This window comes from Barbatula barbatula (assembly GCF_947034865.1).
Source record: "Barbatula barbatula genome assembly, chromosome: 4".
Lineage (NCBI taxonomy): Eukaryota > Metazoa > Chordata > Actinopteri > Cypriniformes > Nemacheilidae > Barbatula > Barbatula barbatula.
This window is the reverse complement of record NC_136768.1, coordinates 26,434,551-26,495,498: the sequence shown is the minus strand read 5'-3', so window position 1 is coordinate 26,495,498 and position 60,948 is coordinate 26,434,551. Positions and strand designations below refer to the sequence as shown.

The window sequence follows — 60,948 nt, the reverse complement described above, 5'->3', positions numbered from 1 at the left end:
TGAATGATGTACTCCTCAGCGGCCCAGACTTGAACAACACGCTGTTGGGAGTGCTTCTGAGGTTCCGCAAAGAGCCAGTAGCTGTTACAGCAGATGTGCAGCAAATGTTTTACTGCTTTGTGGTCAGAAGCGATCATAGAGACTACCTCCGCTACCTCTGGTATGAGGACAATGACTTTGACAAGAACGTGGTGGAGTACAGGATGAAAGTCCACGTATTTGGAAACACCCCATCACCCGCCATCGCCATATACTGCATGAGACGTGCTGCCGAGAAAGGTGAAGCAGAATACGGCTCTGATGCAAGACAGTTCGTGGAGCGTCAGTTTTATGTAGATGATGGGCTGACTTCTGTTGCCTCACCTGAGCTGGCAATCGACCTCCTCACGAGAACCAGAAAGATGCTGGCAGAGTCTAACCTGAGACTACATAAAGTGGCATCAAACAGTGAACAGGTAATGGAAGCCCTACCTGAGGAAGACCGTGCCAAAGACTTGAAAGATGTGGAACTCGGCGTAGATCCTCTTCCCCTCCAGCGAAGCCTGGGCCTCTCCTGGAACCTGGAAACAGACAGCTTCACATTCCTGGTGTCCCGGGAGACGAAGCCATACACACGGAGAGGTATCCTGTCCACCGTGAACTGTCTATACGACCCCCTGGGTTTCGTTGCTCCCATAATTATGCAGGGAAAAGCATTAGTACGGGAACTCTCAACAGAGCAGGGGTGGGACACTCCACTCGACCCCGGGAAAGAGACAGAGTGGAACACGTGGAGAGATTCACTCAAAGCTCTGGAAGACCTGCAAATAAAGAGGTGTTATATACCCGTCCTACTGTCTTCAACACAGAGGAGAGAACTCTGCATTTTCTCTGACGCGTCGACAGTGGCGATAGGGGCTGTGGCTTACCTGAGAGCAATCGACGCTGATGGCAAAGCACACATGGGATTCATCATGGGGAAGTCCAAGCTGGCTCCCCGGCCTGCACACACCATTCCCCGCCTCGAACTTTGTGCAGCCGTGCTCGCTGTTCAAATGTATGAGCTGATCCGAGATGAGATGGACATCCATGTGGACGATGTCAGATTCTTCACAGACAGTAAAATCGTACTTGGGTATGTCCATAACTCGTCCAGAAGATTTTATGTGTATGTGTCCAACAGGGTGAACCGCATAAGACGATCCACTCATCCAGACCAGTGGTCCTACGTCCCCACGGACCGGAATCCTGCGGACCATGCGACAAGGTACATGCCTGCAGCACAGCTACAGCAAAGCAGTTGGCTCTCTGGCCCCAGTTTCCTGACACGCAGCAACACAGAGGAATCCTGGGAGCCCCACATCTTCACCCTGGTGGAGCCAGATGCAGACTCTGACATTCGACCTGAGGTCACCGCTCTGTCCACCAGGGCCTCGGACGCTCAGCTAGGCTCAGAGCGTTTTGAAAGGTTCTCAAGCTGGAGAAACCTCTGCAATGCTACAGCCAGACTCATCCACGTTGCTGCGTCTTTTAAGGGAAATCCAGTCAGCGCAAAATGCAGAGGCTGGAGGCATTTCAAAGACACACTCACCACAAGCGAACTGTCACAGGCAAAGTGTGTGATAATTCGCGCTGTTCAGCATGAGGTCTTTGAAAACGAACTGAAATGCCTAAAAGAGGGTAAGACAATTCCTAACCAAAGCCCACTCAAAAAGCTTAATCCAGTGACTGATGGAGACGGCCTGCTTCGGGTTGGCGGTCGCATAACATCCGCCCCAGACCTGTCCCGTGAAGAAAAGCACCCACTGCTTATTCCACGCACCCACTACATCGCCACACTCCTGGTGAGATTTTACCATGAGCAGGTGGTACATCAGGGGCGACACATAACAGAGGGAGCTGTCAGAGCAGCAGGCTACTGGATCCTTGGCGGTAAGCGTCTGGTGTCGTCCGTCATCCACAGGTGCGTGACCTGCCGCAAGCTGCGTGGGCGGCTACAGGATCAGAAGATGGCAGACTTACCTGCTGACAGACTCATACCCGAGCCTCCGTTCACCAACGTAGGCCTTGATGTCTTCGGGCCTTGGGCCATCATGACACGGAGAACAAGAGGAGGAAGTGCAGACAGTAAGCGCTGGGCAGTGATATTCACTTGCATGGCAACCAGAGCTGTCCACTTCGAGCTCATTGAATCCATGACAACTGACAGCTTCATCAATGCGCTCAGAAGATTTTTTGCAATCCGTGGCCCTGCCAGACTTCTCCGTTCTGACAGAGGGACTAACTTTGTGGGAGCCTGCAAAGAACTGGGCATTAACACGGAAGACACAACCATAACAGCCTACCTTCAAAGCAAGGAGTGCTCTTGGGTTTTCAACCCGCCACACTCCTCACATATGGGGGGCTCATGGGAAAGGCTTATCGGCGTCGCCAGACGCATCCTGGATGCCATGCTGCTTCAGACTGGGCACACCCGCTTCACACACGAGGTCCTGAGCACACTCATGGCCGAAGTGATGGCAATCATGAACGCCAGGCCCCTGGTGCCTGTGTCCTCTGATCCCGATATGCCTACAGTGCTCACTCCTGCGATGCTGCTTACCCAAAAGATGAGTAATGTCGCAGCCCCCTCCGGAAACTTCCAAATGGCTGATCTACACGAGAAGCAATGGAAACATGTCCAGTGCCTTGCAAACACCTTTTGGAAGAGATGGAGGAGGGACTACTTGTCAACACTGCAAGGCCGCCGAAAGTGGACTGATGAAAGGCCTAATGTCAAGACCGGCGACGTTGTCCTGCTGAAGGACAGCCAAGCCCACAGAAACGAATGGCCTGTGGGAGTGGTTGTCAACACTCTGCCAAGCGGTGACAAGAGGATCCGGAAAGTGGAGGTCAAAATAGTTAAAGGAGGGACTGCTAAAGTGCTTTTGAGGCCTATCTCAGAAATAGTCGTTCTTCTCTCTGAGTGAGATAGAAAATTTAGTTTGTCACTCATGTTTAAGTTGAGTTCTAATGTTATATAGTGGCATAATAATATTATACCAAGCGGGGAGTGTTCTGCCTTCCATAAGAATGCATCCTATTTTGTATGTGATTACCTTATTTCTCATTCCTTTGTGTATGCTGCCACCTTCTGGTCTTTTGAGGTAACTGTTTAGTAATTAAGTACTACTTCCTGTTAACTTCCTGATTCACGTTTCAGTCGACCGCGAGTTTACACAGATGAACACGGTGCCAGCTATTTTCCATTTTACGTTTGAGCTTTGGACATTATTTGTCTGTAAGTAGATGATTTGTGTTAGAGTAATATTCCTCGTCATATCTCTTTAGTTTTCTTACTTCTGTAACTTAGATATATGTTTTGTGCATACTTTAGTTAGCTAAGTTATGCTAGCTCTCGTTGGTCATGTTGTAAACGCTATTCCTAGCGATCTGTATGTGCTGAAGCTATGTGGTTAGCAACATAGCTGACTTGTATTTCATTTGTATCGTAATGTAAAACTTATATGTATTTTCTGAATTCTTTTACAGTTTTACACAAAAAAGACAAAAAGACAAAGAATAAACAAATTCAATCAGTCCTTGGATTTATTTGGAGCTTTGTCAAAGTGTTATCTAGCTGTCTAGTTCTGCCTGCTGGTGACGCAGTTAGAGGGCAGCATAGCCATAAATGCCGAGTTATAAGTTTTAAAGTGTTTTAGTTGGTTTGTATTGTTGTTGTTGTTGTGGTATGGTATAATCAGGGCTGCACATTTGCTTAAATCACATAAGTCCCTATATTTATATATTGGTACTTTAGTATATTGGTCATTTCAGGATGATACAGAAAAAGTGCACTCCTCAGTGTTATTCTATTAATGCATAAAGTTATGTGGTTAAAATCCTTGTATTTTACTAACATGCCTTTGTGTTATAGCTGTCTCTAGGGATGAAACAGATGATACTTCCCCACCTTCAGAAGCTGAATTGTACTTTTTTTAAATTAACCAGATACATAAACCTATTATAAGCCACATTTTACAACTTATGAACTAAGTTGTTGTTTATTTGCTTGGTCAGTATTAACAGTTGTTTGGCTAAAATTAATTGTATCTAATTTCTATAACTTGATGTTTACTTTTCTTGCCATCTTGATATACAATATATTGTAGTTTTCTTGAATTTTGTGTCAAAGTAAATAAAATTAGTCTCAAATTTAGTGTGTACTGTGTTTTCACAGAAGTTTATTTATTACAGTTTTTCTTTCACTTTTGTAATGTGAAATGTTTTGTTTTGATTTAGAGCAGTGAATAACTGCTATTAAAATATAATAGGGTATCACTGTTTATTACTGAATTTAAAGGTTCCTAAACTCTTAAAATGATTTTGATATACAGTTCACACAACACAAGATTGGCCCCTCTGTATTAATTGTGGCCCCTCTTGTGCCCCCCTGTTGAAAAAATCCTAGAATCGCCCCTGGGGTCTATATAGGCTAATATATCTATCTAAATTAGTAAAATCCCTTCAATGGCGTTTACAGAAGCCAATAAGGAACATAAAACGTCTAACTAGACTATATTAATTTACACGAAGAACTACAAATTAAAAAGTCAAGGGAAACCTTACAGTATTTCAAACTGACTTGAGAGAACGCATAGTGAAATGAAACCAGGAGGACAGCAGCAAATTGTACCCACTCCCCCCACCACACACCCATTTCAAGTTCTTTCAAAAATATGAAAGAGGTTTTACATTTAAATATTTAGATTTATGAAAAGGCTATACAAGATCAGATTAATTACATAAAAATTTACATTTACGAATTTACATTTACGATTATAATCTACAAAACCTAGGACCACATCCTTCCAATACAACACACATTCATTATAGATTTCAGACCAGTATACAATGTCCTCTAAACAAAATTAAATGTAAAGCTGCGCAAGCGTCGAACAAATCGTGCAGTGTCGTAAATCGTCGCAAAACAAAATCATCATTTGCGCATGAGCGGTTTCTACAACGTTGTTGTGCGCCTGCGCGAACGGATCGTGTACTGACAAGCGGCTCAACAAAGGGAACACGGCACCGTTGCTCTGAGAGAGATCCGCCTTAACCAGAAGTCCACCGAGCTGCTGATCCGCAAACTGCCTTTCCAGCGTCTGGTGAGAGAGATCGCTCAGGACTTCAAGACGGATCTGCGCTTCCAGAGCTCCGCCGTCATGGCTCTGCAGGAGGCCAGCGAGTCTTATCTGGTCGGTCTGTTCGAGGACACGAACCTGTGCGCCATCCACGCCAAGAGAGTGACCATCATGCCCAAAGACATCCAGCTGGCGCGTCGCATCCCGCTGAAGTCCCGCGTCTGCGGTATCAACCCAAACGGCTCTTTTAAGAGCCACCACATGTTCTGAATGACAATTCCAGCGTTTTGTCACATACGCACATTGTAGCGTGTTGTTTAGTCCGTAGGTGTGCGGGAAATTCGGGGATATTCACCCGAATCCCTGTTGATTTGCACATAATGTGTAGTGATGCATTGATCATTAAAACCCTAAATACATTCCTGTTGTTTTATGAGCCATCAGGTTACATTTCGCTACAATTTAACGCAGGTGGTGGCTGTTAAGACACCGGTGATGGTTTTCATGTTTATCTGCATAAAGCATGTTATTCCAAGAATGACTTTCAAAACAGACAAAACAAGCCCGTGGGCATCTTGACCAACAAGTTAAATAAGAAACCACGTGCTAACGCATGAGAAATGTATACTGTGGCCTACTAACACTAATACTCATCTTCATTTTAGACCGTTTACTGATGTTTTGGGAGTGGCGGACTGCGAGGGAAAAAATACGTGATGTACTGCTCGCTCCGCCCTCGCGCTTTTATGTGTTTCAACGTGGTCCTGTAGGCGCATGTATAGGTCTATGTCAGTACACGATCCGTTCCACCTGCACGATCCGTTCACGCATGCGCACAACGACGCACGATACGTTCACGCATGCGCACAACGACGTTGTAGAAACCGCTCATGCGCAAATGATGATTTCGTTTAGCGACGATTTACGACACTGCACGATCTGTTCCACGCTTGCGCAGCTTTGTTTTACTTTATTTATATTTTTTACTGTTAAATAAAATACAATACTATGCTTCGTTCCACCTGGTCTCATTTCACTATGCGTTCTGTCAAGTCAGTTTGAAATACTGTAATGTTTCCCCTGACTTTATAATTTACATGAAGAAAGAACTACAGTCTAGTTAGACATGCGTGTTATGTTCCTTATTGGCTTCTGTAAACGACATTGAAGGGATTATTGTACTAATTTAGATTAAATGGATACATATATTAGCCTATATATAGGCCCATACTAATAAATTACTACATAAAGTCAACTAGTATTATCAGATTTTAATTTAAAAAACGACACAAACTGTCTTTGACAATACTACTGACCTTAGATCGAAACACGGTAAGGTAAATAGACATGATACAGCAATGAATCGCAAAATGCGTTTGGAGGAAACTGAAGATTTGCAGTCGATAAAAATACTTTATTCCACAGGAAACCAAAATCATCTATGTTCATGTAACAACTCTATTATTTTGGATTGGCAACCACATAAACACATCGTAATCATGGTAACGTAAGCGACATTTCAAAACGTAAACAAAGAATATGCCGCCAGTTGTGCCGCCTGCCGTCAAACGTTTCATCGCCTGCGTCACGGTACAGATAGTGTAGGAAAACCATGACGTTTTCTAATACGTAATTACGCGCATGCGTGAACGGATCGTGCAGGTGGAACGGATAGTGTACTGACAGTCCTCCTCTGCAAGCTATTTATCTACTTGATTTTTGTACGAACTAACTAGCGGCCAATAATATGTCTGGAAGAGGTAAAGGCGGAAAGGGACTCGGGAAAGGAGGCGCTAAGCGTCATCGTAAGGTCCTGCGTGATAACATCCAGGGCATCACTAAGCCCGCCATCCGTCGTCTCGCTCGCCGCGGTGGAGTGAAGCGTATTTCCGGTCTCATCTACGAGGAGACTCGCGGTGTGTTGAAGGTGTTTCTGGAGAACGTGATCCGTGACGCCGTCACCTACACCGAGCACGCCAAGAGAAAGACCGAGCACGCCAAGAGAAAGACCGTCACCGCCATGGACGTCGTGTACGCGCTGAAGCGGCAGGGACGCACCCTGTACGGCTTCGGAGGTTAAACGCGACCCGGACTCTCATTGAAAACCCAACGGCTCTTTTAAGAGCCACACACGACTTCATAGAAAGAGCTGAACCTTCTGGTTTACTGTTGCACGAAGCGCTGTTTCACTTGAGTATCGTTAGAGGCGTCACGCAAGACATCATGCTGCGTTTTTTTAGGATTATTTTGTACTTTGTAACACATTCAGTCAATCGTTTGTTTTCTTGTAGAACCCGACCGGCTGGAGTATAAAGAGTCGGGAAAGACGTCATTTACAGTCCCTGTGTTACACGTTACATGTATTTATGCATTATTACATGTAAGTAGCCTAAATCTAGTTATTTTATATTACTCCGTGCTATATATATATATATATAGTGTGATGTATAAGTGAACTTAAAGTAGTTTATAATAAAATATATGAAAAATATAATAAACAGAAAAAGAGTACAGTTTAGACATAATTTACAATTTATACATTGAAGTAGCAGAATAAAGGGATATAATTTTATGAACGTTTATTGAAAATTTCTCTTTCCCGCTCTATAAAACAACTTTAATTGAGAGGCGTTAATGAAACGCGCGTCGAATTGTTAAATATGATCAAAATAACGAAATAAAATGAGCCGGAAGTGAAAACAAATGAAATCATTGCGGGGGGAAGGGGCTTGTTCAAACTCGAGGCTATGGGCGGGAAACATTTTAATTGGCCCTTTCCATCCTCCCATCAAACTGCGAGATGACCAATAGAAACAGTTTAAGGGTTTGGCCGACGGAGACACGCAATTAGAGCGCGCGCACGTTACGCTAATCGTTTGCATGCTGGAGTGTATAAATACCCCCGCGCGGTGGCTCTCGGTTATTCTTCGTCTATTCTTCATTATGCCTGAACCCGCAAAGCCCGCGCCCAAGAAGGGATCCAAGAAGGCCGTCACCAAGACCGCCGTGAAGGGAGGAAAGAAGCGCAGGAAGGAGAGTTACGCCATCTACGTGTACAAAGTCCTCAAGCAGGTCCACCCCGACACCGGCATCTCTTCCAAGGCGATGGGCATCATGAACTCTTTCGTCAACGACATCTTCGAGCGCATCGCCGGCGAGTCTTCTCGTCTCGCGCACTACAACAAGCGCTCCACCATCACGTCCAGAGAGATCCAGACCGCCGTGCGTCTGCTGCTGCCCGGTGAGCTCGCCAAACACGCCGTGTCCGAGGGCACCAAAGCCGTCACCAAGTACACCAGCTCCAAGTAAATCGACGCGTATCAAGCGTTTATCCATCCAAAGGCTCTTTTAAGAGCCACCCACTGTTTCGACGTAAAGAGCTTGTTAGGCTTGTCGTGTGTGTATTTAGTTGCGTACTTGTTCGCGACCAACTGATTTTTCATTCAGATCGCGACGGGTAAGTGAAGTCTTGTCTCGAGCACTTAGTTACACGGTCTTCGTAGAAGGTGGCGCTATTGTCTTTTGCTATAAATCTCTGAAGAGTAAATGTGCCATAAGATGATTTCATATGAAGTGGGAGATTCCTTGTTAAACTTAGAACCGTCTGGAAGGTCAATGCACAGTAATAGAAAAAACGTAGGCAAATCAATGATGATTTAATTTTAATAAAAATAAAAACCAGTAAAGGACGGAAAATAAATACATAGACTTACTTTGTTAAATGAACAATGAGAAACAAGACTCTAAAACACCAGATTATATTTTGGGTAACCACAAACTGTTACCATATGTGTAGTAAAACCATCGCTATGAAAACAATTATAGATACACCCTAAACAGTCACTACACTTATCCTTCGTGAAAACTACCTTATAAGTCACGAAACACTTCCCCTGAAATAACATTAATTATATTAAAATTTCTATCTCACTATTTAAATTAATAAATGCAGAGTTTCTATTACAATCGGTCTGAACGGCACCGCAATAAGTCAATTATTTTTTTACCCTGGCTGTTTTTGAGGGGTCAATAGGCGTCACTAAAACAACTAAGAAATCTATGTTGCCTGAACTATTTAATGGAGTTGAGCTCATGTAAACTGGATATCTGAAGTTACATTACAATAAAAAAAATGTAGTTAAAATTAGTTCATGTAACAGAATAAACAATATATTGTTTTGGAGCCACTTTTTGACTTGTGTCCAATAATACATTTATTGATATAACATATTAATCAAATAATGTGTATAATGTGGCTTTTCTTATACGGATAACTCAGAATGGCATACACCTTATATGATTACTTTTTAATGTAATTGACAGATGCCTCATTAAGTACATTTTGGTTGAAAATTAACAATAAGATTAGATTAGATTAAACTTTATTGTCATTACACATATACAAGTACAGTGTAATGAAATGTAGTTTAGGTCTAACCAGAAGTGCAGTTAGCAAGTGCAGGATATACAGTTAGAATAAATACAGAATACAATAGTGAGAATATAATACAGTGGGCATGGACTATAAAAATATTTTGCAGTTGGAATGTTCTATGAAAATATGACAGTAGGTATATACTATGAACAATATATACAGATGACTATATACTATGAACATTAATGTACAGGTGGATATGAACAGATAATAATTTAGACTAAAATAGTGCAAGTGACTTAGGTATGCATAGATTATTGACATTGGCTATTAAAGTTGCAGTGCAATAGGTAAGTTAATGCAGTAGTTGAAGTTAATGCAGTTATTAAAGTTACGGTGCAATAACGATATAAGACAGTTGGTTCTTCTTCAGTGTCCTCAGAAAGAAGAGACGCTGGTGAGCCTTCTTGACCAGGCATGAGGTGTTGGTGGTCCAGAACAGGTCCTCCGAAATGTGAGTCCCCAGGAACTTAAAACTGGAAACACGTTCAACAGCCATCCCATTAATGTGGATGAGGTTGTGTGTGCCTCCTTTCGCCTTCCTGAAGTCCACGATGATCTCCTTTGTCTTGGAGATGTTAAGGAGCAGGTTGTTGTCGGTGCACCATGTGGCCAGGTGCCGGACCTCCTCCCTGTATGCAGTCTCATCGTTGTTGCTGATGAGACCAATCACTGTTGTATCGTCTGCAAACTTGATGAAGGAGTTAGATCCGTTCACAGGCCTGCAGTCGAGTGTGAAAAGGGAGTAGAGAAAGGGGCTCAGTACGCAGCCCTGTGGTACACCAGTGTTGAGGGTGGTGGTGGTGGAGCAGATGGGGCCTAACCTAACAAGCTGAGGCCTGTTCGTCAGGAAGTCCATAATCCAGTTGCAGGTAGGGTTGTTGATGCCTAGGTTTCCACGTTTGACGATTAGCTTGGAAGGGATGACGGTATTGAAAGCAGAACTGAAGTCTACGAACAGCATACGTGCATAAGTGTCCTTATTGTCCAGATGAGTGAGCACGGAGTGCAGTGCCATGGACACTGCATCATCTGTGCTCCTATTGTTGCGATAGGCAAATTGGTATGGGTCCAGTGTGGGTGGTAGAGAGTCCTTTAGGTGTGCCAGGACCAGCCGCTCAAAGCACTTCATGACAATGGGTGTGAGTGCTACAGGGCGGTAGTCGTTCAGGCATGTCGGGTTAGAATTTTTTGGAATGGGCACAATGGAGGTGGATTTAAAACATGCTGGAACCACTGCTTGGGCGAGGGACAGGTTGAAGATGTCAGTGAACACCCCAGCGAGCTGCTCTGAGCATGCCCGGAGTACGCGACCAGGGTTGCCATCTGGGCCAGCAGCCTTGCGCGCGTTGATCCGACTTAGTGCATTGTGAACATCAGTGGCGTTAAGTGTGATGATTGGGTGGTCAGCAGAGGGGGTGAGCTTGGTAGCTGTTTCCTTGTTGTCTCTCTCAAAGCGAGCATAAAAGTCATTAAGCTCGTTCAGGAAGACGGCATCTGTGGCTATGGGGGTGGAGTGTTTGGGTTTGTAGTCACTGATGGCCTGGATGCCCTGCCACATGCGTCGAGGGTCAGAATTGGAAAAATGCTCCTCCAGCTTCAGCTTGTAGCAGTGCTTGGCCTTTTTGATGCCCCTCTTCAGATTTGCCCTAGAAGTACTATAGGCCTGTGCATCTTCCGATCGGAAGGCAGTGTTACGTGCTTTCAACAGGAGGCGCACTTCCTTGTTCATCCATGGCTTCTGATTAGGGTACGTGGTGATCTGCTTCTGGGTTGTGACACTATCAATGGTGGAATTTATGTAGTCCAATACAGAGGAGGTGTAACTGTCTATGTTCAGAGCCACTGGTGGCCTGAGAAGCAAACAGACTCCAGTCTGTGTGTAGAAACCTTTCCTGGAGTGAAAAGTCTGCCCCCGCAGGCCACATCTTGATGGTCTTCACTGATGGCTTTACACGATTGATAAGATTAATGTACTTGGGGGTGAGGAACAAAGAAAGGTGATCAGATTGACCCAGGTGGGGGAGGGGGGTCGCGGCGTAAGCTTCAGCCATGTTTTTGCAGACATGATCCAAAGTTCCTCTTGTGTGGCAGGAAACTTGCTGATGAAATTTAGGGAGCACTGTCTTTAAGTTTGAGTGATTAAAATCTCCCGCAACAATAAATGCAGCCTCCGGGTGAGCAGTCTGTTGTTTACTGATGGCTGCATGAAGTTCTTTCATAGCAAGCTTGGCATCAGCATCCGGTGGAATATAAGCTGCAGTTATAATGGTGGAAGTGAATTCCCGTGGCAGATAAAACGGTCTACATTTAACCATGAGAAACTCAACGTTAGCCGAGCAGTGTCTCCCGACAATAACACGTTTCGCTGTAAAAACCTTTCCACCAGGCTGCAGTCTCCATGTCAAGCTTGTGTCTTTCTCTATCCCATGATCCTTCAGTTTCTGCTTTATCTGATGAAATAAATGTGGTGTGTTTATCATATTCATGACATTATTTCTTTATTAGAATAAAAGTTTTATAATCGTTACATGAGCCAAAAGTGTGCATGTATCCCCGAGCAAAGGAATGTCCAACATACATCATTTATACGGCTTTTACGACGTTGAAAATACGTCTCATTAAGGGCCAAATGTGAAAGGCGCTTCCGCGTCTTCAGATTTGAACCAGTCGATATCAGACGTTCAGGAGTTTATTAGACTACTTTTTGACAAACATTGACAAATCAACAGTTTTCAACATTGATTCAATGATCGCTTGGCGTAAGGAATAAAAACATCTGACATTCTACTGTTATTTAGGCAGCAATTCAACATGTTCTGCTATTGTTTAACACTCACCGACTGTAAGATGTTCTTCATCACTGCAGGATCATTTACATTCAGACCGGATCTCAGCCCCAATCTCACAATCTGTTTCTTTGGAGCTGTTGAAACACATAAATTGTGAGTTTGGGCTGCTGAAATTATGGGGAAAACCATATTAAAGTGAAAGCAAATGTTCATCTCTCGGTGAACTGTATCTTTACTCAAATTATTTTAGATGTAGGTGACATTGTTTTTTCAGCAGATCAGTAAAGAAGATTTTTTAAAATGCAAATCCTTAAGGGTTCAATAAGTATTAACAGCAACAAAATTTAATGAATCAATCGATCTGTGCTGAAATTGACAGTTGTTTATGACCAGTAATTTATAGCATTAGCATACGTGCAGTTGTTGTGATTTTTCTATTACAGTATTCATTTTTGCATTATAATATTGGGTTTTCTAATATAAAATGATACATTTAGTTAGTTATGGGATTTAATATGTGCTATGGGCCTCATGTATGAGTTTGAACACCTGCACGTACACCTAATACTTTTGTCACGCAGATGCTGGGTTGCCCATTATTACGCTAAATGATGAGTTAATTTTTAATAAAGCCAACAACAAATCATGTTTCGTCCAAAAACCCGGAAAGGAGTCCAAATAAAGGCACATGATATGCGTTATTGAGAGGCGCTCGCTACTGTTAAATCCTAATATGGTGGGATGGAAATGTCACCGATGTTAGGGCCGAGGGTTATTTACCACACTCCGGAGGAGCAGACAACAAGGAATTTAAAAGGTGAGTTTTTATTAAGTTTAAAAGGGGATAAAAGCAGGGGTGGGGATGCTCGTGGCTGTAGCTTTGATGAAATGAGGAGGGGGTACTGGTAGGTACTTTTCCGTTCTTCAGGTAAGTATATTCCTCTCTAGGTGGGCGCATGGGACAGACAGGGACTTCCCTCGTCGTCAGACTCGTTGAATAAACTCGTGGGACAGACAGCTTCCGGGTTCGGATTCGTTGACGTGCTCGCAGAGCCACCACTTAACTCTCAGCAGTAGCTTCCTCCTTGTTGAATTGTCCGTTCCTTGCAGGGAGCAGTGAGACGGACAGTAGTAGGTGAGATAGAAACGGGGTACTTCACCAGCCTTCGAGAAATAGTGAGCCTGGACTTTCTTTGGTGTGGGGTACAGTGCTCGTGAACTGTGGCAACAAAGGTGCGTTGAGTTTATCCTCCTCCGCACCATGCACACAATCTTAGGGACCTGGACACAACTGAGGGGACAGTTCAGTTTGAAAGAATCTTCAAAGTTATGGATCAATTTCATCCATCAGAGACTCAGAAAAAACAGTTGTTTGATCTCACCACACTTGTGCATAAATCACTCTTGTAAATCCTCACACGTGTTGGTTTCACGCTTTCAGACACTGCAAACTCACTCTCTTCACAGCGATAAATCAACTCGTTTCCCTTCTCTTCATAGGGTGGATGATCAAAGGAATAGTGGTTTCAGAAGATGAACACGGATTCAGTGATCTTCCCAGCCGGTACGGTTACTGTTCTTCGCTCTGTCAACAGGATAACACACACTGCCCACAAACAAAGGTTATTCGTACACTGGCGATGGCAAATCTTCCCATATGGGTTTCTCAAGAAGGTGATTCATAACAGGGTGCACTTAACTTTTCCCCGGTGAATCACATAAATCCTACAGCGGGTTTTCGGCCAGTCACTCTCCTTTCTCTGCGTAATTTCTCACTTCGTTGCGTTGCTGTTCGTGTTTTCTTCAAGACTCACTTAATGAGCATGCCTCGGGGGACCCAACATGGAACACCGATCAGGCCTTAAACCTCATGCAGCTTTCCAGCACCTACCGTCACTCACTGTCGCTGCTGTAATCCACTCGAGCACTCGTGCAGAGCTTCACGACTGCCAGAACATTCTCTTCCCCTCTTTTTCTACTGTGCTTCCAGGCCCTCTCTTTATACTCTTTTTTTGTCCGGGCATGTGCTTCAATGAAGCGCTAATCACTGGCTTCAGCTGGCTCTCATTATGGTCGGCAGCCAGGATGTAAACCCAGAGCCGGCCCGGTGTCACACCGGCATTTCTTCCCCCTAGCAATGAGTCGAAATCTGTTTGGTTCCTGGTTTGTTGACAGAAACATAACTGTAGCGAGCCCAGGCCTGATTGAAATATAATAGTAGAGAACAGGAAAGGTGATGAACAAAGAAAAGGTGATGTCATGTGAAGCGTGATTGGCAGAAGATGATGTCAGTCGAAACATGATTGGTTAACACTGTGATAACAACTTGAGTTTTCTGTATAAAGTGGGGAGTCAGATGTGTGTTTGTTGGGATGAACTCTTGAGTGTCTCACTTCTATTTGTTCGAACAAATAAAAGATTGAACTTCTGGAAACCTGGCTCCTTGGTCTACGTGATTTCTTCTACATTAAGGTGATCAACTTGCCACCACAACACAGTTTGGCCCAAAGCACATCTGGGTCTTCAGCTCACATCTGATCCACACACTGATGTTTGATTGTGTGTAGAAAAATGTATGTGGCCCAGAGATTATTGAATGAAGGACTGCGGCCCAGATGTGGCCCACACTGGGTTAATTAAAAGGATAAACCAAACTGTAAAAGAAGACTTGTTCATTCAACTTGACTCAGTCAAAGCATCAAGCTGACTCTTTACAGATTATTTAAATGAGTAACAGAGTAATTTAACACTGCTCAGTGTGCATAAGGGGGCACACTACAGAGTGTATACATTGTTTGAGTGAATGAGATAATGAAGTGACGTCTGAATCATTAATGATGAAAATGTGCTGTTATACTCAATTCTGATTGGCTAGAATGTGTGTATTGAAAGCCTGCAAAAAAACCCAGATGTCTGAGTTTGGTTGATGATTGTCACCAGTTTTGAGGTTTGTTGATGTCAAATTTTACCAGCAGATTACATTTACATTTATTCATTTGGCAGATGCTTTTATCCAAAGCGACTTACAAGTAGTTTTTACAGTGGCACATTACTGCAGAGCAATCAGGGGTAAGGTGTTTTGCTCAAGGGCCCTTCAGTCATGACCTGCTGGTACTGAGATTAGAACCAGCTGATCACGAGCCCATCGCTCTAACCACCAGGCCACAGCTGACCAAACAACACAGATTATTTACTATTTATGCGGGGCTGTTAACAGCATTCTTAAAAAACATCTGACAACCTTAATTGAATATGAACCCTAAGAATAAGCATAGCAAGTCAAATGTTGGTTTAAATGTAGAGTTCATGTATTTGCACAGCAGAATAATTAATTACCAAAATGTATGTTAAAAAGATTCCCACCCCTACTGCTCTATTATATCTTATCTTTTAACATTAATTATAGCCATTCAACATTTACATCCAACAATGGTGACAATCAACTGAACCGCTTTGTGCTGCAATGCATGCTGGGTGAATAGTACAAAACTCATTCATGATTGTTTGTCACCACTGATTAGGTTTATATATCGAGTGTGTCTTAATAGTAAAGAAGATACAGTTTTTCAATGGAGATCTTTCCATTATAACAACTTTGATCACTTTACCAAAATACCTTAAAAGCATAAATGCAGGTGGTTTGATGAAATGTAAATTGTTTGTATTGATTATTAAATAAAACACAAATGTTAACCTATAACTCACCCATGCACATGTTATTGATGCCGATGAGGAGATTTGGGAATGTTGCAGGAAATCCTTCCAAGCAAGAGCAGTTGTAACCTCCTTTTACGTTTGTGCAGTAGGAGTTTGGACCACACACAGATGGAGTTGCCTGACATTCATCCACATCTGGAAGGAGAACGACAAGACACAAAACCATCATGTTATTTAAAAGCAATTCCTCATAAATAATACACAAACAAGTTTACCCCTTTACATCAAGTATTAAAAAAACATCTTTTTTTAAACATAATGAAACATTTACCAGCACATGGGTTTCTGCTACTGATCATTTCAGTCATATTTGTGACAATATATCCACCCAAACAAGAGCATGAGATGCTTCCGTTGACGTTGTGACAGTATGTGTTTGGCCCACACTTGGTGCCACATTCATCAGTCACTGAAATTATAAAATCGATAAAAATAAAGCATCTGCACACTTAAAATGTTACTTTTAAATAATCGAATAATGTTAGCTTAAGCGCTGCCTTCTCTGAATGATTTAGCACAAGCTGAAACCAAAACAGTAAATCATACCTCATAAAAAATACTAATATGTACATAGTAAAATGGCCTGTGTTAAATCAACACTGTTTAGAGTTTATATGGTCCCACTCTACAGGGTGTTAAAGTAACACTGGTATAGTGTTAAATATAATGAGGTAACTAAGTGATTATTTAAGAGATGATTAAGCATTAAAGACAAACACTGACCACCATAATGGTGACATCCTATTTTGACCAATAAAATATCAACATCTAAACCTTTGACTGAAAACCATTGGTTAGTAAGTTAAGCTGTTAATCATGTTTGTTGTTTACTCAGATCTTGAGAAATGTGATGCCTTCTTTTATCTTCTGTTGATTTCATCTACTGTTGATGTCAGATGTACTTCTGGTGTTTCTCGTTTTCTTCAGTGATTCTGCTTGTTAACAGCAGGTGTTCATCGTTATTGCTTAATTATCTCATTGTCTTCAACACTACACCAGTGTTACTTTAACACTCTATAGAGTGGAACCATATACACTCTGAGCAGTGTTGATTAACACTGGGCATTTTACTGTGGTTATAAATGCAATTAGCCGCCAATATGTACATTGTCCAATGGATAAATGTCTCCATTGATTTCTCTATCATTACTTATACTCAGGGTTAATGACCTCTGCTTTAAAGGCAAATGGTTATCTGGAAGTGGTTACTTTTTGCCATTTAACAGACGCTTTTATCCAAAGTGATTTACATGATGCTTTTTTACTATAGGAGTATGAATAAGAAAAAAAAATTAACAGAGGCACAGACATTTTATAACACACATTATGTAATTACCTGCACAATATGCCAAATGGCAGCCAATTGGGATTTTGACCTCATATATGTAATATTGTCCTGGACATGCTTTTACATTAATAGGAGTGGATTTAAAATAGCAGCAGTTATTGTCCCAGCTACCACAGACATCTCGGGTGACCACGCCATCCTCAATTCTAGGATGTTGACCGTTAAGCCACAGAGTGGCATGAGTGCCACAACTGAACTCTTAAATACATGTGTCTGGCATCTGAGCACTTTGGTCATTAAGGAAGAGACGATACCATCCAACCCACTGGACGTTACGATCACATGGGACTACTGAGGAAGATAATCTATTGCTTGTGGACCTCCAAGCATTATCCAGCACAGTGTACTTATCGCAGGGGTCCAGGCCAAGAGTCTCTGCTGATACGACATAAAAATAAAATTTGTGAATTGCAGAATTCATATTATTCATATTACCTAAACATTTGTAGGCTGAAATGTAACTTGAAGAGGTGTTTAGCATAGGTGGAAGTCAAATCAAGTTAGTGGTTTACCACAGGGGTTCTCAATCCTGATCCTCGGGCTATCTGGATATGGGAGTGTCTTTCAGATCCAGGGAAAAGAACCAGTCCCTTGGGCTGACTTGCGAGAGGATCTGTTTCAGAGTGATCATTCTGAAACGGCGTTTCATGAGGGCACGGTTCGGAAGTCTGAAGCACTCGGCAGAAAACGTGGGGTACTGCGCACAAACTGAAGTGTATAGCCTCTCGCTATGATTCCCAGAACCCAATCCTATACCCAGGGGATGGCCTGCCAGGTTTCTGCCCGTGTGGTAAGGGGTTGAATGTTTTGCGGGGGCAAACCACCTGGATGGGGTTTGATTCCCGCGGTTAGAGGAAGATTGCTTTTTCTGACAATTATATATATTTCTTATAATTTTTTCTGCTAAAACAGCGGTTTGCAGAGCGGGCGCAACATTTACAACAGGACATAAATACACAGTTTCGCTGTCACCTGGAACAGAACAGGGTGCTTGGGTGCTGGAAAGAGCTTGCTTGCAGGGAGGTCCAGCCACAGTGAGACCTGGGTCCTTCCTCTTCCTCAACTGAGTCTCATGGCGGAAAGCAAGTGGGTGGGGTCACAAGAGGAGCAGAAAGCTTCTCCGTATCTGAAGCCGCTAATGACATGCTGTCGTCTTACCCAAATTTGCTTCCGCCAAACGAGACCATATCACTAACTGAGGCCAAGGGACACTGGTCAGGCTGAGAGAAACAAACCGGCAAGTCCTCTCTCCGTGGAGAAGGCAAGGCCCGCAGAGACGGCATGAGCCCAATTAGAGCATTGCGTCTCTTTGAGTTACAATTACGACATTTTACAACACCGCAGCAAATTTGCTCTCTGCCTTTGGTTTAATGTTTCACTTTTCACAAACCAATGGCTGTGCAGTAATCACTGCGTTATTGGGAAACGTCTCGGTTACGTATGTAACCTCTGTTCCCTGATGGAGGGAACGAGACGTTATGTCGAACCGAGAGATGGGGTTCGCCCCTGAGAACCTATCATCTTCTGACTATTTTGAAAAGGCCAATGAAATTGGCGAATTAAATTTGCATGCCGGGCTCCGCCCCCGGATATCCGGGTATAAAAGGGGAGCTGGCGTGCTCATTCATTCACCTTTTGTGCTGAGGAGCCTGAGAGCATCTCACGACTGCTGCAGCGGACGGCTAGTGTTGTGGCATGAAGGACACAACGTCTCGTTCCCTCCATCAGGGAACAGAGGTTACATACTTAACCGAGACGTTCCCTTTCTGTCAGTCTCTCGATGTTGTGTCGAACCGACAGATGGGGTTCCTATTGAAAACGCCACAGCACTAAGCCGCCAGATGGCGCCAGATGGCTGTGGCATTTTCAATAGGAACCCCATCTGTCGATCTCTAGCGACATTGACCGGCCTGGGCGAGCCACACGTGAGCGCTATCGCAAAATTTGTAACCTTCCAGTGGGCAGGCAGGGGCTCCCAGAGCTTTTGGCAAAGATGACTAGCCCCTGCCCTCGGCCACCACAGACGGAGGCCTTGTTTCTCTAAAGCGAGAAGCCGTCCGGTTCCGTAGGGCTACTGGGTAAGCGCTGTTCCCTCAATGTGGACGTGCGCTACGGAGACCACTTCCCACCATAAGGGCGAATACAGTGCAGACAGCAACATGGTCTCACCAAATATGGGAGGTATGTGCGGAATGCAGCAAGGTGGATGTCCACCTGGGGGAGGTCATGGGTTGCCACGAGGGGAACCATCTCATGACGACATCTCAGACGGAACCACCCTAGTGGGGGGTTACTACGTGTGGGGCACTAGGTCCGGTTAGAGCTTTATGTAATAACTCAGCTTGATACCCCGCCGTAGGCGGCAGGGCTGCTCCGCCGAGCCCGCTGCCCTGGACGGACTGCTTATTCCCCACGGAGGTTGCAAGCCTCTGCGAGGTATAGCGTAGCCCTACCCGCAACTCTACAGATGTCTGCCAGAGAGGCGCACTGAGCCGGTGCCCACGAGGAGGCCACTTCCCGAGCGGAGTGCCCTCCGTGTGGTTTGAGTAGAGGCGCAATGCGCTTACTGGACACCCCACGTACAGGTTGGGTCTTTCTCCCGGTGTGGGAATGCTTGCAGGTGCCTCACCCTCTGGATGGACTCGAGCCCCAGCAGGAGAGCCATCCCCCCCTCACAGAAAGAGGAAGGGGGCTCTCCGCAGGGCCCGAAAAAAGGGGACCCGGAGGTCCACCTTAAGGCCCCAAGAGGGTATGGGGCGCTGACGAGGCTTTAGCCCCTCACGCCCTAGAGGAACCTAATAATCAGGTCATGCTGCCCCAGAGACTCACCAGCAACTGGTTTGTGATAATGATTTGGGGATTTGGCCAGGGGGAGTTGTCGTCAGGAGTATTAGCTCCGAGGACCAAGTGTAGTTGGGCCTGTAAGACGCAACTAGCAGCACTTTATACTTCCTTCCCAGACCTTGCACAGGACCTGCGCAATGAGGCTCACTGGGGAGAAGGCGTACTTCCGCTTGTCCCGCGGCCAGCTGTGCGCTAGGGCCTCCGTGTCGAGGGGGGCCTCGTCCAGGGAGTGCCCAGCGGTACTGGGGGGTGTTCAGGGAGGCAACAGGTCCCCTGTGCCCGCCCAAACCACACCCAAGCTGGCCCACAGGGGTGGAGTCATCACTTCCCACGAGGTGTCAACTGACGAGAGAGCGATTGTCCCGCGGGGATGGTCGGACTGGGTCAGTATGCTGGCTCTGCACAAGAGGCCGGAGCCTCGTCAGTGCAAGCAGGACAGCTAGCAACTTCAGGCAGTAATATGGAAACGCAGGACGGGGCCCATCCTGCTACCCGACACTGCCCATCCAGGAGCGACGTCTGACAGACACCAGGACGCGCTTCTGCGGCTCCTGAACGGCACCCTTGCAAGGTGCTGCTCAAGGTATGCAGCGACCCCTGGTTTTGGGGATGATGAAGTGTGGCTGTAGGAGCCGCTGGACATCTTGGCCGAGTGGACGGTTCGATTGCCTTCGCCAGAGGGGTGGCAGCCCCGGCCTGGAGCATGGGAACATGCTGAGGTTAGAGGATGCCTGAAGCCCGGAGGAGGTCTGGCGAACTGGATCGAATGCCGAGACGGCCCGCACTCCCAGCCACTGTGATGGTTTGAAATGGTAACCAAGTACCCAGGGACCTCACAGGGTGGGCTACGATCTGCTTCATCAACCCTGCGGGGGTTGGTTCAATGACTAGCAGTGCTGAGAGATATCTCCTTGTGAGAAGGCGGGCACTAGGCCCCCGGAGGGGCCCAGAAGGTGTTGGGACGCGGCAGGGACCGCCCCAGTCTGACCATCCAGCCACAAAGGCTGGGTCGTGCCCGATGGTTCAATCTCTCTAGGTGGTCCTTCTCTCAACATCTTGAGACCGCGTGCGAGACCTCGACGGCCGAAAGGTGCTGGGAGCAGTCCTTGACAGCGACACCAATCAGCCGACCTTGCGAGAAGGGAGTCGGGAAAGTGGCCTTTCTCGACATCGCCCACCTGCGCAAGATTGAGTCAGAGGCGTCTCTCCGGGCCACTGATGTGGAGATCTTCCGACCCAGCCTGCGCTGCCACCGTGGTCCCCGGAGGGCCAGTCGGCGGTGGCACTACTTGGGTCGGTCTTACCCCGGGGGGCTCTCTTTAGCGCCCTGGCCTGCAGGATGGCCATGGCGTAAGAGTGGTGGCAGCTTGCCCCACGGCACTGCCAGCCTCAACACCAGAGATGTCGAGACCTTACATGCCCTGGGGGGTGAGACTAGGTCAAGCTCCCCAGGTGGCCGCCATCTGCGGATACCCGCGACTGCATGCTCCACCCAGGGTGCATTGACATATTCCCTAGCTGCGTCCCCGCCCCGAGGGAAGAGAGGGCGATAGAGTCAGCTAGACGGAAGCGAGCCGAAGGGGGCGCTCCAGGTCTTACTGAACTCCTTATGCACCTCGGTAAAACTCGCCACTTGAGCCGGGCACGGCTTGGAGTCGCGCCCGGACCCAATGTGCAAAGTACCCAGCCGTTAGCCCCAGGGCTGCGGTGCACCGCAACCCGACACTCACGGCGGTCCGAGCGAGCATGGCTGACATCTTGACGTCTGCTCTCACCTGAGCTCGACCTCCGAGGAAGGGAGCTTCAGGGAATCGCCAGAGTCTGATGCCAGCAGGTCGCGCTCCGATGTTGCAAGGGACACCTCATCTCCACGGCTCGTGTTCGAGCGCGAGGCTGAGGAATAAGACGGCTTAGGACCATCTTTGGGGGACTGCTAAACAAGCGAGACCGGCCGGCTGACGGATTAACCCTCACGATGATCCCCACATCACCCTCGTTGCTCGCCGTCACTGACAGCAGGGCTGTAGCCGCTGCGGTCACAGAATGGGAAGCAGACGAGGTGGTGGCAGGATCTTGACAGAATACAGCCACCGTGACGCAACGTCTATTAAATGTAATGACATTTTAATTTCAGACCTGCACTTCTTTGTAACATGTGATGGTGGCTCATCTATCCACACTGTTAGCCCTTACCTGCCATTTATAATGTATTTCAAATATATCGGCAACACTTTCCAGCTAGTTACTGTAGGTCACACATTTTCAAAAGCTCTTATTGGGGTTTAATGTAAGTCATCATTAGCGTGATCAGTGTTTCTTTTAGTTGGGTTGTTGACTCTTGTTTTATAGAATTAATTCTACCTGAATGTATGGTACATCTGTAAGATATCTCCTAAAGAGCTGACCTTAAAGACCTGAAGCTCAAATGTGACCGCACGGTGTGAAAATTGTCATGGACTATAGATTGAACTACAGTAGCAGTCTGAAACATTAAGACATCAACAATCCACTCCATAATCTCAACAATACTGACAATAATGCTGCAATACATGGCGGGTGCTTAATACAAAACTATGGTTGTTTGTCACCACTTATGATGTTTCTATTGTCTAAGAGTGTCTCAATAACTTTTTTTACAGGGATCTTTCCATTATAACAACTTTAATAATACAAGTTGCCAGACGTCTATGCGATGTCTTCATTTACATCTACAAGTCACATTTTTGAATGTTTGAGATGTCTGATAATGCAAAAGATACTCTAGGGTCAAATCTTCCAACTAAAACTAACACTGATCATTGCAATGGCGACCAAATGAAATTCCAATCTGATTGAAAGGTGTTGCGTAGACCCAAAGCAAACCCACAAAAATTGTTTAGTAGAAGGGAAGTGGATTATTTTGTTGCATGTAAATTTATTCACTAATCGCAATAATGTTGGTTTGAAGTAAAAAACTAATTTTATCATTAAGTGATATTAATTCAACGCAATTAATATTGACAAATCAACACATTTTAAGGGAAGTACAGGTATATCAACAATAATTATTTGGTTGCATATACAAGGGGATATTCCAATTAAAATAATGTATATATAAAAATAAAGTTTTCAGCACATAATATTATTTGCACCTTTAAAACAAAACCACCCTTGAAATAGAGCAGTGTGCAAGCCATCAAGACAAGATATAATGTTAAAATGAAATATTTTGAAATGGATCAAATGTAAATTTAGGTTAAAGTGTGTAACTTTTGAAGGGCAGTAAGAACAGAAATACTGTGTTTCGATCTTTACACACACACACACACACACACCTGAGAAAATCAGCAGAAGGAACAGAATTTCCATCCCTGGTGGATTTAAAGAAGAATATCAATCTGAAACAGAAGGATTCAAACACATTTCAATGAAGTAAATCAGCACGTCAGTTTAGTGATATAACTCTACAAAGAATCAACGTTTACCTGAAGGAACAGTCTGAAGGTAAGTATGATCTGTCTTTTCTCTACATTCTGGGTTTTGTTTCCCACAGAATACCTTCCTACAATGACTTTAATGCAAAACATGTCTCTCTTCGGAAAAAAGTCACAGAGATTTACATTCAGATTTTCCTTTGTTTCAAATCATGTAAATCAAGGGCTTGTCAACTTCAGTCCTGGAGTGCCGGTGATCTGGATAGTTTAGTTCCAACCCTGATAGCAAGAGAGCAGGTGATAACCACTAAATCAATGTTAAAATCTGTTGATTTGTCAACAATGGTAATTACACTGAATCAATATCACATTTACCACCATTATTGTGATCAGTGTTCGCTTAAGTTAGGCTCTTGACCCGCATTAAATGCTTACAAAACCGTTTCTACAAGAACACTTATGCATGATAAGGATGTTTTAGAGTTAAGCTGAAGTAGGCTACTTCTTATAATGACTGCCAAACTGAAATGTAGCGTAATGCTAACCAATGTGGAAGCTCCTTTTTCATGACTGATTTGAATGGTTTTGGTTCACAAATGCAAAGAACCCGTGACAAAATAAACATGAAAAAGTGTGACGCACTTAGACATCGACACATACAAACATCAGCAATGGCGACGATCATCAAACTAATTCAGATAAACAGATCAACTGCAATTAGAATTAGTACTTCCAAAATCATAGTATGCTGAAATGAGTATTCTTAAAGTACTCTTTCTGGTCTACTGTTTCTGGAGAAAATTCAAAGTGCAGATACAGAATCAGGTCATTTCTATTTAATATGTTATTGTATGGAAAATTAATGATCTGAGTAAAATGTGTTATAATGTTAAGACGAATGCTATTGTCACGATATGGCTTGGACAGAACCCAGATGCAGGCAGACGAGGAGTTAGATAAAACAAATTTTATTTAAATGTGAACAAAACTAGAAAAACAAACACTTCCCTCTATGGGGACAAAACGTGGTCTACAGGAAAAACTATATAAATCCACAAACTTAGAAACAGGTAATCCAAAACACGAAGTCCACAGAACAGCAAGACATCCAGTGATCACAAACATTAGACAATAGATAAAGACAAAGACAATGCACCAACACTGAACAGAGAGAAACTGAGACCATATAAAGGGAGACACTAACGAGGAGTGATTACATGGGGAGAGTGGTGACAGCTGATGGGAATGAAACCCTAACGAGGTGAATTACAAAACAGACGATGGGAATGAAACCCTAATAAAATTACAGGAGATAGGAGGGTGGGGCTGAGAGACATAACAGGAAGACACGTGGCATTAAGTAACAACATAAAGCCACATGTCTCCACACATAACACAACAGAAACCCGAAAGACGTGGCAATGTCATGACTCTGCCCAGGGAGCTAGAAAGCTCGAGACAGGAAGGACAGAGTCCTAACATTACCCCCGCCCCCAGAAACGCCCCATGGCGTCTCAAGGGAGAAACTTCAGCGGGCCAAAACACCAAAGCACAAAGACAAACACCACAAGCACAACACAGAACAAACTAAGGGGAACATAAGGGAGGCTATGAAGGGGTTCGGGTGGGTCAACAAAAACAACAAACATGGGAGGGGGGGTGGGGGAATGGGAGGCCAAACCTTGGGGACACCAGAAAAGGGTGGGACAGGTTGAGGGGACTTGAAGCAACCGGACGGGACAGGTTGAGGGGACTTGAAGCAACCGGACGAGACCGGCGGGGACTTGAAGCAACCGGACGAGACCGGCGGGGACTTGAAGCAACCGGACGAGACCGGCGGGGACTTGAAGCAACCGGACGAGACCGGCGGGGACTTGAAGCAACCGGACGAGACCGGCGGGGACTTGAAGCAACCGGACGAGACCGGCGGGGACTTGAAGCAACCGGACGAGACCGGCGGGGACTTGAAGCAACCGGACGAGACCGGCGGGGACTTGAAGGGGCTAGGGAGAGGTGTGTGTCCAAGGGGGAAAAAAGTTTGAGGTGATGCCGGCCGGAGAACTGGCTGAGGCACTGGCTGGAAGGCCGGCTGAGGCACTGGCTGGAAGGCCGCCTGCGGAAGGGCAGGTCCGGCCGCCTGCGGAGGGGCAGGTCCGGCCGCCTGCTGAGAGGCAGGTCCTGACGCCTGCGGAGAGGCAGGTCCTGACGCCTGCTGAGATGCAGGTCCTGACGCCTGCTGAGATGCAGGTCCTGACGCCTGCTGAGATGCAGGTCCTGACGCCTGCTGAGATGCAGGTCCTGACGCCTGCTGAGATGCAGGTCCTGACGCCTGCTGAGATGCAGGTCCTGACGCCTGCTGAGATGCAGGTCCTGACGCCTGCGGAGAGGCAGGTCCTGACGCCTGCGGAGAGGCAGGTCTGGACGCCTGCTGGATCGCTGGCTGTGAACCCGGCTGGAGAACCGGCAGGAGCGCCGGCTGGGCTGGGTTATGTGCCCCCCTCCGTTGCCTCTTCCTCTTCTGCCGAGCCAATCTCCTGGTAGTCGGCTGGAGGAAGGAGGTGAAGGACGGGGCTGGCTCCGCGTTGGAGGCCTCCGAAGAGGACCCCCAGGACTCTCTCCTTCCACGCTTGCCCCGAAGACTGGTGGTTGGTGGAGAGGTTGCAGGGTCCGAGACTGATGGTGCGGTGGTGGTCACGACCCCAAGCTCCAGGGTGTGATCCTCAGGGATCGAACCCAATGGGGTCGTAGAGCTGAGGCGTGTAGAAACCCTGGGCAGATCCCGATCACTAATCCGCTGAACAAGATCAGTGAAGCCCAGGTGTCTCTGTAACTTCATCTCCTCCTGGGAGAGCGGTTCTGCAAGGCAGCCGTTGAAGATTACCTTCAACTCCTCCTCCGTGAAGCAGCCTCGCTTTGCCGTTGCCAAGAACTTGTCAGCGAAGTCCCATATGTACATGTCTCTCTGGCGGAGGCCAAAGAGAAGGTACGCCTCACTAGCACGGGCAGTCGTGTCCGTACTGCCTGCTGGGTTCAATGTGGGTTGGTGCATTCTGTCACGATATGGCTTGGACAGAACCCAGATGCAGGCAGACGAGGAGTTAGATAAAACAAATTTTATTTAAATGTGAACAAAACTAGAAAAACAAACACTTCCCTCTATGGGGACAAAACGTGGTCTACAGGAAAAACTATATAAATCCACAAACTTAGAAACAGGTAATCCAAAACACGAAGTCCACAGAACAGCAAGACATCCAGTGATCACAAACATTAGACAATAGATAAAGACAAAGACAATGCACCAACACTGAACAGAGAGAAACTGAGACCATATAAAGGGAGACACTAACGAGGAGTGATTACATGGGGAGAGTGGTGACAGCTGATGGGAATGAAACCCTAACGAGGTGAATTACAAAACAGACGATGGGAATGAAACCCTAATAAAATTACAGGAGATAGGAGGGTGGGGCTGAGAGACATAACAGGAAGACACGTGGCATTAAGTAACAACATAAAGCCACATGTCTCCACACATAACACAACAGAAACCCGAAAGACGTGGCAATGTCATGACTCTGCCCAGGGAGCTAGAAAGCTCGAGACAGGAAGGACAGAGTCCTAACAGCTATAAATCTGACTTCTGACAGCTATTAAAGATGAGTTTAAAGATACTTGTTTCAATTAAATATGATTTTAATAACGTGACTGTGTGATCGTAAGGACGTGCTCGGCACGAATACGGTATGTTCCAGGTATGTCTTCCGGAGGTAATCATCGCGTCCCAGAAACGTCCAATGTTACGTCATCAAGACGAAAATGGGAATCACAAATTTACGTCGCTGGAACGTTATTTGGTATGTCATGGAAACAAATATGGGCTGTGTCCGAAATCTCCTACTTCCATACTATGAAGTAGGCGAAAATGTAGTATGTCACTATGCAAAAAACAGTAGGTGAGAAATACCCGGATGGTCCATAACTTCCGCCGAGATTCGCAAGTGTGGATTGGCTGGACACTTATCTATCCCATGATGCCACGGGAGCTGACCAACGGTCAAATTTCAAAAGTAAATCAAACTAATAGCGGAAAACTTTAAGGCGGACGTGTTTTTTAATGTAAGTGCCAATAAATTAATTTCTGGTGACGAAATGATGTTTTTATCAACACTCACTTGTAGGTGGTTGTTAATACGTCATACGTCAAAGAGCATACGTGTCACATGACCAAAGATATGGAAGGTGAAGTATGTATTCATACTACCACTCATACTGTATAGAACGTACTATTTAAAATGGCCGACTTATTCAATTCAGTACGTACTCTCACAGAATGCGATTTGCAACCTATCTGTGTTACCTGGGTAGTAACGCTTCACAGCATTAATACAATTGAATAAGGGAGGCTTCACAGTGAACATTACATAAGAAATAAAGTAATGAAGCGCTACATTTTGAGTTTTAGTATGTCCCAGTCAGTGGCGGTTCTACATTGAATTGCACCCCGGGTGAGAACATCTTTGAGCGCCACCCCTCGAAAAAACTAAATTATGTCATATTTTTCTTGACCTAAACTGCAGTGGTACAAATTGAATTTGTCATTAAAATGTAATTGTACCACTGTAGTTGAGGTCAAGAAAAGTATACATGACATTGTTATAAAACAATTTGACAGAGTATTAACACTTAATGATATTTTACTGACATTCAATTTGTACCACTGGAAAAAAAGTGGTCAGAAAAAGATTCATGACAGTTATAATGGCCTCATGACAGCCAATGTCAAAACCAATATGACGGTTAACCCAGCTGTAGTGGCCTTAATTCATTTATCTTCTTATTGGTTATTTGTAATCACGTGTTTTGTTGTGTTCACTTCCGTTTCCTTTATATCCGGTGTGTTATATTGTTTGTCGTGGTTGGTAGGGGGTGAGCGATGGGATGGCCAACTTTCTGTTGACCGTACAAGTAAAATGTTTGTTCTGTCAAATAAAACAACTGTGACGCGTACAGAAGTGTCTCTAAGGCAATATGGTTAAATGCCGAAACACCAGCTAAGTAGTGTCTTACATTCAATTATTAATCTGCTATGTCATGTTTTATGACAATTATGACAGGTTAAGATGTATTGGTTAATGTAAAGTTGTCAACAAAGACCTCAAACAAACAATATTTGCATTAAAAATGTCATAATTGAGCGAATGACACTTAATGACAGTTGTCATAAACATGCATAAAACCTTCATATTCATGACATGTGTGATGTAGCAAATAAATAGCAAAGGTTATGTTCGTCTTAGAAACTAGCTATAGATTGGAAAATTCTGTTTGCTCATTATGGGACAGTTTTGTTGCAAAGCACAATATTATGATGAAATTAGATCTCGTGTTTGTTGACTTAAAACCAGATTTGTTGTATGAGTTCTACTTGCCCTGCATGGGCCTCGAACCGGCGTCTGACCAAATGAGAGTCAGGCGCTCTAACGACTAGGCTAAACACTGCAGTGTCTTTTCACACAACTTGGCAACATAGATACAGTAATCAAAACACAGAGAGAACATTAGTTGCATACCTTTATCTTTTCAGCATACAGGGGCACCAATTTGCCAATTCCCCACACAATGAATGAATAGATAATAGATAACCGATTTGCGGCGGCCCAGAGTTTCTTTTACTGCTAGTGCCGGTGCCGCCCCCCACGCGACATGAAAAAATGCCGCCCCAGGCGACTGCCCGGTTCGCCCGTGCCTAAAACCGCCACTGGTCCCAGTAGTGAAGTGATTTGAACTGAGGCTGAGTAAAATTTGGATGCCTCTGCGATATCTTTAAAGAGAGAAGAAATATGTGACCACTGAAAACTAAATAAAGTCATAGACAGACGGCCTCTGTCCTTAATAATGTCCTGCATAATAACGCCACAGTTCATTGTTGGCTCATGATGGCTCAGGTTCATTAGATACAGATACACATTTTCATTTTAATAATGTACCATACAATTGTATGGACTTGACTTGACTTGACAATGTAAAACATTTCGAGCTAGTTCAACTTAGAAACGAAAGTTCACCTGCTGCTTGTTTTTTTTGGAGCACGTCGTTTTTTTACAGTGTATCATTATTCCTATTTATTTATTTTCTGCAATTTTTGTCTTTTATTTATATAAGAACCCTGGAGCAAAACAAATATACTTTTTTGCGTTTCAAATATATTTTATTATTTAACAATACACTGTTAATATACCAACAAAATATACAACAGTTCTAAATATACTAAAAGTATATAAGCAACATACTTTTACTTCTTTTTTGCTATTAAACAACCTTTAAAAAGTGTAATTTATTATATTTCTAAAAAGAACATTTCATAGAAGGGTTTTAGGGGTATGCGCGCACGCATGCACACACACACACACACACACATTCACACACACACACACAAGCATATGTTGTTTATGAGGCCACTGTGTTTTCTCAATGGTTTAAGGGGACACACATTTCTCACCATCCAAATGAGGTAAAAGTCATGTCAAAACATTTCATGTGAACTACAGAAGATACATCTCACTTCAAAAACATTATTTAACTTTCAAAACAGATTTATATTACATATGTGACATTTCACAGGATTATAGGGACAGAACCACATTGTGGTATATGTGGACAACAGGGTTTATGAGGTCTCTATACATAATCTACATAGTACTGTGCAAACGTCTTGGCACATTAGTCTCCAACATACTCAATTACATCAGAAAGATACCTACAAAGATGCAGTACTGTGAAACATTTTAAGCACTTGTTATTTAACATGTAACATAAATCAAATCAATTTGGCGAGTCAACCTTTTGTTTGAAGCAGCTATTGTCCTAAAGTAAGTACATTGTCACATTGCCACAATTTTCTGGATTTAGTCTGTCTCAGTTTTTCCATTATCTTCATGTTATAATATATATAGTAGACAGACACGCGAGCGCAGGCTGATGTTTAACTACTTGTGCATATTAAAATCTCACTGTATTGTTACAACTAATGGCAAAGGGAAATCTACACAGATATATTCTACTGAAACAATACAAAAGATATGAATAACTGGCTTAAAACATTTCTTAGGGTGAAAACACTAATGTGCTGTTCTGTAACACAAACAACAAACCACTAGGTGTTATACGGGGACAATGTGGTTTCAGAGGTCTCTATATATCAGTGTTTCTCAAACTTTTTCTCCCATTCCCCACTTTGGAGGTAGGGAAGGGGTCCGAGCCCCACCTGTCCCCGATAGCCAAAAACAAAAGTGTAATAAACTTTAGGTCCACAGTCTGTCTTGGTTTTCTCTGCTGGTGCAGATAAATGTAAGGCTTACATTTAAATGTCATTGTTTTGTTTTGAGTGTGGTCAATAATAAAGTAATTAATAGAGCTGACAAAATGTCCACCCATTTGTCGCGCCCCACTTGTCATGTCTCTATTCCCCACCAGTGGGGCCCGCCCCACACTTTGAGAAACACTGCTATATATACAACACACACAACAAACCACTAGGTGTTATACGGGGACGATGTGGTTTCTGAGGTCTCTATATATACAACACACACAACAAACCACTAGGTGTTATACGGGGACAATATGGTTTCTGAGGTCTCTATATATACAACACACACAACAAACCACTAGGTGTTATACGGGGACAATGTGGTTTCTGAGGTCTCTATATATACAACACACACAACAAACCACTAGGTGTTATACGGGGACAATATGGTTTCTGACGTCTCTATATATACAACACACACAACAAACCACTAGGTGTTATACGGGGACAATGTGGTTTCTGAGGTCTCTATATATACAACACACACAACAAACCACTAGGTGTTATACGGGGACAATATGGTTTCTGACGTCTCTATATATACAACACACACAACAAACCACTAGGTGTTATACGGGGACAATGTGGTTTCTGAGGTCTCTATATATACAACACACACAACAAACCACTAGGTGTTATACGGGGACAATATGGTTTCTGACGTCTCTATATATACAACACACACAACAAACCACTAGGTGTTATACGGGGACAATGTGGTTTCTGAGGTCTCTATATACACAACACACACAACAAACCACTAGGTGTTATACGGGGACAATGTGGTTTCTGAGGTCTCTATATATACAACACACACAACAAACCACTAGGTGTTATACGGGGACAATATGGTTTCTGACGTCTCTATATACACAACACACACAACAAACCACTAGGTGTTATACGGGGACAATGTGGTTTCTGACGTCTCTATATACACAACACACACAACAAACCACTAGGTGTTATACGGGGACAATGTGGTTTCTGACGTCTCTATATATACAACACACACAACAAACCACTAGGTGTTATACGGGGACAATGTGGTTTCTGAGGTCTCTATATATACAACACACACAACAAACCACTAGGTGTTATACGGGGACAATGTGGTTTCTGAGGTCTCTATATATACAACACACACAACAAACCACTAGGTGTTATACGGGGACAATGTGGTTTCTGAGGTCTCTATATATACAACACACACAACAAACCACTAGGTGTTATACGGGGACAATGTGGTTCCTGAGGTCTCTATATATACAACACACACAACAAACCACTAGGTGTTATACGGGGACAATGTGGTTTCTGAGGTCTCTATATATAAAACACACACAACAAACCACTAGGTGTTATACGGGGACAATGTGGTTTCTGAGGTCTCTATATATACAACACACACAACAAACCACTAGGTGTTATACGGGGACAATGTGGTTTCTGAGGTCTCTATATATACAACACACACAACAAACCACTAGGTGTTATACGGGGACAATGTGGTTTCTGAGGTCTCTATATATACAACACACACAACAAACCACTAGGTGTTATACGGGGACAATGTGGTTTCTGAGGTCTCTATATACACAACACACACAACAAACCACTAGGTGTTATACGGGGACAATATGGTTTCTGAGGTCTCTATATACACAACACACACAACAAACCACTAGGTGTTATACGGGGACAATATGGTTTCTGAGGTCACTATATATACAACACACACAACAAACCACTAGGTGTTATATGGGGACAATGTGGTTTCTGAGGTCTCTATATATACAACACACACAACAAACCACTAGGTGTTATACGGGGACAATATGGTTTCTGAGGTCTCTATATATAAAACACACACAACAAACCACTAGGTGTTATACGGGGACAATGTGGTTTCTGAGGTCTCTATATATAAAACAAACACAACAAACCACTAGGTGTTATACGGGGACAATGTGGTTTCTGAGGTCTCTATATATAAAACAAACACAACAAACCACTAGGTGTTATACGGGGACAATGTGGTTTCTGAGGTCTCTATATATACAACATGGCTGAATCCAGTATTTCAGTATCTCAGGAAGAGTTCAAATGTTCAGTGTGTTTGGAACTACTGAAGGTCCCTGTGACGGTTCCCTGTGGACACAGTTACTGTATGAAATGTATTTCGGACTACTGGGATGATCAGAAGGGAGTCTGCAGCTGCCCTCAGTGCAGAGAGACCTTCAGTCCTAGACCTGCTTTGAATAAAAACCCAATATTGGCTGAAATGGTTGAGAAACTGAAGACAAAAGCTGCAGACGTGGACTGTGACATTTGCACCGGAAGAAAACACAAAGCCGTCAGGTCCTGTCTGGAGTGTCGAACCTCTTACTGTCAGGATCATCTTGAGCAACATGAGAATCTTCACTCGGGGAAGCGACACAAGGATGCCACCGGACGACCAGATATCATCTGCCCTGAACATTGTCAAATGCGGGATGTCAACGGTTGGACTGATCAACAGATTGTTTGTCCTTATTGTAAGTTGAAGGAGATTCGGAGACTGTACCAGCAGAGAATCCAGGAGAGAGAGAAGGAGCTTCATGAGTTTAGAGCGGGTGTCGAGTCTTACAAGGTAGGGATGCATACCGGCTTAATGGTTTACCGTGGTAATAACGTCCAACCGTGTATAACCGTGTCATATTTTAAAAAGCGCTTAGATAAAACAGCTCGTGTGACATGCATCATATGATTATATTTCACATTTAAGATCATAAATCGTTTTAATTACTACAGGTTGGTTGCCCAAACCATTGCAGTCTATCTGTCCTTCCGGTTTATGATTTCAACATCGAATCGATACTGTGGTAGGCTTTAATGAGACAAGGTTTTTGAGTGCACTTGTGCTTTTTGTTGTCCAATTGCTTCCATCATCTGTAAGTCGCTTTGGATAAAAGCATCCGCTAAATGACTAAATCTAAATGTAAACATGGCGGCAGCCTGAAATCAGACGCTTGCTGCGCCCTGATCCGCATAATATCTGCCCTAAATAGTTCTCAAGTCCCGCATAGTCTTCCACTTCTGGTAGAAATCTGAGGGAAATTTTAACGGCTAATATTACCCACAACTCACCCCGAGTAGGCGGAGTTTTGTGACGCTCCACTGCATTAATAAGTTATATAATTGATGCGTCTAATATTGATGTTATTTATTTTATGTAAGTCAAAGAAAGTAAAGTACATTTACAGGTAAACTCAATATTAAATTTGGTTTACATCAGTACTCATTTGACATTTCAAGAACATGTTAATAAAGCCATGATTATATTGATAATCTTGTTCACTATAATCGCTAAATTTCAACTCGTTTTTTGACAAGTTGACCATGTTAAGAAGACCGCACGTTTAAGTCAGAATGCACGACACGTCGTTGCACCACCCCTTGACTATGACTATGGCGTACACATGGAGTGATTTAGCGGTTTGATCTGATTGTAATGTGTCCCAACAGCGCTCTTCACAGACAGCAGTGGAGGACTGTGAGGTTATCTTTACCGAACTCATCTCATATTTCGAGAAAAGCCGCTCTGAGGTGACACAACTGATCAGAGATCTGGAAAAAGCTGAAGTGAGTCGAGCTGAAGAAGTCTTGAAGCAACTGAAGCAGGAGATTGATGATCTCAGGAGGAGAGACGCTGAGCTGGAGCAGCTTTCATGCACAGATGATCACACCCAATTCCTGCAGGTAACTGGAGATGTGACGTGAACAGTGGTCATGTTTTACATACACTGAAATGTTTTTGTCTGTGTAGATTTTCCAGTCGCTCTCTGCTCAACCTGACTCTTCAGACTCAACAAGCATCCCTGTCAGCTCTCTCCTCTCTTTTGATGATCTAAAAAATTCTGTATCCCAACTGAGAGAGAAACTGCAGCATTTCTGCAGGGAAGAGTTGGAAAAGCTTTCTGATAAGGGTAAAGCATCATTTATGGACTCCATTTAAAGGGGTTATTCGCCGGAAATACGTGTTTTTCTTTGTCTTTGGTGTGTTATAGTTGCCCATGCATGTATTAGACACGTAAAATTGCAAAAATGTAAGTGCCGGAACAAAAGAAGAACAAGCTTTTCAGAGCGATGAGCGTTTTTAAACCTTAAATCGTGTTCACATTTATAATAAAACATCTGTTTTGTTTTAAAGTGCAATACACAGAGACTATTCCCAGCCCTGAAACCAACACCAGGGATTATTTTCTTCAATGTAAGTTAGATAACCCTAAAACTAATTTTATTTTCAATTTATTAAAATTGAAATGTTATTTGGTGAAAACAAAAAATGACTCCAATTTTTTTTATGTTCCTCAGATTATCATCAGTTGACGCTGGATCCAAACACTCTGAATGAACGCCTCCGGCTGTCTGAGGGAAACCGTGTGGTAACCTACATCGCAGGAGTCCGACGGTATCCTGATCATCCGGACAGATTTAATGCTTTGCTTCAAGTGTTGTGTGGAGAGAGTGTGTGTGGACGCTCCTACTGGGAGGTTGTTTGGAGTAAGAAGGTGGGGATATCAGTATCGTATAATGACATCAGTAGGAAGGGTCGGGGTAATGAGTGTGAGTTTGGACGTAATGATAAGTCCTGGAGTTTGTCCTGCTCTGACTCCGGTTGTTCATTCTGGCACAAGAATGTAGAGACTAAACTCCCAGTAGTTTCTAGATCTGCTAGAATAGGAGTGTATGTGGATCACAGTGAAGGAACTTTGTCCTTCTACAGCGTCTCAGACACAATGACCCTCATCCACAGCATCAACACCACCTTCACACAACCTCTCTATCCTGGCTTTAGACTTACTTTGAATGGTAAAGTGACACTATGTGATCCAACAATGTAGATCATTGGTTCCTAATGCACGTATATGAGGATGAAAGCTTACAGTATCTGCGTTGAGGATGTTTATAAAATAAATGAAAAAAGGAGACGGTTGAGAACCACTGATGTAGATGGTACAGAGTTGAAGTTATATTTTGAAATCCATATTTGTTGTTCTTATAATCTAATACCACATATTTTTTACATCAACAACACATGTCAGAATTTGACTGCATGATTGTATGTGTGTTTGTAAATGACCTATATTCAGTGATGTCCCAGCCAGCAGACACATGGGGTGAGGATGGCTTTGATGTGGGTTGTGTATCTGGGTCTCAGACGGTTTTGTCCACGGGTTCCATGTAGGCCCTACATGGGTTAGCCCAGATGAAATGAACACTGCTTAGTGTGAATACTAAAGGGTGGTAAATATAACTCTGAATGTTTGCCTCTTTGTAAAGTCATATTTGTTACAGTCAACCTCTGTTTTTCTGCTTGAGATTCATACCTATTTACAGTTTCACGGATTTGGGTGACTTATTCTTTTTATTTTCATTTGGTTGATGTGTAAGTGTGATTATTTTGACACTCTGATTGGAGAGTCGCTGGAAGAACGACGAACTGCGCATGCGTCCTCAGGACTGTTAAACCGCAGATGCGACTCTCCCGTCTCTTCTGACATTATTCAGATACTTTTCCTGAATGTAAAGTGTAAATAGTGATGGAATTTGTGAATATGTGTGTCCGTGTAATATGTGATGTTCACACTAACGTGAAGAAAGGTAATGTAAGGATGCTCTAGTGATCGTTATATATGAATATTGTTTTGGAATTACTTACTTTTGGGTCACAAAATGTTTGATTGTTCAAGTTATTGAGTAAATTCATAGCGTTAAGTATATAGTCGGTTCACACTGTGGTCGTATTTGCCGCGCTTTGTGGTCACGTGACCGCTTCGCTGAAGAAAGCTTGAAAATGGCTGGATCTGTGGTGATCCAGTACATACCAAGAGTGAATTGCGTTTCACATTGGCTTAAGAAGCAAGAATATTTTAAATGCTCATGTTAACAGTTGATAGATGAGTAATTTCATATATAACCACTTTGTGTTTAGTAATTACTGCCGGCTGTTTGTAAAATGTCTGTTGACTATTTATTTGTCTGCTGAAAATGGTAAAACGAAGAAAAGGAGATTGTGTCGGAAGTGTGATTTATTTCAATGTTGGTGACATTTGTTTGATGCAGACGTTTATGCTTTCAAAAGAATTGTTTGTACTTGTTAGGCATAATAAAGAGATCAGTGGGCGTGAGTCTCCCATTTCTTCTGACATCAGTCCTGTTTTACAGGGGGCAGTAATCTGACTGCGGGGTCTCTGGAATCGGGACCTGCAACACTTATTTAAAAGGTCTTCCTCCTAAATGTAAAAAACATTTTTACGATTATAGTGATGGTTGTGCACAGCTTTTAAAGCCATGCCATATTCTCAAAAGTTAACAATGCACACTACACAAAGGGGGTGAAGACGTTTGAGAACCACTGCTCTGAAGCATAATAGATGAGTGAAATGTGTTCATGTATTTTCGATACATAAACACATTTCAAGGGATGCGAGTGACTTGCAAATGTATTCAATACTTCAGTAACTGCAAAGGATTATGTGTTTTTGTGTTAAAACCTTTTTTTGAGTGTTTCATATTTTATTGTATGATTGTCTTGATCTTAATGTTTGTATTATTTAAATGAGACTTTATATAATGCAAAATTATAAACATCAATTATAGCAGCACATTCATTGAATGAATACACAGAATAAAATAATCTTTCTCCGACACACTTCTGCACACAAATCTCAGGATGGAGTTTACGTGCTGCTTTTTAAGGCATTTACAGTTTACAATTGACTTTTGTGTACTTCTTGTGGTTTCTTTATAACATTACACTTCTGTTTTTTTAAGTATTTGAATAACCTGGAGGTTTTTAGGATGTAAAGGTTCTTTACGGAACCATTTAAACGAAACGGTTGTTTAATGACATTGTGAAAGACCTTTATTTTTAAGAGTGAACGTGGGTGTCTTGGTACAGTACAATGAATTGAATCTGGGGAGCAGTCCAGGGGTGTATTCCAGAAAGCAGGTTATGTGACTTACCCGGGTAAGTTTAGGAGTAAGTAAGCGGATAACCTCTGCTTTCGGTTCCAAAAACGGAGGTAACATTCGGGTTATGTAAGTAACCATAGCAACTGACTCTCTGATGATAACTTGCTCCTGAGCAGGTTATGTTGCAGGGTTAGTTTGTTTCAGAGAGGTTTCCGAGCATGGCGTGCCCTTTCGATGAGGATCCTGTGGACGTAGAGGCACAGATTATACGGGGGTTTTTCGCAGTGAGAGGGTGATAAGACCACGTTTCGATGTCTTTTCTTATCCTAACGAATATTTGCAGGAGCGCTATCGTTTTTCTAGGGAGTCGTTAATTTAGGTTTGCTCTCAGAAATTCTGTCATCTACTTAAATTAAATGACATTTCTTAATAGGTTTATTTTGACTGCACACACATAGATGTAAAGTCTACACAGACTTTATAAACTTGTTATTAATCTTAATATCAGGGTTCCCAAACGTGATTGGGTGCATTGACGGCACCCACATTCCTATTAAAGCTCCATTAATCAACGAGGGAGACTATGTTAATAGGAAGTCTGTGCATAGCATCAATGTGCAGGTAATGGCTATATTTTGGCTCCTTAATATTGGTGTTAAACTTATAAACTTATTGTTCTTCACAGTTAATATGTGATGCAACTCACCTCAGCACTAATGTTGAGGCAAAATGGCCTGGGTCTGTACATGATGCCAGAATATTTAGAGAGTCATCTCTGTGCAACAAATTTCAACAGGGTACGTTTTGTTAGACAAATGCTTGTAGTCTTTATTACATTTACAAAGCACCTCAAACATTACAGGACACTTCTATGGTTACTTGCTGGGAGACAGAGGATACCCTTGCCTGCCCTATATGATGACACCCTAACCTGATCCTGAGGCCGGACCACAGACACGCTTCAACCGGTCTCACAGCAGAACACGGGCCAAGGTGGAGATGACAATAGGCATTCTGAAGGCAAGGTTTCAGTGTCTGCGTGGGCTCAGGGTCACTCCAAATAGGGCATGTGACATCACAGTTTCTTGTGTGGTACTTCACAACATTGCCACAATAAGAGGAGAGAGGCATCCCCCCTGTCCTGATGAAGATGACTAGCAGACCACAGAGATGGCAGAATGCTTAGAGACATGATTTGTCAAAATCACTTTATTTAATGTGTTCTATTTCTTCATATCCTGAAATAAAAGAGACATGACAGATTTGTATTTATTACTTTATACACACAAAAAATAACAGATTCATGTTCACATATGATTCTCACCTTAAGGCGATGCTCCAGTAGTTCCATTTCAAGGTTGGCCTTTTTAATGGCCAGCCTTTTCTCCTCTAGCTGAAGCTGCATAAGGTCCATGTCCGTTTTTTTAATTTGCCTTAATAGATGGACCTTATACAGCTCCTTTACAGACAACTAGGAAGGCAAAGTAAATAAGATGGCTAAAGAAGAAAATCTGCCACATAGTAACATTATGTAAATAAGGACAACCAGGGACAAGTTCTTACACTGCTAAGATTATGTGTAGAGGTAGATGGAAAATGCATCACTAACAATTGTGATAGACTGTGTGGTTTCAGGAGGATCCAATAATACAATGCGTCCATCAGCAACTGCAAGAAAAAAATATACCCAATGTGTAAATTACTAAAGTATGACAGACACTGAATAAAGGCATTAGGAACATGCAAGAATAAAAAAACAGATTCCTGTATACAGCATATGCTGTAAAATAGAATATGTATGCATAATGCACAAGTGAAACAATGACTGCATTTGGGAAGCATTTAGCCTTCTTCCTAATGACAAGAGGTAATGATCGTTTTGTCCAAACGTATGACTAAATAATCATAAGTACCAATATGGTATACCTACATTGTACCAAGTCACTTGAGTTGTTGTTGGAGGTAGCAAAGTCTGACGAAGTGCCCTCTGGAATCCCATCGACCACAGGGCGACCTTTATTAAGTTCAATTCAATTCAATTCAATTTTATTTATATAGCGCCTTTCACAATTTGCATTGTTCCAAAGCAGCTTTACAGGGGAAAAACGAAAAACCCAAGAAAGGGTAAAACACACTACATGGTGTTTTATATAATAAATCCAATTATTCTAGTAAAATAATATCTAATGTCAGCATCTCCTGGTGGTTTATTTAGCATATTTGCATTAAGTGAATGCTTGGCTGAAAAGATGCGTTTTTAATCTAGATTTAAATTGGGCGAGTGTGTCTGATCCTCGAATAATATCAGGAAGGCTATTCCAGAGTTTAGGTGCTACATATGAGAAAGCTCGACCCCCTTTGGTGGATTTAGTTATTCTAGGTATTATCAAAAGTCCTGCGTTTTGAGATCTTAGAGAGCGTGATGGGTTGTAGTATGATAGAAGCTCTGTTAGGTAGGTAGGGGCTAAACCCTTTAAGGCTTTATAAGTGATTAAAAGAACTTTAAAGTCAATACGATACTTAATGGGTAGCCAGTGAAGGGTTGATAAAATTGGGGTTATGTGATCATATTTTCTGGTCCTGGTTAGAACTCTGGCAGCTGCGTTCTGAACTAACTGTAGTTTGTTTATTGATGATGCAGGACAACCACTAAGTAGCGCATTACAGTAGTCAAGTCTTGAGGTCATAAATGCATGAATAAGCTTCTCCGCGTCAGCAACACACAGAATATTTCGTAACTTGCAACATTTCTTAGGTGGAAAAAGGCTGTTTTTGTGACATTTGAGATGTGATTTCGAAATGACAGGTTGCTGTCTAATATAACGCCTAGATCTTTTACTGTATTTGTTGGAGTAACAGTACATCCTTCAACTTGCAGTTTATAATCAGAAATATTCGGTTTACGTGTCTTTGGTCTGATAAGTAATATTTCTGTTTCATAAAAAGGAAATTACAGGTCATCTAGCTGGGAGGAATCATCTGGTCTTGATGAGATATATAGCTGAGTATCATCTGCATAGCAATGGAAGCTAATTCCATGTTTTTTAATAATGTTTCCAAGGGGAAGCATGTATATGGAGAACAGCACGGGTCCCAGAACCGATCCCTGAGGTAATCCATAATTTACTTGCGTTAAATAGGATGATTCCCCATTTAGATGGACAAATTGATGTCTGTCTGACAAGTAAGATCTAAACCATTGTAGTGCCTGTCCCTCAATACCGGTATAATTGTGTAAGCGATCTAGAAGTATGTTATGGTCTACGGTATCAAACGCAGCACTAAGGTCAAGCAGGACCAGGAGTGAGATGTGACCTTTATCTGATGCTATAAGCAGGTCGTTTGTAATTTTAACGAGCGCAGTTTCAGTGCTATGATGAGATCTAAAGCCTGACTGAAATTTTTCGTGCATGTCGTTATTTTGTAAGAAAGAGCACAACTGAGTGCACACTACTTTTTCTAGAATTTTAGACAGGTATGGGAGATTTGAAATCGGTCTATAGTTTCCTAGTTCATTTGGATCTAAGTTTGGTTTCTTGATTAGAGGCTTAATGACGGCCATCTTAAAGGGTCCTGGGACATGGCCTAGATTAATTGACGAGTTAATAATGTTATAAATGGGCTCAATTGCAACAGGTAGTAACTCTTTTAATAATTTAGTTGGTATGGGGTCTAGTAAGCAAGTTGTAGGTTTAGAAGTTGCGATAAGTTGAATTAAATCTTCCTGTTTTATAGGTGAAAAACGCTGGAGCCTTTCTTTTGGAGCGATGGTTGGTGCTAATTCATAGGACAGATTTGGAGGTTGAGTTTTTACAATTTTGTCACGAATGTTTTTGATTTTCTCTGTAAAAAATTTCATGAATTCATTGCTACCAAGGTGCGGCGGAATAACAAGGTCAGGTGGTGTCTGTTTATTTGTTAATTTAGCAACTGTGCTAAATAGAAACCTTGGATTGTTTTTGTTGGTTTCTATGAGGTTACGAAGGTGCTCTGCCTTTGCTGCTTTTAGTGCCTTTTTATAACAATTTGCACTCTCTTTCCATGCCATTTTAAAGACTTCTAATTGCGATTTTATCCATTTGCGCTCTAGTTTGCGTGTTTCTCTTTTAAGGGCGCGAGTGGTGCTATTGTACCAGGGTGCAATATTTTTCTCATTAATCTTTTTTGACTTCATAGGTGCAACAGCTTCTAATGTATTAGAGAAAATAGTGCCCAATTTCCTGGTCATGACGTCGAGCGATTCGTTATTTATTGGTCTGGTTATTAAAGGAGTCAGATCTGGCAAGCTCTTTGCGAAGCTATCTTTAGTAGCAGAGGTGATTGTTCTACCCTGTCGATAACGTGTTAAAGGGCTGATTCCAGACGTGCGCAAAGTACCCGTTATAAGATAGTGATCGGTGACATCGTCGCTTTGAGGCATAATATCTATATTGGTTAGATCGGCTCCGTGAGATATAATCAGGTCTAGTGTCTGATTAAATCGATGAGTTGGTCCTTTAATGTGTTGTATTACCCCAAAAGATTGTAGTAGTTCTGTAAACGCCAGTGCTAATGCATCGTTAGCACTATCTACGTGGATATTGAAATCTCCGACAATTAGTATTTTATCAACGTTAACCAATAGGTCCGATAGGAAGTCCGCAAACTCTTTCAGAAAATCAGTATAGGGACCAGGGGGTCTATACACCGTAGCCAATGTAAAAGAAAGCAATGGTTTTTTACTTTTGTTAGGAATAATTATGTTCAACGCAAGCACTTCAAATGATTTAAATTTATGCTCTGTTCTCTGAGATACAGTAAGAAAGTTTCTAAATATTGTAGCGACGCCGCCACCCCGACCAACCGGACGTGGCTCATGCATATAACAGTAACTTGGTGGGGTACACTCATTTAGGCCGAAATAATCATTTGGTTTAAGCCAGGTCTCGGTAAGACAGAGAATATCAAAACTGTTGTCCGTGATCATTTCATTTACAATAACTGCCTTTGAATTTAGTGATCTAATATTAAGTAGGCCGAACTTTATAAATTGGTTTTGGTTGTTTATTACATTGTCTTCAGGTTTAATCACGATCAGATTTTTTCTCTGACTTTTGCCAAAATGTTTACTTTGTAGTATTATTCGGGGGACACATATAGTCTCTATATATTTGGAAACAGTAACATTTATAGCAGTTGAGGCGCACATACTATGGTTAAAGTTTTGACTTACCTGAGGGAGACTTACCTGAGGGAGACATAGTCAACCGGTGCGCAGCGCCTGCGAGATGTTGTCGGACAGGAGAGCCGCTCCGATGCTGCTGGGATGCAGGCCGTCAGGGCGGAAGAGCCTAGGTCGCTCCCAGAACAGATCAAAATTATTTACAAAGAGCAGCTTCTGTTCAATACACCATGACATCAACCATTGATTAAGTGAAAAAAGTCTACTGAACTTATCATTCCCTCGTCGGTAGGTAGGCAGCGGTCCTGATACGATAATCCTCGCTGTGGGCGATGCGTTGCGTACCGTCTTGATCAGACTCCTGAAGTCCCTCTTCAGGATCTCCGACTGCCGCATCCTGACGTCGTTCACTCCCGCGTGCAGCACGACCGCTTCGACGTTAGCGTTGTCCTTCAGGATCGCAGGTACCTGCGCAGACACATCAAGAACAAGTGAAAGAGCCAACTCCTCAGATGGGGTGAGAGGAGGTGGAGGTGGACCCCCGCCAGTTAGACGGGCCTCAGCCTTCTTTCTATTAGCTATATAGGAAGAATACTGTAAAAGTAACTTAAGACATTGATCTTACAACAGTTAAAATAAAATATTTCCTTTTTGGAGAATGTTTCATTTTGACTTGGGAAAGAGTTCTTTTGGCTCCAGAAGGATTACACCTTATAAAACAAGAGGCCTAAATATTTCTTGTCAATATACATTGCACTGTATTCTTAAAAAACTGATGTAGAGAAAAGTAAATGCTTGTCGAGAAATCTGTGTACTGAAGTTGATGTTGCAGACAAATGTGTAAAATGACATTCACAAAACTGCATTGATGCTTTCATACAAATTTATAGCTTATTTAATATTTAGATCCCTTTCTGTCGGTCTCTCGACGTTGTGTCGAAGCCGACAGATGGGGTTCGCCCTTGAGAACCAATCATCTCTGACTATTTTGAAAAGGCCAATGAAATTGGCGAATGAAATTTGCATGCCGGGCTCCGCCCCCGGATATCCGGGTATAAAAGGGGAGCCGGCGTGCTCATTCATTCACCTTTTGTTCTTTGGAGCCTTCGCATCTGATGACATTCTTCGAATTGCAGATTTCTACGACGCGGTGCAGCGGAGATTCCCCTGGGCGTCCTGGCAGTTCCTGAGGTATTTTTCTAAAAGAGCAATTTCCTCAGCGTGGCATTGCCCGCTGATCTCTTGGGTGCAGTACACTCATCGAGGACGGGGACGGACACGGTGGTTGCCGCAAGTGTTCGGGGGTCCGACCACTGTGGCAGCCTCGTGGATTCGTCCTGCCTGCACGGCGCGCGGATGGCTATTCAGACGTTGCGTCACTGCGCGCGGATGGCTAGTCAGACGTTGCGTCACTGCGGGCGGACGGCTATTCAGACATTGCGTCACGTTGGCTATGTTCTGTCAAGAGCAAGCCACCACCTCGTTTGCTTCCTGTTCTGTGACCGCAGCGGCTACGGCCCTGCCGTCAGCGGCGGCGAGCAGCGAGGGTGATGTGGGGATTATCGTGAGCGTTAATCCGTCAGCCGGTCGGCTCGCGGACCGCTCGCGACCCGTCTCGCTTGTTTAGCAGTTCCCCAAGGATGGTCCTAAGCCATCTTATTCCTCAGCCATGCGCTCGGACACGAGCCGTGGAGATGAGGTGTCTCTTGCAACATCGGAGCGCGACCTGCTGGCATCAGACTCTGGCGATTCCCTGAAGCTCCCTCCCTCGGGAGGTCGAGCACAGGTGAGAGCAGACGTCAAAATGTCAGCCATGCTCGCTCGGACCGCCGTGAGCGTCGGGTTGCGGTGCAGCCCTGGTGCTTGCGGCTGGGTACTCGCACATTGGGCCCGGCTCAAGTGCCAAGTTTTACCGAGCCGCATAAGGAGTTCAGTAGGACCTGGAGCGTCCCCTTAGGCGCGCTTCCGTCTAGCTGACTCTATCGCCCTCTCTTCGCTCGGGGCGGGGAGGCAGCTAGGGACTATGTCAATGCACCCTGGGTGGAGCATGCAGTCGCGGGTATCCGCAGACGGTGGCCACCTGGGGAGCTTGACCTAGGCTCACCGTCCAGGGCATGTAAGGTCACGACATCTCTGGTGTTGAGACTGGCAGTGCCGTGGACCAAGCTGCCTCCACTCTTACGCCATGGCCATCCTGCAGGCCAGGGCGCTAAAGAGAGCCCCACGGGGTAAGACCGACCCAAGTAGTGCCGCCGCCGACTGGCCCTCCGGGGACCGCGGTAGCAGCGCAGGCTGGGTCGGACGATGTCCACATCAGTGGCCCGGAAAGATGCCTCGGACCCAATCTTGCGCAGGGGGGCGAACTCGAGAAAGGCCACTTTCCAGACTCCCCTCTCGCAAGGTCGGCTGATTGGTGGCGCTGTCAAGGACTGCTCCAGCAGCCTTTTGACAGTGTAGAAACAGACCGGCCTGCTGTGACCCGGCCGCCTTTCGGCCGTCGAGGTCTCGCACGTGGTCTGCCCCCAGCAGCCCTGGCCTTCTCCAACGTCGACTCCGGTTCCGGTGCCCCCGCAGGTGGCCCCCCGGAGGAAGATGTCGAGAGAAGGACCACCTAGAGAGATTGAACCATCGGGCCCGACCCAGCCTTGGTTGCTGGATGGTCGGAATGGGGCGGTCCCTGCCGTGTCCCAAACACCTTCTGGGCCCCTTCGGGGGCCTAGTGCCCGCCTTCTCACAAGGAGAGGTCTCTCTCTGGGTCCCACTTGCAGCCGCTCTCACCCTCTGAAAGATGGTGTTCGGCAACTCGACGTTGCGTCGTGGCGGCACGCAATGACGAGTATAAAGCAGCCCTCAGCACTCTCGCTTCGACGGTGCGTCGAGCTGCGCCATCGCCTGGCAGGTGATTTAGCGGAGCCGTTCCCCCCGGGGGAACAGCACTGCTAGTCATTGAACCAACCCCCGCGGGTTGATGAAGCAGAACGCAGCCCCCCCTGTGAGGTCCTTGGGTGCTTGGTGAGCATTTCAAACCATCACGGTGGCTGGGAGTGTGGTCCGTCTCGGCATTCGATCCATCGAATCGGGTCGCTGGACGGGCCCCCGCCTGCGTTGGCAGATCACTGCCTTCAAGTTGCTAGCTGTCCTGCTTGCACTGATGAGGCTCCGGCCTCTCGTGCAGAGCCAGCATACTGGACAGCACGACCGGCGTAGCGTACTAAACCTCAGGGTGGCATTCGCTCGCTGCAGTCATCGCAACTCGCCCAAAAGCGCCTCCTCCCATGGAGACAGCAGGTGGCAAAGCCCCTGCAGGTCACAAAGCCCCTGCAGGTCACATGCCCACCGGGTGTCCTGAACCAGACAGCCAAGCACTCTCTCGTCAGTTGACACCCCGTGGGAAGTGATGACTCCAACCCTGCAGGCTGGCTTGGGTGTGGTTTGGGGGGACACAGGTGGACCTGTTGCCTCCCTGAACACCACCTAGTACCGCTGGGCACTCCCTGGACGAGGTCCCCCCTCGACACGGAGGCCCTAGCGCGCAGCTGGCCGCGGGACAAGCGGAAGTACGCTTTCCCCCAGTGAGCTTCATTGCGCAGGTCCTGTGCAAGGTCTGGGAAGGGAGTATCAAGTGCTGCTAGTTGCGCCTACGGGCCCAACTACACTTGGTCCTCGGAGCTAATACTCCTGACGACAACTCCCCCTGGCCAAATCCCCTGGCGAAGAGCCTACTCGCAGGGGATGGACACGTTGTGGCATTCGAGCCGGACCTCTGGGTCTGGCTCCTGGATGGGACGAGGAGTTCCTGGATGATCTACCCCCCACAGTGGTGGAGACTGTAACTCAGGCAAGGGCCATGCCCACAAGGCTGGATGCCTTTAAGTGGCGCCCCTTCTCGTCCTGGTGCTCTTCTCGAGGAGAAGACCCGCGGAATTGCTCGCTCAGGAACGTGCTGTCCTATTGCAGGAGAGGCTGGGGAGTAATCTCCCCTTCCACATTGGAGCGTGGGTACCCGCTGTCGCGGTTATCACGTACCAGTTGCTGGTGAGCCTCTGGGGCGGCATGACCTGAGTAGTAGGTTCCTCTAGGGCGCGAGGGGCTAAGGCCTCGTCCGCGCCCCGTACCCTCTGGGGACCTTAAGGTGGACCTTTGGGTCCCCTTTTTCGGGCCCTGCGGAGAGCCCCCTTTCTCGTTCTGCGAGGGGGGTTGGCTCTCCTGCTGGGGCTCGAGTCCATCCAGAGGGTGAGGCACCTGCAAGCATTCCGTGTCCACCGATTGCCAAAATTCAGGCCCGGTGACTCTCACGTGATCCTGAGACCCCGGCCGACTTACGTGCCCAAAGTTCCGCCGCCCCCCTTTGGGAACTAGGTGGTGAACTTGCAGGCGCTCCCACACCGGGAGAAAGACCCAACCTGTACATGGGGTGTCCAGTAAGCGCATTGCGCCTCTACTCGAACCACACAGAGGGCTTCAAGGCCCTGAGCAGCTCTTGTCTGTTATGGAGGTCAGCAACGGGAGTGCTGTCTCCGAGGAGAGTTGTCGCGCTGGATCGCACACGCCGTCACTACGGCGTGCCGATCCCAGCCCGTGCCCATTTGAGTGACGATACACTCCGCTCGGGGTGTGGCCTCCTTGTGGGCATCGGCTTAGTGCGCCTCTCTGGCAGACATCTGTAGAGTTGCGGGTTGGGCTACGCTATACCTCGCAGAGGCTTGCAACCTCCGTGGGGAGTCGGCAGCTCGAGTCTTGCCAACAGGTGAGACCAGCAGTCGTAGGGCGTACGCCTGCGCATAGCGCCATTCCCCTTCTTAGGTGGATCAGTGCGCTATGGGCTGCCTCCCTTCTTTCCCCAAGGGTAAAGAATAGGCAGTCCGTCCATCCATCAATAAGCACTCAGGGCGGCGGGCTCGGCGGAGCAGCCCTGCCGCCTATGGCCGGGTATCAAGCTGAGTATTACATATAGCTCTAACCGGACCTAGTGCCCCACACGTAGTAACCCCCCCACTAGGGTGGTTCCGTCTGAGATGTCGTCATGAGATGGTTCCCCGCGTGGCAACCCATGACCTCCCCAGGTGGACATCCACCTTGCGGCATTCCGCACATACCTCCCATGAGTTCTCCCCTATTTGGTGAGACCATGTTGGTGTTTCCACTGTATTCCCCCCTAGGGTGGGAAGTGGTCTCCGTAGCGCACGTTCACATTGAGGGAACAGCGCTTACCCAGTGGTCCTACGGCTAGATGACTCTCGCCAATGGGGCCGTCTGAGTTGGCAGAGGGCAGGGGCTACCCATCTTTTCTAAAAAGCTCTGGGTCCCCCTGTCTGCCTACTGGAAGGTTACAAATTTCGCGATAGCGCTCACGTGTGGCTCGCCCAGGCCGGTCAACGTCGCTTCGCTGGAGATTGTGACGCGGCTAGTGCCGTGGCGTTTTCAATAGGAACCCCATCTGTCGGCTTCGACACAACGTCGAGAGACCGACAGAAAGGGAACGTCTCGGTTACGTATGTAACCTCTGTTCCCTGATGGAGGGAACAAGACGTTGTGTCCTTCTTGCAACGACAATAGCCGTCCGCTGCAGCAGTCACGAGATGCTCTCAGGCTCCTCAGCACAAAAGGTGAATGAATGAGCACGCCGGCTCCCCTTTTATACCCAGATATCCGGGGGCGGAGCCCGGCATGCAAATTTCATTCGCCAATTTCATTGGCCTTTTCAAAATAGTCAGAGATGATTGGTTCTCAAGGGCGAACCCCATCTGTCGGCTTCGACACAACGTCTTGTTCCCTCCATCAGGGAACAGAGGTTACATACGTAACCGAGACGATTTTAAGTGCAACCACAAACAGACATACTGTAAGTTAAACATTTTTACATTTATTTTAAGATATTTTGATACCATGCACAGAACGAGCATTTCTGTAGAATTGTCAAATAAAATATTATTTTTCATCATGAATATAATTGGAGAACACATGGTGTTTTTCACACACATTCAACATTCAAAGGTCCCTTTCAATTGTAATGTTTTGACTAATCCGAATCAAGTAGAAAGAACGAAGCAAGGAATAAAGATAAATGTTTATTAAACATGACTGAACCACGCCAAATGTTTATTAAATCCAATGTCATAGAAACCAATGGAAATGTGCACAGTCAATCATTTAAATCGGATTCTATACACAAATAACAGTCAAAACTAAAAATGCTTACAAAACAATCAACAAACAAAAAGAGTTCTTGAAAAGTGTTCTTGAAATCAAATGATATCCTTGATCCTACAGATTGTACAGAAGCGCCACCTACTGGTCCAGAGATATACAAAATGTTCACTTTATTTACATTATACCTTTTAAATATTTGGTCTAAAACCAGAGAGATACAAACACCTGATAATATATACTGCTAAGAAACACTTAAATCACAATTTAGGTCTCTAATAAAGTTAACTTTATCACATAAAAAGTTGGGTTTACTCAGCATCATTTCATTACGTTCCAGTTGCCAGATTTATGTTTGTTAAACAAACATGATTTTTAAATTTTAACATTTCCTATTTTCATTAAATGTTTTCAACATAAGTGTTTTTAGTTAATGTTTTTTTTTTCTCTAACAAGATATAAAGTCAACCCAGTTTAACAGAAATTCTAATCTCAAAATGAAGTCTTACACAAAGCATGGTGGGAAATATAAATCCTCTGCCTAGTTGTAACAATTACATTTTAACACAACACAAATCATTTAAGCAGTGCCAACATGAATAGCAAAATTTGACAAAATTCAACTAGAAGCAAATATCATTTTTTTTCTGTGTAGTTATATACCTTTCTCGGAGCACTTGACAGTGTGTCAGCCAAATAGAGCTGCTTTCCTTTTTTGTAAGTAAGAGTTAGATTGAACTTTTGCAGCTTCAGTACCATCTGCTGGAGTCGTACTGGAGCAGAATGTAGGGGTTTGTTCAGAATCGTGACAAGGGGTTGATGGTCTGTTTCCACCAAGACCGGTTTCCTGTAGATGTAGTCGTAGAACTTCTGACAGGCAAAAACCACCGCCAGCAGCTCTTTTTCAATCTGAGCATACCTCATTTCCGTTTCGGTGAGAGTGCGTGAGGCATAGCTAATAGGCTGGTCGTTCTGTAGACACGCTGCGCCCAATCCATATTAAGCATCACACGTGATGGTCACAGGTTTGTCTACATTGAAGTACCTCAGGACTGGTGGAAATGTGATGCAATTTTTTAGTGTGTCAAATGCCTCCTGTTGTTGCAGTGACCAGTACCAAGCTACATCCTTGTGGAGCAGCTGTCGTAGTGGTGCTGCCAGTTCACTGAAATTTGGAATGAATTTCCCGAGGTAGTTAGCCATGCCCAAGAAACGTTGTAAGGCAGCTTTGTCACTTGGCGGTGCCATTTCTGCAATGGCCTGTATTTTGGCTGGGTCTGGTTTCAATCCATGTTCTGTGAACAGGTGGCCCACGTAGCTGACTTCTCTAAGCCTGAACTTACACTTTTGTGGGTTAAGTTTCAGATTCACTTGCCGTGCTCTGTTTAGAACCTTCCTTAAGTTCTCATCGTGCTCCTTCTCACCTTTTCCTCCAACGATGATGTCGTCTACAATTATGGCACATGGAGAGCCTGTGAAGATCTGTTCCATTGCCCGTTGGAACACCTCAGATGCCGAATTAATGCCAAAAGGCATGCGTAAAAACCGATATCTGCCAATGGGTGTTGCGAAAGCGGTGCACATGGAAGAGTCATGGTCTAGCTTAATTTGCCAAAATGAGCTTTTAGCGTCAAGCACTGAGAAGACGCTTGCGTTGGGCATTTGTGAAGCTACTTCTTCCACTGTGCGCATAGGATGGTGAGGGCGCATAAGGGCTTCATTCAAATCTCTTGGATCGATGCATATACGGATCTTGTCAGTTTTTTTCTTATGTGTGGTGACCATTGAGGATACCCACTGTGTGGGCTCTCAAACAGGTGTTATGACTCCCATTTTTGTCATGTTTTTCAACTCTGCTTCTACTTTGTCCCGCATTGCCACAGGTATTCGGCGAGGGGGCCGGACTACTGGAGTTATGTCTGGGCTGATCTTCATTGAGTATTTCACAGGTAAGGTACCTAGCTCGTCATCAAACAAGTCAGCATACTCTGTGAATATTTCTTGTGAAAGGTTGTGATTCTTGTTGAGATCGATTTCATACACTTCTTTTTTGATAGATATCAAGTTCAGTTTTAAACAGTCTGGCAGGCCCAGCAATGATTTAACATTTTTGTCAACAACATGAAATTGCAACAGGTGTGATTTTTGTTTGCTGTTTAAGCATTGCAGCATTACAATTTCTTGTGTTCGAATCACAGTGCCTCCGTAAGCCACCAATGTTGCCTTTGACTTTTCGTGAATTTTCTCATTTTTTCTTACTGCTTGGTATGTTTCGGATGAAATGACATTGCACTTGGCTCCTGTGTCAATTTTAAGCTCAAGGGGCTTGCCATTTACTGTCAGGCTGCAATGTTTCTCCTGCTTGTTAGCCATATGATGATTGACTGAATCTACTTCACTGGCACCAAGACATAGCCTGTCGATATGAAATGACTCCTCGCTGCTGTCTGTGTTTTCACCAGTGATCTGATAAATGGATTTGGAATAGTCTTTTGATGCAGATCTGCACTGGGACTTGAAATGATTAAACTTTTTACAACGGCGACATTGTTGTCCGAAAGCTTTGCATTGATCACGCTTTGCTGGATGATTTTCACCACAGTTTTTACAGTTAACAATGTTCTTTGTCCCGCTCGTGTATTTTTGTTGCGGTAGCTGCCGGTGCACAACGGCTTTTCTCTCTTTCGCGTGAAAACGGACTGCATCAACGCTCGTGTGCCCGCTACGCGGTGCAGCTAGCACCTTCGTGTGCTGTTCTGTTAATTCGCTGATTTGGCATATTTTGATCGCTTTCACAAGAGTTAGATCACTTTCTCTGAGCAGCACTCTTCTTACGCTATCATTGTCTATGCGGCACACCAGTCTGTCTCTGATTAATTCGTCTGTGAGCGCACCAAAGTGACATGTTTGTGGGTCTGGTCGGCGAAATCCTTCGGCCATTATGTACTTTTTTATATTCCTTCCTGCTTTAGTAGTTTCACTTCTGATACCATGTAGTTCGTTATAGAAATTGAGACGTTTGGATGCCGAGAAACAACTTATTTATTAGCTCACCACCGGAGCAACTAACAGCACGTGCCTCCAGTATACAAAATGTGTGTTACCACTAGGGGGCACTCCAGAACCACATCTGAACATAGCTTTCTAATACACAGCCTATATGCAACTAGATTGCATATCATCATTTATCTACACCCTTCATTTTCTTTTTTTATTCTTTCGCAAGCCATTGCTGCCAAAAGCAAATCTTCCTCTGACTCCTATGTTTTTGGCGCGGAACTTTGTGCGATTGCTTCGGAAATCGGCAGGTCGTAAAATCGTGTTGTATATCACCTCGTCCGTATGATTTTCAGATAAACTCACTCGTGACGTGTGCGAGTATGGCGGGAACTCCGTGCCAATATGGCGGGAACTCCGTGCCAAAACCTAACGTCCGATCGACCGACCGTCCGTCTGTCTAACCGAACATCTGACCGGACGTCTTCAACGTTTGTGCGGGTGAGCCACGTGACGACCTGACGTGACGTCAACGTCTCAAAATAAGCGCTTTTTAATCGATAACACATCGACATTACAAGCATTAAGTTAATTTGAACTTAAAAACGATCTGAACTGCGCTGTACTGTTTTTATTAACACTGGGTTGTTTGAAATGTATTTCAGTGTTAAAAGTGTTTACCATTATGTTTTACTCTGTAATACAGGTTTACTATTTGATTGTTTTATAAAAACAGGGGGTTTCAGATGGATTTCAATGTTTAGAAATACGTCAATTTGCTTTAAGTTTTAAAGATAAGCAATAGTGCCTCCAGAATTTAACTGTACAGGCAATTACACATATAACAATAAATGCATTGAACTTCAACTGCAGTTTTCATGTGAGGATTCATCAGAATTTATTCCTTTACAAAAAATGTATAGTTTAAAAAAATATATTCTTATCAGTGTAAAAAAAGAAACAGTACATTACAGTTTTTCTCAGTCCAAATTGCTTAACTACTTTAACTATAGTTTAACCATGGTCATTTGTATTTTACTAAATGTAATCAATCCACTAAAATGAAAATATTACCACAATTTTACTATAATAAAATACGGTTTAAACAAGATACAATTTGAACTTTATTAAGAAGAGCTATAGAAACATAGAATAAAGATTAATCAAATTCTTTAATTACACAGTGACTCACAAATAAAAGTCAGGAACAAAAGTGTTATTTTATGAAGCGTTGATTTTAATTTAAACCTGTAAACAGATAAATATGCTGTGTTATGAATTTACCGTCACCAAGACTTGTTTGTTTTCATATCAGCCACAAACAAACAACTGGCCAAACAATCTTGCTATATTTCTTTCATTAAAACCCTATAACACGTTCCTACGTGTGTTTACATGTTGTTAACACGTACCAATAGCGCCCGGTCGACAGAGCCGGTATTCTATCGTCTTAATAACGTGTTTTCCACCTGTAAGAACACGTTTAAACACGTTTGTGTTTGCTTTGCCTTTATTTAACATCGTATGATTCAGTATCCTCCAGCTAATCCGCTTTTCATTCATTTAATGTCTGGTTTAGACGGTTATATGATGTAGAATGTTTTTAAAGTAAAATAAAGTGTAATCCTTCTTCGGGGTTTATTTTGGTTGCGGACCGATATTAGTGGCGCTTACCGCCATCTAGTGACGGAGTGTAAAGTCACATAGACCCTTGATTCCATAACTGCGTTACTTACGTTTGAAATATTTATTTATTTAATAGTTTGCAGCTTCAGGTGAAAGCTTTAAATGTCCATGTTTTTAGTTTTGTAGGTGTTACAGTAGTAGACTAATACAATTGTTCCTACATGAGAAATACTCCAGTACACTTTTAATATAGTAAACTGTAGTGATATTCCTTCATACTAAGTGTTAGATCTTTACTAAAGTAAATATTAAAATATAGTATTTACCATTAACAAGTAACTATATTCTAGTATACTACAATACTTTTTAAAGACGTATATGGTGACCATACCCGAAATGTGACCTCTGCATTTAAACCATCCAGTGATAGTGAACACACGCACACACACACACGCACACACACACACACACACGGGAGTGGGCAGATATCACTGCAGGGCCCGGTGAGCAAGTGGGGGTAATGTGCCTTGCTTAAGGGCACCTCAGCCATTACCCGTCGGTGCTGGGAATAAGCAGGGGCAACCTTCTGATCACGAGTACGATCTCGGACCGCTGGGGCACGACTGCCCACTAATCCCCATACAGATTTTCAGCTTGATGTTCAAATTAATAGGACTGTTTATTTTGTTCATTTGTATCAAAGACAATTCATTCATTGTAAATGCTCCTGAAATTAAAGGGTTAAATTCCGACACAAAGTGATATATATTGCACTGCACAGTCCTTTAATATTATTTTTAATTAACCAATATATGATTTTTAAGGTTATAATAAAACATTTTATTTTATTCTTCAGGCACCTTGCAATAACGACAAGACACATCCCTTGTTAAGAAACACGAAGCTAGTAGGGAATGTTGCAAGAAGTTTGATAAATTGACGGCATTTACACCAGAATTACTATTCACAAATAGACATTGTGTAGTATTATGGGATATTGTACATATTATATACATATATTGATCTATACCATATTTAATAATTGAAATGACTATTATGACTGCTGGACACACACACACACACACATTTGGAAACAGTTACTAGGAGGCACTAAAATTGCTTATCTTCACAAGCTTTTTTAAAGTTTCACCATATTGTTATTGTTAAGCAAAGGAGCTGAAATATATATACATTTTTTTCATTTTTCATCAAGGTAAAGACAAAACTTAAAACAGAGTGTAACCAATAAAACACACAGAGCAAATTGACGTATTTCTAAACATTGAAATCCACGTTTCCGTTAGGCAGACGAACGGTCGGTCGGTCGATCGGACGTTAGGTTTTGGCATATGGCGGGAACTCCGTGCCAAAACCTATAACGTCCGATCGACCGACCGACCGACCGTCCGTCTAACCGAACGTCTGACCGGACGTCTTCAACGTTTGTGCGGGTGACCCACGTGACGACCTGACGTGACGTCAACGTCTCAAAATAAGCGCTTTTTAATCGATAACACATAAGCGCTTTTTAATCGATAACACATCGACATTACAAGCATTAAGTTAATTTTCACTTAAAAACGATCTGAACTGCTTGTGCTGTACTGTTTTTATTAACACTGGGTGTGTTTGAAATGTATTTCAGTGTTTAAAGTGTTTGAAAGGGACATGAAAGAGTTAAATGTCACGTGATCATGGTGGAGGGTCACGGGATCACCTGGGAATAGTAATATTAGTCACCTGTTCACCTAGTTTGGTAGCGAGAGGGGGTGAGTCAGGACGATGTATTCTTTGTTGACCATATTCACCTATTTACAACTGTCAAACTCGAAGAAATATCTGTCTGTGCAATAAATGGGACTATTAACAGCTGTTTGCCTCACGGATACTTTATTATATGCGTCGCAAATGCATGGAGTTCCTGCTTCAGCCTCTCAGCGGCCTTTTAACAACGTAGGATAGCCGCTACATTTTGTCAACAAAGAACTTCACTTCTTGGCGGACACATCGCAAAGATTGAACATCGCGTCACGGATTACAGGATTCTGCTCAACTGAGATGAAAGCGAAGCTAAAACGCCAAAGAGAAACGTCCAACAAAGCTCCGAAGAGAAGAACGCAAACAATTACCGCATAGGTAAGCCTGTTGGGCTTTTACTAATGTATTAACGGGCTGTGCTGTATTGGAGAGCGAGCTGTTAGTGTTCGGTACGTTGTTTATCCATTGGGGATGATCGCGCGGTTGTTTTGTTTGTTGTTCGGCTTTAGTTGGTTATTGTCCAGAGCTCTGGGACCCGTTTCAATAAGGAGGTTCAAGCAACACTGAGTTAAAATATGAACTCTGAGTTGATTTACTCAGATAATCGCTACTCTGAGTTTTCTGTTTCAGAACAGCTGGTTTCAATGAGTTCAATCCACTCTGAGTAAGTTCACTCAAGGTTACGCGTGTTCATCGCGGCTTTAAAAAGCCATCATCAATTGAGCGAAGATAACATGATTCACCATGGCAACGCCACGTGACAAAAAGCGTTCCGTTTATTTCTCGCAGTCGAATTGGAGGCACTATATATATGTGTATATATACACATTTAGGCCTACATGTAAGATATACATATATATATATATATATATAAACACATATATACCTTCGATTTTTGTCATGTAGGTGCAATCCTTCTGCAATAAAAAGAACATGGCAGCAGCTGAAAATAAAATATAAAAACATCATTCAGTCCGGTGAGTTTAAATGCTCTTGCTTGTAGGATACCTGACTGGGAAATGCTTGATATATTTAATAAACTGGCTTTGAAAGTTATGAGGATATGAGAACCGAGCACTGTGGCTATAGAAGACAGAAAACTGGCCATGCTTGCCCCTGCTCCAGCTATGTGTAACGGAGTGAAGAGCTGTGCAGTGTGTAAGCCTCACTCCCTGACCAACAGACAGAGACGCTCTACGGCTCATCGTTAGAGCGCCCGTCTCCCATTCGGGCCAATGTCGGTTCGAAGACCGCGCGAGTGGGACCGGCTACATGTGCACCCAATCACATTGGGAAATCCTTAAGGGTATTTGAATTATTAGCTACTTCCAGAGGTGGCAGCAAGACCACATTTATTTGATCAGCTTATTCAGAAAGGCGTTCACCATTCACCTGCAATCCTATGAACCTCCTCTTTGATGGCTCTCACAGGAAGCTTAACACAAATGTATAAAAAGTGCTTGAGAGCGATTCACACTTTTCTTACTGCTCTGCATACAGTTGCCTTGCTAACGTGTTCTGCATCGGTGTTATAAAGAAAGCTTCCGTTAGCAAAGAAACGTGACCATAAAAATAATCTGCTCAGATGTAAGAGCGCATTCACGAGAGAGGTTTGTGATGTAAGGATGAAGCAGATTGTGAATATATTTAATGGACTGTAAAGAAAAACTGTATCGCTCAAATAAAGAATCCTCCGGATATGATAAAACATCCAAACGGGGCTTCACCATATATTCTCTACCGACGTAAATTTAACTCTCTCCACATGAATGCAGCTTCCTCATCTACGGGTACTGAATAAACGGACATTTGTCTGTGTTATAAACTTGTGCGCGATGAAGGAAAGCGATTGAAAAAACAAACGGCGTAGGCAAGTTCAACACCGCTCGCGCTTCTAAAAGGGGCGGAGATTGAAACAAACCTCGGGTTAGTGGAATAAAACCTGCTCCCGACCAGGTTAGGTTCACAGAGTAGGTTACTATGGTTACTCACTCTAAGTATAATATACCTCGATTTCTGAAACGGGCTTGACTTACCCCGCGGTCACGGGTTTGATATACCTCGCGTTCTGAAACTGAAAACCCAGAGTATCCCGTTTTCTGGGGTTAACTAACACTGAGTTTGCACTTACCCTGCTTTCTGAAACGGGTCCCTGGTGTTTGAAATAGGTTGTTTTCAATTCGTTTGTTGTGGAAAATAACGTCGCAATGTTTTTGGAAGTTGATGGTGTTTGTCTACGTTTCGTTGTGATGTTTTGAGAAGTTTGAAGTAAATCGTGATTGTTGTTGATGCGTTGGAAAGCACATAAACATGAGTGAAGCGAGTGCTGATGACGTCATGGAGGGTGAAAAAAGAGTACCCAAACCCACTGTAAAAGTCTTGGCAAACCACATTGAAAGTTTGCAAAAGCAACGAAAAACAAAGGTGAACAAAATTAAAGGGTTGATTCCAAAAATAAAGAATTTGATGACAAGAAAGGAAAATGCCTCTCAGGTGCAAATGCTGTTTGAAACTCTTGTTGAATTGTGTGAAAATGTCAATAAGCTGCATGATATGGTGATTCCCTTACTTCCTGAAGATGAGCAGGGAAAGCAAAATGAATGTTTTTTTGAGCATTATGAAATATACTGATACATTTAAAGATGCAGTTCAAAAGTGGTTGAAGATGCCTGAGGAGAATGTTATTCCTGTTCAGTCTGAAACTGGTGCAACACAGGAAGAGTTTACTATTCCTCAAGCTACAGTCCAAGCTTCATCTATTGTTACATCAGATAAATTACAAGATGACATTATACCTAATGACAGTGTCTCGAATGTGGGGAGCAGATCATCTAAAAATCAGAGCTCAATTAGTGGAAGAAGAACTGGTGTATCATCTACTTCTTCTGTACGTCTCAAAGCAGAAGCGGAGTTGGCTGCATTAAAGGCACGACAAAAATTGTTGAAGGATAAACATGAACTGGAAGATCAAGAGGACCAGCTAAGAAAAAGAAAGGAACAACTTAATCTGCAAGAAGAAATTGAAGTTCAAATGGCCAAACTGAATGTTTTAAAATCTCAGAGTGTGTCAAGCGATAAATCTGGACATTCGGGAGGAAAACGTTCCAATTTGGAGTCAGATCGAAGGAAAACACAGAGTCTTAATGCCAGTGCTAAATCATTTGTTCCTCCAATGTCAGTAAATGTGAATGGATTAGTGCATGACCAAGTAGGATCCGGAGTAAGGTCTAATGGAGGAGTTGTACAACCCAGAGTACCCTTACAGCCTCCAATAAGGATGCATCATCCTTCTGGACACCAAACAGTGGGGCCAGGGACACAAGGAAATGCATTGCATCCGCATGTTGAAGACGAAGTGCAGAGCAACATTTGTGGTGTAATGAGAAAGCAAAACGAAATAACAACGCTTTTGTTAAAACAGCAATGTTTGTCATCCTTGCCCAAAAGAGATCTGAAAGTGTTTGATGGTGACCCTTTTCAGAAAATTGCATCTGCTTATATGAATAAAGCTCTGTCATGGCCTCAGATTAAAGCTGAAGATGTTAATGCTTTACAGGAATACAGTCTTTTCCTTAGAGGCTGTGGTAATGTCATGGAGGAGGTACAATATATGCGTGAGTTGGATATGCCAGCCAATATGATGAGTATTATAAAGAAACTCCCTTACAGACTTCGGGATAAAATGAGAACAATGGCTTGTGAAATACAAGAAAGACGCAACCGACGAGTTTCCTTCATTGATATTGTTAACTTTATAGAGCATCAAGTCAAAGTGGTAATGGACCCAGTGTTTGGAAATATACAGGATGATCCTGTATGGGTGAATAAAGATGTGAAGAGAAGTAAATTTCTTTCTCGTCCTGGAATAAAACGAACCAGCTTTGCTACCACTGTGATTGCTGCAAGCAAAGGAAATGAATTTGAAAAGACGGGAAAGGTAGAGGTTGGTCCTGATAAGAAAGAATGTCTCTTCTGTGAAGGTGCACACACATTGGGTATGTGTCCTCAGTTGAAAAAAAGATCCCACAATGAGAAGTTTAGCTTCTTAAAGTCAAATAGAGTTTGTTTTGGCTGTTTGAGCATTGGGCACATAAGCAAAGAATGCAGAAAACGTTTTTGTTGTGATGTTTGTGGTCTTAAACATCCCACTTTGCTACATATCTTTCCAAAGGAAAAGACTCTTGATACAACTGAGAAGAAACCGAAGATGGTAGTGAATGATGTTTTGATTTCCAGTGGTCTTACTGGGGCTGGTGACTATGATTGTAAACTCCCAATTGTGCCTGTACAGATCAAAGCCAAGAAAGGCAGTACAATTGTTACTACTTACGCCTTCTTAGATCAAGGGAGCACAGCTGTGTTTTGTACTGAGAGTTTAATGAGAAAACTTAACCTCACAGGAACCAAAGTGCGGATACTTTTAAGAACTATGGGACAAGAAAAAGTGACTAGTAGCTATGCTCTGTCTGAAATGGAGGTAGCAGGATTGGAGGAGAATGACTTTTGTGAATTGCCTCGAGTTTTCACCCAAGAAAGTATGCCTGTTCACAAGAGGAATATACCTAAAGAAAGTGACCTGCAAAGATGGCCACATTTAAACCGTGTTCATTTACCTGAGATTGAGGCAGGGATTGAGCTGCTGATTGGAACCAATGTTCCTAAAGCTTTGGAACCATTGGAAGTCATCCGCAGTGTGAATGATGGACCCTATGCAATCAAAACAATGTTAGGATGGACTGTTAATGGACCACTATCTGGATATACTAATAATGTAAAGGATTGTGCTGAAACAGAGGTCATGGTCAATAGAATTTCAGTTCTGAATCTAGAAGACATGTGGCAACAGCAGTTTGAAATGGACTTCCCTGAATGTAGCCAAGATGAACAAACTAGCTATTCAAGAGAAGATCAGAAATTTATGGAAATGGTGACAAACTCTGTTAAGCTGGTTGATGGGCATTATGAGATCGGCTTACCTTTGAGGAAGAGAATTCATATGCCAAATAATCGGAGAATTGTGGAACAACGTGCTTTACATCTAAAGAAGAGACTTCAAAAGGATTCAGTCTTTCTTACAGACTATAAAGATTTTTTGAAGGATATGGTTTCCAAAGGTTATGCAGAGCAAGTACCTGCAAAGGATTTGATGCGTAGTGATGAACAAATTTGGTATATCCTCCATCATGGTGTCTACCATCCCACAAAGAAGAAAATCCGTGTGGTGTTTGATTGTGGAGCGAGTTTTCAGGGAACATCACTTAATGCTCAACTCTTGCAAG

At 43.7% G+C, this 60,948-nt stretch overlaps 3 protein-coding genes across 3 annotated transcripts; all 3 read left to right on the top strand.

Annotated features, from left to right (window-relative positions):
- Positions 1–6,849: 6,849 nt before the first annotated feature.
- LOC306893024 (histone H4-like) lies at positions 6,850–7,182 on the top strand (the record flags this gene model as incomplete). Its single annotated transcript, XM_079454471.1, has 1 exon — positions 6,850–7,182. The coding sequence occupies one exon, from the start codon at positions 6,850–6,852 to the stop codon at positions 7,180–7,182; it is 333 nt and encodes a 110-aa protein (XP_079310597.1).
- Positions 7,183–8,045: 863 nt separating this feature from the next.
- On the top strand, positions 8,046–8,411 carry LOC306893023 (histone H2B-like; the record flags this gene model as incomplete). Its single annotated transcript, XM_079454470.1, has 1 exon — positions 8,046–8,411. The coding sequence occupies one exon, from the start codon at positions 8,046–8,048 to the stop codon at positions 8,409–8,411; it is 366 nt and encodes a 121-aa protein (XP_079310596.1).
- A 24,674-nt stretch (positions 8,412–33,085) lies between these two features.
- Positions 33,086–36,841, top strand: LOC306893020 (E3 ubiquitin/ISG15 ligase TRIM25-like; the record flags this gene model as incomplete). The annotated part of the gene is made up of 5 exons (XM_079454466.1): positions 33,086–33,652; positions 34,528–34,761; positions 34,829–34,988; positions 35,213–35,272; positions 35,377–36,841. 5 exons carry the CDS (start codon positions 33,086–33,088, stop codon positions 35,904–35,906), a joined length of 1,551 nt encoding a protein of 516 aa, XP_079310592.1. The 3' UTR covers positions 35,907–36,841.
- Between the last annotated feature and the right edge of the window lie 24,107 nt (positions 36,842–60,948).